Source organism: Eucyclogobius newberryi, unplaced genomic scaffold, assembly GCF_026437365.1.
Source record: "Eucyclogobius newberryi isolate DKJ021-1_F unplaced genomic scaffold, fEucNew1.0.hap1 SCAF_4, whole genome shotgun sequence".
Classification (NCBI taxonomy): Eukaryota; Metazoa; Chordata; class Actinopteri; order Gobiiformes; family Gobiidae; genus Eucyclogobius; species Eucyclogobius newberryi.
The window spans coordinates 40,647,821-40,719,909 of NW_027316056.1; the positions used below are offsets into that span (position 1 = coordinate 40,647,821).

A 72,089-nucleotide genomic window follows, 5' to 3' on the forward strand; every position below is an offset into this window, starting at 1 on the left:
AGCTGACAGGGACCTACAGCTGACAGGGACGTAGAGCTGACAGGGACCTACAGCTGACAGGGACGTAGAGCTGACAGGGACGTAGAGCTGACAGGGACGTAGAGCTGACAGGGACCTACAGCTGACAGGGACGTAGAGCTGACAGGGACGTAGAGCTGACAGGGACCTACAGCTGACAGGGACGTAGAGCTGACAGGGACGTAGAGCTGACAGGGACGTAGAGCTGACAGGGACGTAGAGCTGACAGGGACGTAGAGCTGACAGGGACGTAGAGCTGACAGGGACGTAGAGCTGACAGGGACGTAGAGCTGACAGGGACCTACAGCTGACAGGGACGTAGAGCTGACAGGGACGTAGAGCTGACAGGGACGTAGAGCTGACAGGGACGTAGAGCTGACAGGGACCTACAGCTGACAGGGACGTAGAGCTGACAGGGACGTAGAGCTGACAGGGACGTAGAGCTGACAGGGACCTACAGCTGACAGGGACGTAGAGCTGACAGGGACCTACAGCTGACAGGGACGTAGAGCTGACAGGGACCTACAGCTGACAGGGACGTAGAGCTGACAGGGACGTAGAGCTGACAGGGACCTACAGCTGACAGGGACGTAGAGCTGACAGGGACGTAGAGCTGACAGGGACGTAGAGCTGACAGGGACGTAGAGCTGACAGGGACGTAGAGCTGACAGGGACGTAGAGCTGACAGGGACGTAGAGCTGACAGGGACGTAGAGCTGACAGGGACGTAGAGCTGACAGGGACGTAGAGCTGACAGGGACCTACAGCTGACAGGGACGTAGAGCTGACAGGGACGTAGAGCTGACAGGGACCTACAGCTGACAGGGACCTACAGCTGACAGGGACGTAGAGCTGACAGGGACGTAGAGCTGACAGGGACGTAGAGCTGACAGGGACGTAGAGCTGACAGGGACGTAGAGCTGACAGGGACGTAGAGCTGACAGGGACGTAGAGCTGACAGGGACCTACAGCTGACAGGGACGTAGAGCTGACAGGGACGTAGAGCTGACAGGGACGTAGAGCTGACAGGGACCTACAGCTGACAGGGACGTAGAGCTGACAGGGACGTAGAGCTGACAGGGACCTACAGCTGACAGGGACTAGAGCTGACAGGGACCTACAGCTGACAGGGACGTAGAGCTGACAGGGACCTAGAGCTGACAGGGACCTACAGCTGACAGGGACGTAGAGCTGACAGGGACGTAGAGCTGACAGGGACCTACAGCTGACAGGGACGTAGAGCTGACAGGGACGTAGAGCTGACAGGGACGTAGAGCTGACAGGGACCTACAGCTGACAGGGACGTAGAGCTGACAGGGACCTACAGCTGACAGGGACGTAGAGCTGACAGGGACCTACAGCTGACAGGGACGTAGAGCTGACAGGGACGTAGAGCTGACAGGGACTAGCAGCTGACAGGGACGTAGAGCTGACAGGGACGTAGAGCTGACAGGACCTACAGCTGACAGGGACGTAGAGCTGACAGGGACGTAGAGCTGACAGGGACCGTACAGCTGACAGGGACCTACAGCTGACAGGGACGTAGAGCTGACAGGGACGTAGAGCTGACAGGGACCTACAGCTGACAGGGACCGTAGAGCTGACAGGGACGTAGAGCTGACAGGGACCTACAGCTGACAGGGACGTAGAGCTGACAGGGACGTAGAGCTGACAGGGACGTAGAGCTGACAGGGACCGTAGAGCTGACAGGGACGTAGAGCTGACAGGGACGTAGAGCTGACAGGGACCTACAGCTGACAGGGACGTAGAGCTGACAGGGACCGTAGAGCTGACAGGGACGTAGAGCTGACAGGGACGTAGAGCTGACAGGGACCTACAGCTGACAGGGACGTAGAGCTGACAGGGACCTACAGCTGACAGGGACGTAGAGCTGACAGGGACGTAGAGCTGACAGGGACCTACAGCTGACAGGGACCTACAGCTGACAGGGACGTAGAGCTGACAGGGACCTACAGCTGACAGGGACGTAGAGCTGACAGGGACCTACAGCTGACAGGGACGTAGAGCTGACAGGGACGTAGAGCTGACAGGGACGTAGAGCTGACAGGGACCTACAGCTGACAGGGACCTACGAGCTGACAGGGACGTAGAGCTGACAGGGACCTACAGCTGACAGGGACGTAGAGCTGACAGGGACGTAGAGCTGACAGGGACCTAGAGCTGACAGGGACGTAGAGCTGACAGGGACGTAGAGCTGACAGGGACCTACAGCTGACAGGGACGTAGAGCTGACAGGGACGTAGAGCTGACAGGGACGTAGAGCTGACAGGGACGTAGAGCTGACAGGGACGTAGAGCTGACAGGGACGTAGAGCTGACAGGGACGTAGAGCTGACAGGGACGTAGAGCTGACAGGGACGTAGAGCTGACAGGGACGTAGAGCTGACAGGGACCGTAGAGCTGACAGGGACGTAGAGCTGACAGGGACGTAGAGCTGACAGGGACCTACAGCTGACAGGGACGTAGAGCTGACAGGGACGTAGAGCTGACAGGGACCTACAGCTGACAGGGACGTAGAGCTGACAGGGACGTAGAGCTGACAGGGACGTAGAGCTGACAGGGACCTACAGCTGACAGGGACGTAGAGCTGACAGGGACGTAGAGCTGACAGGGACTAGAGCTGACAGGGACGTAGAGCTGACAGGGGACGTAGAGCTGACAGGGACCGTACAGCTGACAGGGACGTAGAGCTGACAGGGACGTAGAGCTGACAGGGACCTACAGCTGACAGGGACGTAGAGCTGACAGGGACGTAGAGCTGACAGGGACGTAGAGCTGACAGGGACCTACAGCTGACAGGGACGTAGAGCTGACAGGGACGTAGAGCTGACAGGGACTACAGCTGACAGGGACGTAGAGCTGACAGGGACCTACAGCTGACAGGGACGTAGAGCTGACAGGGACGTAGAGCTGACAGGGACGTAGAGCTGACAGGGACCTACAGCTGACAGGGACGTAGAGCTGACAGGGACGTAGAGCTGACAGGGACTAGAGCTGACAGGGACGTAGAGCTGACAGGGACGTAGAGCTGACAGGGACGTAGAGCTGACAGGGACGTAGAGCTGACAGGACGTAGAGCTGACAGGGACCTACAGCTGACAGGGACGTAGAGCTGACAGGGACGTAGAGCTGACAGGGACGTAGAGCTGACAGGGACGTAGAGCTGACAGGGACGTAGAGCTGACAGGGACGTAGCAGCTGACAGGGACGTAGAGCTGACAGGGACGTAGAGCTGACAGGGACGTACGAGCTGACAGGGACGTAGAGCTGACAGGGACGTAGAGCTGACAGGGACGTAGAGCTGACAGGGACGTAGAGCTGACAGGGACGTAGAGCTGACAGGGACCTACAGCTGACAGGGACGTAGAGCTGACAGGGACGTAGAGCTGACAGGGACTTAGAGCTGACAGGGACGTAGAGCTGACAGGGACGTAGAGCTGACAGGGACGTAGAGCTGACAGGGACCTAGAGCTGACAGGGACCTACAGCTGACAGGGACGTAGAGCTGACAGGGACGTAGAGCTGACAGGGACGTAGAGCTGACAGGGACGTAGAGCTGACAGGGACCTACAGCTGACAGGGACGTAGAGCTGACAGGGACGTAGAGCTGACAGGGACGTAGAGCTGACAGGGACTTAGAGCTGACAGGGACGTAGAGCTGACAGGGACCTACAGCTGACAGGACGTAGAGCTGACAGGGACGTAGAGCTGACAGGGACGTAGAGCTGACAGGGACGTAGAGCTGACAGGGACCTACAGCTGACAGGGACGTAGAGCTGACAGGGACGTAGAGCTGACAGGGACGTAGAGCTGACAGGGACCTACAGCTGACAGGGACGTAGAGCTGACAGGGACCGTACAGCTGACAGGGACGTAGAGCTGACAGGGACCTACAGCTGACAGGGACGTAGAGCTGACAGGGACCTAGAGCTGACAGGGACGTAGAGCTGACAGGGACGTAGAGCTGACAGGGACCTACAGCTGACAGGGACGTAGAGCTGACAGGGACGTAGAGCTGACAGGGACCGTACGAGCTGACAGGGACGTAGAGCTGACAGGGACGTAGAGCTGACAGGGACTAGAGCTGACAGGGACGTAGAGCTGACAGGGACGTAGAGCTGACAGGGACCTACAGCTGACAGGGACGTAGAGCTGACAGGGACGTAGAGCTGACAGGGACCTACAGCTGACAGGGACGTAGAGCTGACAGGGACGTAGAGCTGACAGGGACCTACAGCTGACAGGGACCTACAGCTGACAGGGACGTAGAGCTGACAGGGACGTAGAGCTGACAGGGACGTAGAGCTGACAGGGACCGTAGAGCTGACAGGGACGTAGAGCTGACAGGGACGTAGAGCTGACAGGGACGTAGAGCTGACAGGGACGCTACAGCTGACAGGGACGTAGAGCTGACAGGGACGTAGAGCTGACAGGGACGTAGAGCTGACAGGGACCTACAGCTGACAGGGACGTAGAGCTGACAGGGACGTAGAGCTGACAGGGACCTACAGCTGACAGGGACGTAGAGCTGACAGGGACCGTAGAGCTGACAGGGACGTAGAGCTGACAGGACCTACAGCTGACAGGGACGTAGAGCTGACAGGGACGTAGAGCTGACAGGGACGTAGAGCTGACAGGGGACCTACAGCTGACAGGGACGTAGAGCTGACAGGGACTACAGCTGACAGGGACGTAGAGCTGACAGGGACGTAGAGCTGACAGGGACCTACAGCTGACAGGGACGTAGAGCTGACAGGGACGTAGAGCTGACAGGGACGTAGAGCTGACAGGGACCTACAGCTGACAGGACGTAGAGCTGACAGGGACGTAGAGCTGACAGGGACGTAGAGCTGACAGGGACCTACAGCTGACAGGGACGTAGAGCTGACAGGGACGTAGAGCTGACAGGGACGTAGAGCTGACAGGGACCTACAGCTGACAGGGACGTAGAGCTGACAGGACGTAGAGCTGACAGGGACGTAGAGCTGACAGGGACCTACAGCTGACAGGGACGTAGAGCTGACAGGGACGTAGAGCTGACAGGGACGTAGAGCTGACAGGGACGTAGAGCTGACAGGGACGTAGAGCTGACAGGGACGTAGAGCTGACAGGGACGTAGAGCTGACAGGGACGTAGAGCTGACAGGGACGTAGAGCTGACAGGGACGTAGAGCTGACAGGGACTAGAGCTGACAGGGACGTAGAGCTGACAGGGACGTAGAGCTGACAGGGACCTACAGCTGACAGGGACGTAGAGCTGACAGGGACGTAGAGCTGACAGGGACCTACAGCTGACAGGGACGTAGAGCTGACAGGGACGTAGAGCTGACAGGGACTAGAGCTGACAGGGACTAGAGCTGACAGGGACGTAGAGCTGACAGGGACCGTAGAGCTGACAGGGACCTACAGCTGACAGGGACGTAGAGCTGACAGGGACGTAGAGCTGACAGGACCTACAGCTGACAGGGACGTAGAGCTGACAGGGACGTAGAGCTGACAGGGACGTAGAGCTGACAGGGACTAGAGCTGACAGGGACGTAGAGCTGACAGGGACGTAGAGCTGACAGGGACGTAGAGCTGACAGGGACGTAGAGCTGACAGGGACCTACAGCTGACAGGGACGTAGAGCTGACAGGGACCTACAGCTGACAGGGACGTAGAGCTGACAGGGACGTAGAGCTGACAGGGACGTTAGAGCTGACAGGGACGTAGAGCTGACAGGGACGTAGAGCTGACAGGGACCTACAGCTGACAGGGACGTAGAGCTGACAGGGACGTAGAGCTGACAGGGACGTAGAGCTGACAGGGACGTACAGCTGACAGGGACCTACAGCTGACAGGGACGTAGAGCTGACAGGGACGTAGAGCTGACAGGGACGTAGAGCTGACAGGGACCTACAGCTGACAGGGACGTAGAGCTGACAGGGACGTAGAGCTGACAGGGACGTAGAGCTGACAGGGACGTAGAGCTGACAGGGACGTAGAGCTGACAGGGACGTAGAGCTGACAGGGACCTAGAGCTGACAGGGACGTAGAGCTGACAGGGACGTAGAGCTGACAGGGACGTAGAGCTGACAGGGACCTACAGCTGACAGGGACGTAGAGCTGACAGGGACCGTAGAGCTGACAGGGACGTAGAGCTGACAGGGACGTAGAGCTGACAGGGACGTAGAGCTGACAGGGACCTACAGCTGACAGGGACGTAGAGCTGACAGGGACGTAGAGCTGACAGGGACCTACAGCTGACAGGGACGTAGAGCTGACAGGGACGTAGAGCTGACAGGGACCTACAGCTGACAGGGACGTAGAGCTGACAGGGACGTAGAGCTGACAGGGACCTACAGCTGACAGGGACGTAGAGCTGACAGGGACGTAGAGCTGACAGGGACCTACAGCTGACAGGGACGTAGAGCTGACAGGGACGTAGAGCTGACAGGGACGTAGAGCTGACAGGGACTAGAGCTGACAGGGACCTACAGCTGACAGGGACGTAGAGCTGACAGGGACGTAGAGCTGACAGGGACGTAGAGCTGACAGGGACCTACAGCTGACAGGGACGTAGAGCTGACAGGGACGTAAGCTGACAGGGACGTAGAGCTGACAGGGACCTACAGCTGACAGGGACGTAGAGCTGACAGGGACGTAGAGCTGACAGGGACCTACAGCTGACAGGGACGTAGAGCTGACAGGGACGTAGAGCTGACAGGGACGTAGAGCTGACAGGGACGTAGAGCTGACAGGGACCTACAGCTGACAGGGACCTAGAGCTGACAGGGACGTAGAGCTGACAGGGACCTACAGCTGACAGGGACGTAGAGCTGACAGGGACGTAGAGCTGACAGGGACCTACAGCTGACAGGGACGTAGAGCTGACAGGGACGTAGAGCTGACAGGGACCTACAGCTGACAGGGACGTAGAGCTGACAGGGACGTAGAGCTGACAGGGACGTAGAGCTGACAGGGACGTAGAGCTGACAGGGACGTAGAGCTGACAGGGACGTAGAGCTGACAGGGACGTAGAGCTGACAGGGACCTACAGCTGACAGGGACCTAGAGCTGACAGGGACGTAGAGCTGACAGGGACGTAGAGCTGACAGGGACGTAGAGCTGACAGGGACGTAGAGCTGACAGGGACCTACAGCTGACAGGGACCTACAGCTGACAGGGACCTACGAGCTGACAGGGACCTACAGCTGACAGGGACGTAGAGCTGACAGGGACGTAGAGCTGACAGGGACCTACAGCTGACAGGGACCTACAGCTGACAGGGACGTAGAGCTGACAGGGACGTAGAGCTGACAGGGACCTACAGCTGACAGGGACGTAGAGCTGACAGGGACCTACGAGCTGACAGGGACGTAGAGCTGACAGGGACGTAGAGCTGACAGGGACGTAGAGCTGACAGGGACCTACAGCTGACAGGGACCTACAGCTGACAGGGACGTAGAGCTGACAGGGACCTACAGCTGACAGGGACCTACAGCTGACAGGGACGTAGAGCTGACAGGGACCTACAGCTGACAGGGACGTAGAGCTGACAGGGACCTACAGCTGACAGGGACGTAGAGCTGACAGGGACGTAGAGCTGACAGGGACCTACAGCTGACAGGGACCTACAGCTGACAGGGACGTAGAGCTGACAGGGACCTACAGCTGACAGGGACGTAGAGCTGACAGGGACGTAGAGCTGACAGGGACGTAGAGCTGACAGGGACGTAGAGCTGACAGGGACGTAGAGCTGACAGGGACCTACAGCTGACAGGGACCTACAGCTGACAGGGACGTAGAGCTGACAGGGACTACAGCTGACAGGGACCTACAGCTGACAGGGACGTAGAGCTGACAGGGACGTAGAGCTGACAGGGACGTAGAGCTGACAGGGACCTACAGCTGACAGGGACGTAGAGCTGACAGGGACGTAGAGCTGACAGGGACCTACAGCTGACAGGGACCTACAGCTGACAGGGACGTAGAGCTGACAGGGACCTACAGCTGACAGGGACGTAGAGCTGACAGGGACTACAGCTGACAGGGACGTAGAGCTGACAGGGACGTAGAGCTGACAGGGACGTAGAGCTGACAGGGACCTACAGCTGACAGGGACCTACAGCTGACAGGGACGTAGAGCTGACAGGGACCTACAGCTGACAGGGACGTAGAGCTGACAGGGACGTAGAGCTGACAGGGACCTACAGCTGACAGGGACGTAGAGCTGACAGGGACGTAGAGCTGACAGGGACCTACAGCTGACAGGGACCTACAGCTGACAGGGACGTAGAGCTGACAGGGACGTAGAGCTGACAGGGACGTAGAGCTGACAGGGACGTAGAGCTGACAGGGACGTGAGCTGACAGGGACGTAGAGCTGACAGGGACGTAGAGCTGACAGGGACGTAGAGCTGACAGGGACCTACAGCTGACAGGGACGGTAGAGCTGACAGGGACGTAGAGCTGACAGGGACGTAGAGCTGACAGGGACCTACAGCTGACAGGGACGTAGAGCTGACAGGGACGTAGAGCTGACAGGGACCTACAGCTGACAGGGACGTAGAGCTGACAGGGACGTAGAGCTGACAGGGACGTAGAGCTGACAGGGACCTACAGCTGACAGGGACGTAGAGCTGACAGGGACGTAGAGCTGACAGGGACATAGAGCTGACAGGGACGTAGAGCTGACAGGGACGTAGAGCTGACAGGGACCTACAGCTGACAGGGACGTAGAGCGACAGGGACGTAGAGCTGACAGGGACCTACAGCTGACAGGGACGTAGAGCTGACAGGGACGTAGAGCTGACAGGGACGTAGAGCTGACAGGGACCTACAGCTGACAGGGACGTAGAGCTGACAGGGACGTAGAGCTGACAGGGACGTAGAGCTGACAGGGACCTACAGCTGACAGGGACGTAGAGCTGACAGGGACGTAGAGCTGACAGGGACATAGAGCTGACAGGGACGTAGAGCTGACAGGGACGTAGAGCTGACAGGGACCTACAGCTGACAGGGACGTAGAGCTGACAGGGACGTAGAGCTGACAGGGACCTACAGCTGACAGGGACGTAGAGCTGACAGGGACGTAGAGCTGACAGGGACGTAGAGCTGACAGGGACCTACAGCTGACAGGGACGTAGAGCTGACAGGGACGTAGAGCTGACAGGGACGTAGAGCTGACAGGGACCTACAGCTGACAGGGACGTAGAGCTGACAGGGACGTAGAGCTGACAGGGACGTAGAGCTGACAGGGACCTACAGCTGACAGGGACGTAGAGCTGACAGGGACGTAGAGCTGACAGGGACGTAGAGCTGACAGGGACGTAGAGCTGACAGGGACGTAGAGCTGACAGGGACGTAGAGCTGACAGGACGTAGAGCTGACAGGGACCTACAGCTGACAGGGACGTAGAGCTGACAGGGACGTAGAGCTGACAGGGACGTAGAGCTGACAGGGACGTAGAGCTGACAGGGACGTGAGCTGACAGGGACCTACAGCTGACAGGGACGTAGAGCTGACAGGGACGTGGAGCTGACAGGGACCTACAGCTGACAGGGACGTAGAGCTGACAGGGACGTAGAGCTGACAGGGACGTAGAGCTGACAGGGACGTGGAGCTGACAGGGACCTACAGCTGACAGGGACGTAGAGCTGACAGGGACGTGGAGCTGACAGGGACCTACAGCTGACAGGGACGTAGAGCTGACAGGGACGTAGAGCTGACAGGGACGTAGAGCTGACAGGGACGTAGAGCTGACAGGGACCTACAGCTGACAGGGACGTAGAGCTGACAGGGACGTAGAGCTGACAGGGACGTAGAGCTGACAGGGACCTACAGCTGACAGGGACCTACAGCTGACAGGGACGTAGAGCTGACAGGGACGTAGAGCTGACAGGGACGTAGAGCTGACAGGGACCTACAGCTGACAGGGACCTACAGCTGACAGGGACCTACAGCTGACAGGGACGTAGAGCTGACAGGGACGTAGAGCTGACAGGGACGTAGAGCTGACAGGGACGTAGAGCTGACAGGGACCTACAGCTGACAGGGACGTAGAGCTGACAGGGACGTAGAGCTGACAGGGACGTAGAGCTGACAGGGACGTAGAGCTGACAGGGACCTACAGCTGACAGGGACGTAGAGCTGACAGGGACGTAGAGCTGACAGGGACGTAGAGCTGACAGGGACGTACAGCTGACAGGGACCTACAGCTGACAGGGACGTAGAGCTGACAGGGACGTAGAGCTGACAGGGACGTAGAGCTGACAGGGACGTAGAGCTGACAGGGACCTACAGCTGACAGGGACCTACAGCTGACAGGGACGTAGAGCTGACAGGGACCTACAGCTGACAGGGACGTAGAGCTGACAGGGACGTAGAGCTGACAGGGACCTACAGCTGACAGGGACGTAGAGCTGACAGGGACGTAGAGCTGACAGGGACCTACAGCTGACAGGGACCGTACAGCTGACAGGGACGTAGAGCTGACAGGGACGTAGAGCTGACAGGGACGTAGAGCTGACAGGGACGTAGAGCTGACAGGGACGTAGAGCTGACAGGGACGTAGAGCTGACAGGGACGTAGAGCTGACAGGGACGTAGAGCTGACAGGGACCTACAGCTGACAGGGACGTAGAGCTGACAGGGACGTAGAGCTGACAGGGACGTAGAGCTGACAGGGACCTACAGCTGACAGGGACGTAGAGCTGACAGGGACGTAGAGCTGACAGGGACCTACAGCTGACAGGGACGTAGAGCTGACAGGGACGTAGAGCTGACAGGGACGTAGAGCTGACAGGGACCTACAGCTGACAGGGACGTAGAGCTGACAGGGACGTAGAGCTGACAGGGACATAGAGCTGACAGGGACGTAGAGCTGACAGGGACGTAGAGCTGACAGGGACCTACAGCTGACAGGGACGTAGAGCCTGACAGGGACGTAGAGCTGACAGGGACCTACAGCTGACAGGGACGTAGAGCTGACAGGGACGTAGAGCTGACAGGGACGTAGAGCTGACAGGGACCTACAGCTGACAGGGACGTAGAGCTGACAGGGACGTAGAGCTGACAGGGACGTAGAGCTGACAGGGACCTACAGCTGACAGGGACGTAGAGCTGACAGGGACGTAGAGCTGACAGGGACATAGAGCTGACAGGGACGTAGAGCTGACAGGGACGTAGAGCTGACAGGGACCTACAGCTGACAGGGACGTAGAGCTGACAGGGACGTAGAGCTGACAGGGACCTACAGCTGACAGGGACGTAGAGCTGACAGGGACGTAGAGCTGACAGGGACGTAGAGCTGACAGGGACCTACAGCTGACAGGGACGTAGAGCTGACAGGGACGTAGAGCTGACAGGGACGTAGAGCTGACAGGGACCTACAGCTGACAGGGACGTAGAGCTGACAGGGACGTAGAGCTGACAGGGACGTAGAGCTGACAGGGACCTACAGCTGACAGGGACGTAGAGCTGACAGGGACGTAGAGCTGACAGGGACCTACAGCTGACAGGGACGTAGAGCTGACAGGGACGTAGAGCTGACAGGGACGTAGAGCTGACAGGGACGTAGAGCTGACAGGGACCTACAGCTGACAGGGACGTAGAGCTGACAGGGACGTAGAGCTGACAGGGACGTAGAGCTGACAGGGACCTACAGCTGACAGGGACGTAGAGCTGACAGGGACGTAGAGCTGACAGGGACCTACAGCTGACAGGGACGTAGAGCTGACAGGGACGTAGAGCTGACAGGGACGTAGAGCTGACAGGGACCTACAGCTGACAGGGACGTAGAGCTGACAGGGACGTAGAGCTGACAGGGACATAGAGCTGACAGGGACGTAGAGCTGACAGGGACGTAGAGCTGACAGGGACCTACAGCTGACAGGGACGTAGAGCTGACAGGGACGTAGAGCTGACAGGGACCTACAGCTGACAGGGACGTAGAGCTGACAGGGACGTAGAGCTGACAGGGACGTAGAGCTGACAGGGACCTACAGCTGACAGGGACGTAGAGCTGACAGGGACGTAGAGCTGACAGGGACGTAGAGCTGACAGGGACCTACAGCTGACAGGGACGTAGAGCTGACAGGGACGTAGAGCTGACAGGGACATAGAGCTGACAGGGACGTAGAGCTGACAGGGACGTAGAGCTGACAGGGACCTACAGCTGACAGGGACGTAGAGCTGACAGGGACGTAGAGCTGACAGGGACCTACAGCTGACAGGGACGTAGAGCTGACAGGGACGTAGAGCTGACAGGGACGTAGAGCTGACAGGGACCTACAGCTGACAGGGACGTAGAGCTGACAGGACGTAGAGCTGACAGGGACGTAGAGCTGACAGGGACCTACAGCTGACAGGGACGTAGAGCTGACAGGGACGTAGAGCTGACAGGGACGTAGAGCTGACAGGGACCTACAGCTGACAGGGACGTAGAGCTGACAGGGACGTAGAGCTGACAGGGACCTACAGCTGACAGGGACGTAGAGCTGACAGGGACGTAGAGCTGACAGGGACGTAGAGCTGACAGGGACGTAGAGCTGACAGGGACCTACAGCTGACAGGGACGTAGAGCTGACAGGGACGTAGAGCTGACAGGGACGTAGAGCTGACAGGGACGTAGAGCTGACAGGGACGTAGAGCTGACAGGGACCTACAGCTGACAGGGACGTAGAGCTGACAGGGACGTGGAGCTGACAGGGACCTACAGCTGACAGGGACGTAGAGCTGACAGGGACGTAGAGCTGACAGGGACGTAGAGCTGACAGGGACGTGGAGCTGACAGGGACCTACAGCTGACAGGGACGTAGAGCTGACAGGGACGTAGAGCTGACAGGGACCTACAGCTGACAGGGACGTAGAGCTGACAGGGACGTAGAGCTGACAGGGACGTAGAGCTGACAGGGACGTAGAGCTGACAGGGACCTACAGCTGACAGGGACGTAGAGCTGACAGGGACGTAGAGCTGACAGGGACGTAGAGCTGACAGGGACCTACAGCTGACAGGGACCTACAGCTGACAGGGACGTAGAGCTGACAGGGACGTAGAGCTGACAGGGACGTAGAGCTGACAGGGACCTACAGCTGACAGGGACCTACAGCTGACAGGGACCTACAGCTGACAGGGACGTAGAGCTGACAGGGACGTAGAGCTGACAGGGACGTAGAGCTGACAGGGACGTAGAGCTGACAGGGACCTACAGCTGACAGGGACGTAGAGCTGACAGGGACGTAGAGCTGACAGGGACGTAGAGCTGACAGGGACCTACAGCTGACAGGGACCTACAGCTGACAGGGACGTAGAGCTGACAGGGACGTAGAGCTGACAGGGACGTAGAGCTGACAGGGACCTACAGCTGACAGGGACCTACAGCTGACAGGGACCTACAGCTGACAGGGACCTACAGCTGACAGGGACGTAGAGCTGACAGGGACGTAGAGCTGACAGGGACAGAAATGTCGGATATATTCAATTCTGACTTATTTATGGGTCATTGACTTTTTCCAATTGTAAGATTCTTCAGTGTTTTTAAAACACGTTTGAAGCTCGTGACCGTCTGGACCAATCAGAGCGCGAGGAGGTGAAGAGAAGGGGCCGAGATGCCGTGGATGAGCCCAAATGCCACGACTGAGCTACAGGAGTAAAACTATGATCCATGAGTTTAATAACTGAACAAGTCATCAAACTAATGACCACCACGGACCTGAGGGGCCCCTGAGGGCCCCTGAGGGCCCCTCAGGGGCCGTGGACTTGCGACTCAGAAGTGATGTCTTGAAATTGTTATGCCTGAAAAACTAAATAACGTAATAAATGCTGTGGAAATGGAATGTTTTGCAGGTATAAACTAATGGATGTTACGTTTCGTGTCCTTCAGAGTGTTCTCTGTGTGACACAGACAAGAAACCTAAATATGGACTTAATCATGACTTTAGCATGTTTTGTAGATAAACATTTGACATGTTGTAGAATGATATGATTAAAAATCCGTAATTTAAGAAATAAATTTTAGATCATACATTCCATATACTTAATAAGGACCAGAATTATTTCCATTGTCAGTGAAAAAGTTTACTAACTAGACATTTTTTATGGTTTTATATTTTATTTGCGATAAACCACAAAACACTGTATAATAACTCTAAACTATTGAGCCATTGCAATAAATAGATTCACTTTTTTCCGGTTCAAAATCTTTCAGTTTTCTTAAAACCAGTTATTAATTATATTATTATTAATAATATTTGGCTTTATCTCACATTGTGCGCTGCTCTAGTAACTCTCTCTGATTGGTCAGTACAATCACATGGTACGCTAACCGGAAGCAGACCTACGCCACTTATGGGCTGCAGTGTCCAAAGAGTTAGCTAAAGGCTAAAGGCTAACTGGCGACATGCGCCACTGAGCAGCTGCCATTGACTTGAATGGGCGGCCATCTTGGCTGCTGGGGTTTGTATGTAACGTATTTTCACCAGCCCTGATGGTGAAAATACCTTAAATGCATTATTAGGCCCGAGCGCCACAAGCTGGCGAGAGGCCTATTAATCTCGTAAGGCCGTGCGAAGCACGGCTGCGAAAGTGCGCACGTAGTGCGCACGAAATCGAGCGCGAAGTGCTCGCCCACTTCCAAACACTCACTAACGCACTCCTTCACTCATGCACGCCCCGTGCATACTAATTAGTAGTAGGAAAATGGAACATTACCGTTGTAAACGGGCGAAGCCCGTGCAAAAGTGCGCACTAAACGAGCACTTTACATTGAGATGACGACCGCGAAGCGGTCGTCATCCCCATATAAAGCACTCATTTGCGCTAAGTAGCTCACGAATACGTTCCCCATCTCTTGCATGTTCCGTGCATATAAGCATGTAATGCAAAAATTGAACATTATTACTGTTTAGAGGGCCAAAAACACAAAGTGGGCGGAGCCCACTCAAAATTAACGAAAGTACCCGTCAGTGACCAGGGACCCACACCATGAGGTAGGAAAGCGCGAGCGCTTTCCGAAAATGTATAGTTTATGATATTTGAAAAATGGGAAACATTGTTTTCGCATCGGAATATTCTTTCTTTCTTTCTTTCTTCTTCTTCTTCTTCTTCTTCTCGGGACCAACCCCCCTATTTTTCACCCAGTGAACATTGACGAAAAGTCACAAAAATTTGCACACCTCTAAAAATCGTGCCTCTCTACATTCTGGTTATTTCCCTTTTCTAAAATAAAAAAAAATGGCGCGTCAGCGCCACCAAATGTACCAAAAATGCATTGAGAGATGGGAAATGACCCAAAAAAAATCTGATCGTAGAATCATGAAATTTGGCGCAGAGGTAGATGGTGACAAGAGAAGTAAAAAATATTATTACGGCAACGCCGTCCCCCGAACCAAATGTCGGCCATATTGCTTCAAAAATGGCTAAACATGACTTCGGAGTTTTTCCAAACGTCGTACTTTTACGAACTCCTCCCAGGGCGTTGGCCCTAAAAAGCTGAAATTTGGTGAAAATGCTACTGAGGAGTGGGACATCAAAAGTTATCCAAATTACATTGATACCTCTCACGGTCTCTGTGCGGCGAAGCCGCAAACTGTAGCTAGAATTTCAGAAATCTCCAATATTTAAAATTTCTGCCGTTTGCGCAGATAAAGTCCGAATTGCGTCAAATTAGAATCAGTTGTTAAACTCTTTGCCCTAAACCTACTTGAAGTGGAATAAATTCATTTGGCGCCACAGCGCCCCCTACAGATTTTATATGGAGGTTAAATGTTTAGTTTTGCGAAATTATATGAAATTTGACACACAACTCAATTTTAGCATCCCCATCAAAAAAGTCAATGAGACCCATGTCATAATTGTTATGGCGTTGCCATAACGATGACCGAAACCTTCCATGTTATTCCAATGGGGAAATCACCAGAACATGTTTACACTTTAGACTTTCACAAACTCCTCCCAGGGCGTCAGCCCTATTAACCTGAAATTTGGTGAGACTCATCTTCAGGACCGTCAAAAGTTATTCACATTTTCATTCAAAGAGTCACGGTGTCTGTGCGGCAAAGCCGTACATTTTGCCAAGAATTCAAAATAAAATTGCTTTTTGATGGTAAAACAAAGGGGAGAAGATGTGACAGCGTCACAGATTCAGCAGTAGGCGTAACAAAAGGACAATTGGGGCGCGTTAGCGCCCCCTTCTCCTGCGGCGTGGCGGCGGCGTAGCGAGGGCCGATCATTGCCGCTTGCGGCTATATTTATTATTATTATCATTATTATTATCCATCCATTTTCTACCGCTTGTTTCCTTTCGAGGAACTGTATCAATCTATAAATAACTAAAAGTATTTAAAGTCCCAGTGCGTAACTGTTCAGCCAAAACAAAAAAAGTCTGACATAAAAGCTGTGATTTATTTATTTGTTTTTGTTTTTATTTCACTAAAACAGTCTTTACGGTGAGTGAGCTGCCGCTCCACAAACCTGACTCGCTTCCAGGGAAATGCTGTTCTTTTGGCTGTAATATTTATGTTTTACAGTTTGTCACAATCAGAAAAGTGTTTATTGCCATTTGTCGATGAACAAAATTCACAGACACAGGAACTTGTCCTGGTGATTCAGAGCAACACAAACAACAGACATGGAACTCTTTATACAGAGACATGATCTGTACATAATACAATATAAAATATAAAGTATAAGTATAAAGTTATGTAGTGCAACAGAAGTGACAGTGAGTGAAGGTGTTAGACATGTTCATGAGTTCAGAGGGAAAGAAACTGTTCTTATGATGGAGGTTCTGGTCCGGATGGACCTCCTGCCTGAGGGGAGCGGCCTCCTGCCTGAGGGAAGCGGCCTCCTGCCTGAGGGGAGCGGCCTCCTGCCTGAGGGGAGCGGCCTCCTGCCTGAGGGGAGTGGCCTCCTGCCTGAGGGGAGCGGCCTCCTGCCTGAGGGGAGTGGCCTCCTGCCAGAGGGGAGCGGCCTCCCGCCTGAGGGGAGCGGCCTCCCGCCTGAGGGGAGCGGCCTCCCGCCTGAGGGGAGCGGCCTCCCGCCTGAGGGGAGCGGCCTCCCGCCTGAGGGGAGCGGCCTCCCGCCTGAGGGGAGCGGCCTCCTGCCTGAGGGGAGCGGCCTCCTGCCTGAGGGGAGTGGCCTCCTGCCTGAGGGGAGTGGCCTCCTGCCAGAGGGGAGCGGCCTCCCGCCTGAGGGGAGCGGCCTCCCGCCTGAGGGGAGCGGCCTCCCGCCTGAGGGGAGCGGCCTCCCGGCCTCCTGCCTGAGGGGAGTGGCCTCCTGCCTGAGGGGAGTGGCCTCCTGCCTGAGGGGAGTGGCCTGCTGCCGGAGGGGAGTGGCCTCCTGCCTGAGGGGAGCGGCCTCCTGAGGAGGAGGTGAGAGAGGAGGTGATGGAGGAGGTGACAGAGGAGGTGATGGAGGAGGTGACAGAGGAGGTGATGGAGGAGGTGACAGAGGAGGTGATGGAGGAGGTGATGGAGGAGGTGACAGAGGAGGTGATGGAGAAGGTGACAGAGGAGGTGAGGAGGAGGTGACAGAGGTGATGGAGGTGACAGAGGAGGTGAGGAGGAGGTGAGGAGGTGATGGAGGAGGTGACAGAGGAGGTGATGGAGGAGGTGACAGAGGAGGTGAGGAAGAGGTGATGGAGGAGGTGACAGAGGAGGTGATGGAGAAGGTGACAGAGGAGGTGAGGAGGAGGTGAGGAGGAGGTGACTGAGGAGGAGGTGATGGAGAAGGTGACAGAGGAGGTGAGGAGGTGACTGAGGAGGAGGTGATGGAGGAGGTGATGACCGTGTAGAACTGCTCCATCCAAGTACATCCTCTGCTGGAGCTGATGGTGAGGTCCCACTTGAGGTCCCACTTGAGGTCCTGGTGATGGTGGTGCAGGGGAGATGGGGGAGTCTGTGATGGTGAGGGGGGGCTGTGGGTTGTTACCGCTCCACCTCCTGTAGACAGACAGAGGGTGATGTCGTCGTGGCGATGAGGGTGGTGTCGTCGTGGCGATGAGGGTGGTGTCGTCGTGGTGATGAGGGTGGTGTCGTCGTGGTGATGAGGGTGGTGTCGTCGTGGCTGTAGGTGCAGCAGTTTGTCACAGGGAGAAGAGCAGGGGGAAAGTACACAGCCCTGTGGAACTCCTGTGCTGATAGTCCCAGTGTCTGAGACATTCTTCCCCAGCCGACACCGTAGCCCCTCCCCCAGAAAGTGACAGACTGTAGCCCCTCCCCCAGAAAGTGACAGACTGTAGCCCCTCCCCCGGAGAGTGACACACTGTAGCTTTATTTCCTGTTTTAGACAAAGTGAGAAACAGAAACAGATGAAGCAGGATTTATTGTTTTTGTGACATGACAAACTTCACTGTACATCATCAAGACCTGGACCTGGACCTGGACCAGGACCAGGACCAGGACCAGGACCAGGACCAAGACCTGGACCTGGACCAAACAGGTCAAAGCTTCATATTTACAGCCGAGTCGCTCAGAATGGCTCAAAACACCTTGTGACTCGGGACCGGGACCAGGACCAGGACCAGGACCAGGACCAGGACCAGGACCAGGACCAGGACCAGGACCAGGACCAGGACCAGGACCAGGACCAGGACCAGCCGCTCCAGATCCTCAAACACAAAGAAACACAAAGGTATGAATCTCAGACGTGTGAAACACTTGGATTGGGTTTGTTTGTGGGAGCGGCTGCTTTGGACTCATTTCCTTTTCAGAAACAGTTCAGACAGAGCTGTGATTCTCCGGCTGTAGATCAAATCATCAAATCATCAAATCATCAAATCATCAAATCATCAAATCATCAAAAGAACGACATAAATAAATTCCCTTTTGGACAATAATAAAGTTGAACAAAGAGGAAATGCCACAGGAGAAGTTCAGCAGAGGTTAAACACCAAACACCAGGTCTAAACCAGGTCTAAACCAGGACTAAACAAGGTCTAAACCAGGTCTAAACCAGGACTAAACCAGGACTAAACCAGGTCTAAACCAGGACTAAACCAGGACTAAACCAGGTCTAAACCAGGACTAAACCAGGACTAAACCAGGTCTAAACCAGGTCTAAACCAGGACTAAACCAGGACTAAACCAGGTCTAAATAAAGCAGGTCTAAACCAGGACTAAACTAGGACTAAACCAGGACTAAACCAGGTCTAAACCAGGACTAAACCAGGTCTAAACCAGGACTAAACCAGGTCTAAACCAGGTCTAAACCAGGACTAAACCAGGACTAAACCAGGTCTAAACCAGGACTAAACCAGGTCTAAACCAGGACTAAACCAGGTCTAAACCAGGTCTAAACCAGGACTAAACCAGGACTAAAGGAGGACTGGGAGCGTTGACATTAGTCATTCTCTGGTGCCGATGTGAACTTGGTTTGGTTCTGTTCTAGTCTCTGGTCGAGTCCTGGTTTAGTCCTGGTTTAGTCCTGGTTTAGTCCTGGTTTAATTTAATCCGACTTAATCGAGGGTTTGTTACAATATTCACTCTTTTACCAGACGATTGCCACTGAAACCATCGACAGAAACAACGGTTGGAAGAAACATTTTCAAACAGATCTGTCCAGCGTTTTGTGAGTCGTGACTTTAACCGCTGCCGACTTCGGACTAACAAACCAACAAATAAATAAATAAATAAATAAATAAATAACACGGACAAAGTTTGAGTCTACAGCTTTCATAGTTCAGCGTTTGCCTCCTTCACACACAAAAAACAAAAAAAAACTCATGTAAACATTTTTACAAATCCGTTTCTCGTGGTCAGAATCGTCCAATGAGACTTCAGGTTAATCCAGATGAGTTTGTACAGTTTCAGACCGAGTCCAAACGGGGCAAAAGTGCATTTGTCTGTCAGCGTTTCAACAAAAAGTCTCAGTTTCTACGTCAAAAACCCCTCGATCTTCCGTCCGACGCAAACACGATAATTATCATGGGGGATTTCAACGCACACGCGGAACCAAAGAAAGTGCAACAGTAAAAGTACTGTACGTCAGCGACTTAAACAGCTTGAACTTTCTACTTCTTTACGTTTCAGAGCTGCTTGTGAGTAATATTTGACCAGGTTCAAGGACACATGAAGCTGTTTGCAATCGAAAAGACACAACAAAAAAACACTTTGAAAACTGCTTCTGATCGAAAAACGTAAAAAAATCAAGATCACAATTTGACGCCCAAAATCTGCCTGAATTAGATGAACTTTTTACATTTCAAGTCAGTTTCCAAAGGGAGCACTTTAATACTTTTACTTAAGTTGTTGTTATTTTGAATTGATGGTACTTTTTGCTCCAGTGTACTTCTACCATCTGAGTGAAAGAATCAGATGCCGTTTGAATGTCATTTTAATCATCTTATAACTCCAAAAATCTGATCCTAATCTAAGTTTGAGTGTGTGTAAGACCAATGTGAGTAATCCTATTTCTCTCCGGTCGTTCACGCTGAGCAGGCTTTTGACGAGGAAAATGACTTAAACAAAAAGGGCAAACTAACGAAACTAAAGAGAGTCATTTTAAAGTTCTTTGCTTTCCTTATCGGAATTTTACTGATCCCGGTGCATGTTTTATCTCAGACACAGGCAGAACATGCAAAATCCCAGCAGAAAAGCTCTACGGGGTCTTGGGAATGGAACCGGAGATCGTCCCGCCGTGGGGCCAAGCACTGACTTACTTTAAGGCGAGACGCTGCCGGCGAAACACCCTTTTTTTGGGTCAGTTTTTTCTCTATATTAAGTGAATCTAAATCAAAGAAATGTGGCAATTTTACGCCCGTTTTCAGTCAGATCTAGTTTAGTCAAAAGCAAAATCAGAAATCAGAAATCTGCTCAGTAAATGTTTTTGTATCCAAGACATTTAAACCTGCTCTGTCCATTTTTGCAGATTTAAATGTCATAAATGTGTGACGTTTGCGCCGTTTTTTCACATTATTTTCACGCCTTATTTCTGTCTGAAAACACGATGTGATGAAAAACCTATAACACATTTGTTTCTTACTTTCATGTGAAGAAACGACAGCAGAAGTTTCACATTGATATATTTAAGATTAAGATTTTGTCCTATTCGCCTGCAGCGTCCGGCCTCAAACGGTTCATCTGGACAACTCTAGTGACCACCGGCACAGAACGGCAGCCGCTCCTCTGCCACTCTGCCCCCGTCGTCGCTCCGGTTCGCCTCATCCCCGCTCGGACTCGGCCCGCTCGTTAAAATGGAACGTTGCGCGAAAAAAATGACACTCGAAAACTCTAAAATAAAAATCGCAAGAGTCTGTTTTTTTTGTTTTTGTGTTGTTGTTTTTTTCCGGGGGCAGATTGTTCCAAAAGAAAAGCTCTGCTCTTCTAAGTCTCCGCCCTCCTTTGTTCCCAAAACGGGTCCTTCAAAAAAAACATGAACGTCATCCACAGAGTCCCAAGCGGCTCCTTTAATACTGGATTTAAGGTCGTTCGGGTGAGAGAGTCCGTCACGGGTCCGAAAACAGGAAGCTGCAGATTTCAAGTCCACATTCATGCAGCAGCGGCAGAAGAAACAAGTCTCGTTTTTCAATTCCGATAAAGTATTCAAAGTAAAAAGGGAGAGAAAAGAGGCTACGCCTAACACTACGCAGAGTTGTTCCAAGAGGGGAAAAACGACAAAACGCTGGAGCAAAAACCACAAAAACAAAGACGGGAATTGGTTCTTCTCGAAGCGGTTTACACCAAACGTTACGGGGGAAGCGCTCGCCCGTCGAGTTTGTGCCGTTGTTGCGGTGAAGCTAATGACGGCCGTCATGCTAACGGTACGCAGCGTTTTTTCGGCTGCGAAAGCCGAACAAATTGACGACGTGGACGGAAAAAATGGAATGGAGGACCGCGATCGAAACATCTGCGCGTTTGCTGAAACGGACTGAAGCTGTTGGAAAGGTCCGCAGTTTAAAGTCACCAAAAGGCGCATCGTAGTTTAAGATCAGCGCCAACTCAAACCTTACGAGAGAAGATCGTCCGCAATTCCTCCAAATGAAGCTTGAGCCGTAATATTTGGTGCAAACGAGACTTTCGCGAAGACAAAACGGGTGTTTGGTTTCGTCGTTTCTGTCCAGCGCAGAGTCCAGTCCAGGCACAGGGCACGTTCGAACCCGGAAAAAACGTAAAACGAGGAGAAAGCGGGTTTGTTCGTATTCTGTACAGACGGCGTAGCGACCCAGCGCCAGCTCGGAAGTCTCAAGAGTTCAGAGGTCAAAGGTCCGACACGAGAGAGAGAGAGGCCTTTTTCTTTTTCGTCAGGCGGGTTCTTGAAGGGAGCGGGCGATGAGGGCGAGGTCGAGGCCCGAGGTCAAGGCCCGAGGTCGAGGCCCGAGGTCGAGGCCCGAAGTCGAGGCCCGAAGTCGAGGCGAAGCGTTCTGTGCTGGTGAGATGGTTCGAGAAGTGACTTTAGCTTCTCGAAGTCGCGGAGGAATCACTAGGGCTGCACGACGCGATCGCTGAAGTGTGGTTCTCGCGAGATCGGCGAACGCGATGGGCGAACGCGTTGGGCGAACGCGATGGGCGAACGCAATGGGGTCAAAGTCAGATTTTAGATCTAATTTTCAAAAATACTATTTCATAATCGACTTGTCAGCGATCATTTTTCAGATTCGTCGACGAGTTGAGCGATAACTTCTTTGGTACATTGTGACTATTATTCATCCGACCTGACCTTTTTGATCGCACGATGCTTTGTACGTGTTTTAAAGTCCGTTCAGTCCAGACGGCGATGATCAAAACACGGCACGAGCTGTTTAATCGTCGCAGTCCGACTAAAGTCTGCAGGGTTTTCGTTTTCAGTGAACGTCTCGAGCAGCCGCAGTGAACACACTACAGAGGCGTGGTTCTTGGGTGGGTGGGGTTTGGGTGGATGGGGTTTGGGTGGGTTGGGTTTGGGTGGATGGGGTTTGGGTGGATGGGATTTGGGTGGGTGGGGTTTGGGTGGGTGGGGTTTGGGTGAATGGGGTTTGGGTGGATGGGGTTTGGGTGGATGGGGTTTGGGTGGATGGGATTTGGGTGGATGGGGTTTGGGTGGATGGGGTTTGGGTGGATGGGGTTTGGGTGGATGGGGTTTGGGTGGATGGGGTTTGGGTGGGTGGGGTTTGGGTGAATGGGGTTTGGGTGAATGGGGTTTGGGTGGATGGGGTTTGGGTGGATGGGGTTTGGGTGGACGTCTCCGTGGCGACAGTGAGTGGAACAGTTCTCAGTTTGGTTGCATAAGTTTGGAGTGGCACAGTAAGTCTTTTCGGGGCTGTCAGCTGGGTTCATGTCCGCCGCCCCCTTCAGGAGAGTCACATGGAGCGGGAGGTTCGGGACGCGGTGGCTCCGGGGCCTGAGGCGGCTCCGGGGCCTGAGGCGACTCCGGGGCCTGAGGCGGCTCCGGGGCCTGAGGCGGCTCCGGGGCCTGAGGCGGCACCGGGTCCTGAGGCGGCACCGGGGCCTGAGGCGGCTCCGGGGCCTGAGGCGGCTCCGGGGCCTGAGGCGGCTCCGGGGCCTGAGGCGGCTCCGGGGCCTGAGTCGGCTCTGGGGCTTGAGGCAGCGGCACCATCTCCAGTCCGAGGTCGGCGGCGTCCTCTCCCCTCACCCCGGGCTCCTCCCCGCGTGGCCCCTCCCCTCTCGCTGGCTCGTGTCAGTGGCGGACCTCGTTGGCGATCAGGCTGTCCTCGCCGGATTGGAAGTCGGCCTCGTTGATGCTGTTGATGGAGTTGTTGGCGTTGACGACGTCGTCGTCCTGCGAGGAGCCTCGGTCGTCCTCGCAGCTGCCCGACCCCGGCTCGTCCGACCCCGGGTCCTGGAGCACCTGAGCGATGTAGGACTGCTGCTGCAGCGTCAGCCCGGGCTGCGAGGGGAAGAAACACAACGGTCAGTGACGCTTCAGAAGCATCTGGACATGTGTGGCTTTGGTCATGTCTGAGGAGCACGTCAGGGGTGTGTCCTGTTACCCGTCATGTCTGAGGAGCACGTCAGGGGTGTGTCCTGTTACCCGTCATGTCTGAGGAGCACGTCAGGGGTGTGTCCTGTCACCCGTCATGTCTGAGGAGCACGTCAGGGGTGTTTCCTGTCACCCGTCATGTCTGAGGAGTACGTCAGGGGTGTGATCCTGTCACCCGTCATGTCTGAGGAGCACGTCAGGGGTGTGTCCTGTCACCCGTCATGTCTGAGGAGCACGTCAGGGGTGTGTCCTGTCACCCGTCATGTCTGAGGAGCACGTCAGGGGTGTGTCCTGTCACCCGTCATGTCTGAGGAGCACGTCAGGGGTGTCTTCTGTCACCCGTCATGTCTGAGGAGCACGTCAGGGGTGTGTCCTGTCACCCGTCATGTCTGAGGAGCACGTCAGGGGTGTGTCCTGTCACCCGTCATGTCTGAGGAGCACGTCAGGTGTGTGTCCTGTCACCCGTCATGTCTGAGGAGCACTTCAGGGGTGTGTCCTGTCACCCGTCATGTCTGAGGAGCACGTCAGGTGTGTGTCCTGTCACCCGTCATGTCTGAGGAGCACGCCAGGGGTGTGTCCTGTTACCCGTCATGTCTGAGGAGCACGTCAGGGGTGTGTCCTGTCACCCGTCATGTCTGAGGAGCACGTCAGGGGTGTGTCCTGTTACCCGTCATGTCTGAGGAGCACGTCAGGGGTGTGTCCTGTCACCCGTCATGTCTGAGGAGCACGTCAGGGGTGTGTCCTGTCACCCGTCATGTCTGAGGAGCACGTCAGGGGTGTTTCCTGTCACCCGTCATGTCTGAGGAGTACGTCAGGGGTGTGATCCTGTCACCCGTCATGTCTGAGGAGCACGTCAGGGGTGTGTCCTGTCTCCCGTCATGTCTGAGGAGCACGTCAGGGGTGTGTCCTGTCACCCGTCATGTCTGAGGAGCACGTCAGGGGTGTCTCCTGTCACCCGTCATGTCTGAGGAGCACGTCAGGGGTGTGTCCTGTCACCCGTCATGTCTGAGGAGCACGTCAGGGGTGTGTCCTGTCACCCGTCATGTCTGAGGAGCACGTCAGGTGTGTGTCCTGTCACCCGTCATGTCTGAGGAGCACTTCAGGGGTGTGTCCTGTCACCCGTCATGTCTGAGGAGCACGTCAGGGGTGTGTCCTGTCACCCGTCATGTCTGAGGAGCACTTCAGGGGTGTGTCCTGTCACCCGTCATGTCTGAGGAGCACGTCAGGGGTGTGTCCTGACACCCGTCATGTCTGAGGAGCACGTCAGGGGTGTGTCGTGTCACCCGTCATGTCTGAGGAGCACGCCAGGGGTGTGTCCTGTCACCCGTCATGTCTGAGGAGCACGTCAGGGGTGTGTCCTGTCACCCGTCATGTCTGAGGAGCACGTCAGGGGTGTGTCCTGACACCCGTCATGTCTGAGGAGCACGTCAGGGGTGTGTCCTGTCACCCGTCATGTCTGAGGAGCACGCCAGGGGTGTGTCCTGTCACCCGTCATGTCTAAGGAGCACGTCAGGGGTGTGTCCTGTCACCCGTCATGTCTGAGGAGCACGTCAGGGGTGTGTCCTGTCACCCGTCATGTCTGAGGAGCACGTCAGGGGTGTGTCCTGTCACCCGTCATGTCTGAGGAGCACGTCAGGGGTGTGTCCTGTCACCCGTCATGCCCGTGGTCTTAGCATTAGCGTTGTAGCAGAGCGGGGGACTTAGGGCTGTGACTGACCTGGACCTTGGTGGTCGGGGACGTGGTGGGCCGAGCCGGTCGCCCGTTCTCCACCGTCTCCACCTCGGCCTCTTTAGTGTCGATCTGAAAACACCGGGAGGTTCAGATGCAGAGTATGCAACACACAGAACAGTAGCAGTATTTGGAGTATTTGGAGCTCATACCTTGTAGTTGTGAGCGCTGAGGTACTTGAAGTGTCCAAAGCAGACGTGGGACAAACACACGACGATGGTGATGATCAGGACCACCAGAGTGAACATGGACGTCGGGGTCTCGAAACCTGAGGCCAGCGAAGACGAGAGAGACTAGTTTAGCCTGGGTTTAGTCCTGGTTTAGTCCTGGTTTAGACCTGGTTTAGTCCTGGTTTAGAACTGGTTTAGTCCTGGTTTAGTCCTGGTTTAGCCCTGGTTTAGCCGGTTTAGCCCTGGTTTAGCTTTTAGTCCTGGTTTAGGCATGGTTTAGCTTTTAGTCCTGGTTTAGTTCTGGTTTAGTCCTGGTTTAGCCCTTGTTTAGTTTTTAGTCCTGGTTTAGTCCTGGTTTAGCCCTTTTTTAGCTTTTAGTCCTGGTTTAGCCCTGGTTTAGTCCTGGTTTAGTCCTGGTTTAGTCCTGGTTTAGCCCTGGTTTAGCCCTGGTTTAGTCCTGGTTTAGTCCTGGTTTAGCCCTGGTTTAGCCCTGGTTTAGCCCTGGTTTAGTCCTGGTTTAGTCCTGGTTTAGCCCTGGTTTAGCTTTTAGTCCTGGTTTATCTAGTCTTGAGCTGCTTTAGACCTGGGTTTGTCCTTGTAAAAGAGGTTTGGTCAGCACTAGATCATACAGGGAATCAGGACGGAAGTTACGAAATCCAAGATGGCGGCGACCAAGACCGGTCCCACTGTTACAGCTGAGGGAATCATTTACTCCCATGGGTCTGGGTTTAACCCTAACCTTAACCCCTGACCCTAACCTTAACCCTAACTCCTGACCCTAAACCCTGACCCTAACCTTAACCCCTAACTCCTGACCCTAAACCCTGACCCTAACCTTAACCCTAACCCCTGACCCTAAACCCTAACCCCTGACCCTAACCTAACCCTAACCGGGTCTGGGTTTAACCCTAAACCTAACCCTAAGTTTTAGCTTCACTTTGTTTGGTTAGAACTAGTTTATACCAGGGCTTGTATTAGCATAAGTGCAGCCAACTCATCCCAAAACAAACTAGACTGTGCAAAAATGTTTTAAACTCGAGATAATAAAGCTCCTGCAGGAATCGAACCGTGTCTCTGACCATCGTGTGTCTGACCATCGTGTGTCTGACCATCGTGTCTCTGATCATCGTGTCTCTGACCATCGTGTGTCTGACCATCGTGTGTCTGACCATCGTGTGTTTGACCATCGTGTCTCTGACCATCGTGTGTCTGACCATCGTGTGTCTGACCATCGTGTGTCTGACCATCGTGTCTCTGACCATCGTGTGTCTGATCATCGTGTCTCTGACCATCGTGTGTCTGACCATCGTGTGTCTGATCATCGTGTCTCTGACCATCGTGTCTCTGACCATCAGGCCGACACGTCTGATATGTTGTTACAGCGAGACAGTAAATGTCCCTCCCTCACCACCAGGTGGAGCTAATGGTGAACCGCAAGTGATTTGGGCGAGAGCGCCGCCATCCTGTATTTCGTAACTTCCTGTCCGATTCCCTATATGATCTAGTGCTGACCAAAGAGGTTTCCATGACTTCTTCCTGGTTAAATAAAGGTAAATAAATGGGCCGCTCTGGCGCCCTCTGCTGTTGTAATAATGCATTTCGCAGCGTTCACAGTGTTCACAGTGGCCTTTTCCCCGCCCTTCGGAGCGTGTGATTGGCTGAACCGTACCTGTCCTGACGGTGGAGAAGAAGAGCAGCCAGAAGAGGCAGAGGATGGGCGCGGCCACCACCTGCGTCACGGCCCCAGAGTGGATCTTCTTATCCAGCTTGGACGGCAGGTACGCATAGTACATGTTGTACCTGTCCACCAGGTGTTTCAACAGCATGTACATCAGGCCTGAGGGTCAGAGAGGGTTAGAAAGGGTTAGAAAGGGGGTCAAAGAGGGTCAGAGAGGAGGTCAGAGAGGGTTAGAGAGGGGGTCAGAGAGGGTCAGAGAGGGACAGAGGGACAGAGAGGGGGTTAGAGAGGGGGTTAGAGAGGGGGTTAGAGAGGGGGTTAGAGAGGGGGTTAGAGAGGGGGTCAAAGAGGGTCAGAGAGGGGGTCAGAGAGGGTTAGAGAGGGGGTCAGAGAGGGTCAGAGAGGGACAGAGGGACAGAGAGGGACAGAGAGGGGGTTAGAGAGGGGGTTAGAGAGGGCCAGAGAGGATCAGAGAGGTTCAGAGAGTTTTAGAGAGGGTCAGAGGATGAAGAGAAGGTGGTACTGACCGAAGGGCACGATGATGGGGCAGGTGATGCTGTAGGCCATGACCACAGTGAAGACGTTCATCATCCAGGCGTAGGCTGCTCCGAACTGGAACTCGTAGGCCTGATGCTGCAGACGAGAACCACCCGTCATGTCTGAGGAGCACGTCAGGGGTGTGTCCTGTCACCCGTCATGTCTGAGGAGCACGTCAGGGGTGTGTCCTCTCACCCGTCATGTCTGAGGAGCACGTCAGGGGTGTGTCCTCTCACCCGTCATGTCTGAGGAGCACGTCAGGGGTGTGTCCTCTCACCCGTCATGTCTGAGGAGCACGTCAGGGGTGTGTCCTCTCACCCGTCATGTCTGAGGAGCACGTCAGGGGTGTGTCCTCTCACCCGTCATGTCTGAGGAGCACGTCAGGGGTGTGTCCTCTCACCCGTCATGTCTGAGGAGCACGTCAGGGGTGTGTCCTCTCACCCGTCATGTCTGAGGAGCACGTCAGGGGTGTGTCCTGTCACCCGTCATGTCTGAGGAGCATGTCAGGGGTGTGTCCTGTCACCCGTCATGTCTGAGGAGCACGTCAGGGGTGTGTCCTGTCACCCGTCATGTCTGAGGAGCACGTCAGGGGTGTGTCCTCTCACCCGTCATGTCTGAGGAGCACGTTAGGGGTGTGTTCTGTCACCCGTCATGTCACCCGTCATGTCTGAGGAGCATGTCAGGGGTGTGTCCTGTCTCATGTAGACCTTTTTGTGGTCTACATTTTGTGGATCGAGTGAAGGTGTTACACCCGAGTGAGGGCGTGTCCGTTCGGTGTGCTCACCCGCTTGACGTTGCGGCGGTCGGCGGCGGAGCGGGCCAGCGACAGGCGGATCATGTACATCATGAGGCCCGGGATCCGCAGCAGGTCCATGGCGTTTCCGATGAATGCCGAGGTGATCACGTAGTTCACGAAGAAGGCGCCGTTGTCCGGCAGGAAGACGCACCTGAACGCACCGCAGAGTTAAAGCTTCACGCGACTCACAACGTCATGAGCAATAACGAACAAGGGAGGGGGAGGAAGAGGAAGAGGAAGGGGAAGAGGGGGAGGAAGGGGAAGAGGGGGAGGAAGAGGAAGAGGGGGAGGAAGAGGAAGAGGAAGGGGAAGAGGGGGAGGAAGAGGAAGAGGGGGAGGAAGGGGAAGAGGGGGAGGAAGAGGAAGGGGAAGAGGGGGAGGAAGAGGAAGAGGGGGAGGAAGGGGAAGAGGGGGAGGAAGAGGGGGAGGAAGAGGGGGAGGAAGAGGGGGAGGAAGAGGGGGAGGAAGAGGAAGAGGGCATCTTCCCCCTTGGTCACATCCTCCGCCAACTGAACCTGGACTTTCACTGCTACGCTGACGACACCCAGATATACCTCACCACCAAATCCACCCAAAACCCTCCCCTCACCCACACCCACACCCTCCCCTCACCCACACCCACACCCTCCCCTCACCCACACCCACACCCACACCCTCCCCTCAGCCACATCGAAGCCTGCATCTCTACAATAAAATCATGGCTCACTCTCAACTTGCTCAAACTGAACAGTGACAAAACAGAGCTCCTCCTCATTGGCACCAAATCCACTCTCAATAAAACTGGTCCCTTTTCACTCAGCATCGACACCTCGACCATCACCCCCTCTACCCTGGTACGCAATCTCGGTGTCATCATGGACCCCACCCTCTCCTTCACTCCCCATGTCAGCCACATCGTCAAGACCTCATACTTCCACCTCCGCCGCATCGCCAAAATCCGACACTGCCTCACCCTCCCCGCTGCTGAATCCCTCATCCATGCCTTCATCTCCTCCCGCCTCGACTACTGCAACTCCCTCCTCACTGGCATCTCCTCCCATTCCCTCCACAGACTCCAAATGGTCCAAAACTCCGCTGCCCGCCTCCTCACCCACACCCGCCTCCTCACCCACACCCGGTCCCGTGATCACATCACTCCCGTTCTCCGCTCTCTCCATTGGCTCCCCATCAAGCAGCGCATAAACTTTAAAATACTCCTCCTCACCTTCAAAGCTCTTCACCACCTTGCCCCCCCCTACCTGTCTGACCTCCTCATCCCCCACCGCCCCTCCCGAGCTCTCCGATCCTCCTCCTCTCTCACCCTGGCTGCACCAACATCCCGACTCAAAACTTTTGGCGACAGAGCATTCTCCCGAACAGCACCCCGACTCTGGAACTCCCTCCCCCAACCTGTCCGCCACTCTCCCTCACTCACAACATTCAAATCCCGCCTAAAAACATACCTCTTCACCCAAGCCTATGACCTCCCCTACCCCTAGCCTCCTCTACCCCATTGCCTCCTCTTCTACCCCCTGTTACATCCCCATCTTTTTCTCTCTACTTCTTCTGTCTTGTTCATTTTATCTGTATATTAATGTGTTCTGTACGTGTTGTCCCCCCTGTCTGTAAATACCCCCCCTTTTTTATTATGTTCAGCGTCTTTGGGTCACTGAAAAGCGCTATATAAATAAAAGTTATTATTATTATTATTATTATTAGGAAGGGGAAGAGGGGGAGGAAGAGGAAGGGGAAGAGGGGGAGGAAGAGGAAGAGGGGGAGGAAGAGGGGGAGGAATAGGAAGAGGAAGGGGAAGAGGAAGGGGAAGAGGGGGAGGAAGAGGAAGGGGAAGAGGGGGAGGAAGAGGAAGAGGGGGAGGAAGGGGAAGAGGAAGAGGGGGAGGAAGAGGAAGAGGGGGAGGAAGGGGAAGAGGGGGAGGAAGGGGAAGAGGGGGAGGACGGGGAAGAGGACGAGGAAGAGGGCGAGGAAGGGAAAGAGGGCGATGAAAAGGGGAAAGAAAAGGAACAGGGGGAGGAAGATGGGGAGGACGGGGAAGAGGGTGAGAAAGAGGAAGAGGGGAAGGAAGAGGAAGGGGAAGAGGAGGGGGAGGAAGAGGAAGGGGAAGAGGAGGGGGAGGAAGAGGGGGAGGAAGGGGAAGAGGGGGAGCAAGAGGGGGAGGACGGGGAAGAGGGGGAGCAAGAGGGGGAGGACGGGGAAGAGGAAGAGGGCGAGGAAGAGGGGGAAGAAAAGGAAGAGGGGGAGGAAGATGGGGAGGACGGGGAAGAGGGGGAGGAAGAGGAAGGGGAAGGGGAAGAGGGGAAGGAAGAGGAAGAGGGGGAGCAAGAGGGGGAGGACGGGGAAGAGGGCGAGGAAGAGGGCGAGGAAGAGGGCAAGGAAGAGGGGGAAGAAAAGGAAGAGGGGGAGGAAGATGGGGAGGACGGGGAAGAGGGGGAGGAAGAGGACGGGGAAGAGGACGAGGAAGAGGGGGAAGAAGATGGGGAGGACGGGGAAGGAAGAGGGGAGGAGGAACACAGCCTTTATCTGTGGTTCAAAACTCACTCAAATCGAACTTTAGCGTCGGCCAGAAACTTCTTGTCGAACAGCCATCGAAAGAACACGTCCAGACTGAAACGAGACGGAGAGAGGAACCAATGAGAGACGTTTCACCTGCGACAGGAAGTGTGGAACGTGCCGGAAGAGCGTCCGACCTGCTGAGCCCCAGAGACGGCAGCAGCAGAACCATGAAGATCAGGAACGTGTAGCATTTGTGCATCGTCGTGCGGTTCTCTCCGGACCTGCGGAGAACACACCAGGTCAGCGCGTTCACGGCCACGCCCTGACTAAAGGTTTGGGGTTCCAGTCCCGGCGTTGAGCAAACAAAAAGCAAGTCACTCGGAGATGGAGACATCGCTGAATCGCTCAATTTAACGCTTTCGTCGAGGAACAGCAACACGTCCGACAATAATCGAAACACTAACGTTTGGTATCCTGTAGCGTATTACTGAAGTAATCTCAGTAGTAGTAGTAGTAGTAGTAGTAGTACGTAGTAGTAGTACTAGTAGTACTAGTAGTAGTAGTAGTAGTAGTACGTAGTAGTAGTACTAGTAGTAGTAGTACTACTAGTAGTACTAGTAGTACTACTAATAGTAGTAGTAGTAGTACGTAGTAGTAGTACTAGTAGTACTACTAGTAGTAGTACTAGTAGTACTAGTAGTAGTAGTAGTAGTAGTAGTAGTAGTAGAAGTACTAGTAGCGTTACCTGGTCCAGTGAGCCTCGAAGAAGGCGGAGTAGTAGACGATGGTGGGCAGCAGAGCAGAGAAGGCCCAGAGCAGCAGAGTGGGGAAGAACTGAGTCACGATGGGGTTCTGAGGAGGAGAAGGAGGAGAAGGAGGAGGAGGGGGAGGAGGAGGAGCAGAAAGAGGAGCAGAAAGAGGAGCAGAAAGAGGAGGAGTTAAAGTTAGGTGTGCAGACACAGAAGGCGGAGCCTGTGGAACACGTGGTACTCACGTTGAGGTACTCCACAGGTTTGGTGACGTTGAACTTGTCCATGGTGGAGATGATGATGGCCGGAGTGGTGAGGAAGAAGAGCAGCAGGAACAAGATCACGTTTATGATGAAGCAGCGGATCCACCACGAGACCCCGCCCAATGACAGGTTCTCCCTGAGCAGAGAGGAGGAGCGTCAGCGAGGAGGAGGAGGAGCGTCAGCGAGGAAGAGGAGGAGCGTCAGTGAGGGGGAGGAGGAGCGTCAGCGAGGAGGAGGAGCGTCAGCGAGGAAGAGGAGGAGCGTCAGTGAGGGGGAGGAGGAGGAGCGTCAGCGAGGAGGAGGAGCGTCAGCGAGGAAGTGGAGCGTCAGTGAGGGGGAGGAGGAGCGTCAGCGAGGAAGAGGAGGAGCGTCAGTGAGGGGGAGGAGGAGGAGCGTCAGCGAGGAGGAGGAGCGTCAGCGAGGAAGTGGAGCGTCAGTGAGGGGGAGGAGGAGCGTCAGCGAGGAAGAGGAGGAGCGTCAGCGAGGAGGAGGAACGTCAGCGAGGAGGAGGAGCGTCAGCGAGGAAGTGGAGCGTCAGTGAGGGGGAGGAGGAGCGTCAGCGAGGAAGAGGGAGGAGCGTCAGCGAGGAGGAGGAGCGTCAGCGAGGAAGAGGAGGAGCGTCAGTGAGGGGGAGGAGGAGCGTCAGCGAGGAGGAGGAGGAGGAGCGTCAGCGAGGAAGAGGAGGAGCGTCAGTGAGGGGGAGGAGGAGGAGCGTCAGCGAGGAAGTGGAGGAGCATCAGTGAGGGGGAGGAGGAGCGTCAGCGAGGAGGAGGAGGAGCGTCAGCGAGGAGGAGGAGCGTCAGCGAGGAAGAGGAGGAGCGTCAGTGAGGGGGAGGAGGAGCGTCAGCGAGGAAGAGTGTCAGCGAGGATGAGGAGGAGCGTCAGCGAGGAAGAGGAGGAGCGTCAGTGAGGGGGAGGAAGAGGAGCGTCAGCGAGGAAGAGGAGGAGCGTCAGTGAGGGGGAGGAGGAGCGTCAGCGAGGAGGAGGAGCGTCAGCGAGGAGGAGGAGGAGGAGCGTCAGCGAGGAAGAGGAGGAGCGTCAGTGAGGGGGAGGAGGAGCGTCAGCGAGGAGGAGGAGCGTCAGCGAGGAAGAGGAGGAGCGTCAGCGAGGAAGAGGAGGAGCGTCAGTGAGGGGGAGGAGGAGCGTCAGCGAGGAGGAGGAGCGTCAGCGAGGAAGAGGAGGAGCGTCAGTGAGGGGGAGGAGGAGCGTCAGCGAGGAAGAGGAGGAGCGTCAGCGAGGAAGAGCGTCAGTGAGAGGGAGGAAGAGTAGGAGCGTCAGCGAGGAAGAGGAGGAGCGTCAGCGAGGGGGAGGAGGAGCGTCAGCGAGGAGGAGGAGGAGCGTCAGCGAGGAGGAGGAGCGTCAGCGAGGAAGAGGAGGAGCGTCAGCGAGGAAGAGGAGGAGCGTCAGCGAGGAAGAGCGTCAGTGAGAGGGAGGAAGAGTAGGAGCGTCAGCGAGGAAGAGGAGAGCGTCAGTGAGGAAGAGGAGAGCGTCAGTGAGGAAGAGGAAGAAGAGGAGCGTCACCAAGGGTGAGGAAGAGGAGGAGGAGGAAGGGGAAGAGGGCGAGTGCGAGGAAGGGGAAGAGGGTGATGAAGAGGAAGGGGAAGAGGGTGAGGAGGAGGAAGGGGAAGAGGGTGAGGAAGAGGAAGGGGAAGAGGGTGAGGAAGGGGAAGAGGGTGATGAAGAGGAAGGGGAAGAGGGTGAGGAGGAGGAAGGGGAAGAGGGTGAGGAAGAGGGCGAGGAAGAAGAAGGGGAAGAGGGCGAGGATAAGGAAAGGGAAGAGGGTGAGGAAGAGGAAGGGGAAGAGGGTGAGGAAGAGGAAGGGGAAGAGGGTGAGGAAGAGGAAGGGGAAGAGGGTGAGGAAGAGGAAGGGGAAGAGGGTGAGGAAGGGGAAGAGGGCGAGGAAGAGGAAGGGGAAGAGGGCGAGGAAGAGCGTTTACCAGCGCACGTTCTGAGGATCCGGCGCGTACGTGACGCTCCAGTTGTAAACGTGGAGAACTTCACTGAACTGAGACGAGCGCGGCTCCTGACGACACATGCAGCCCTGAACCTGACACGCATTAAAGTCCTTCAGGATACTGCAAATACAAGTACAAATACTTCAAATACTGTCTGAATATAACACATGCAGCCCTGAACCTGACACGCATTAAAGTCCTTCAGGATACTGCAAATACAAGTACAAATACTGTCAGAATATTGTTATCAAGATAATCAAAAAGAAAAAAAACTAAATCTAAATAAAACATTTAGTCAATTATTCATTTGGACAGAGGAAGCGTCTGGGGAGCTGGAGGACAGAGGAAGCGTGTGGTGGAAGCGTCTGGGGAGAGGGAGACTCACACGGCGGTCATGGCTTCGTTCTGGAAGGTGACGAAGGCCATTCCCAGAGGTTTGGTGTGAACCTTCTCCTTCTCCTTCCTGTATTCCTCCTTCAGCTTCGCCTCACGCTTTGTGTAGAAGCTCACGGCCTCCTCCTGCAGGACACACGGGGAATTACACCTCTGAAGCAGGGCTAAACCAGGGCTAAACCAGGGCTAAACCAGGGCTAAACCAGGGCTAAACCAGGGCTAAACCAGGGCTAAACCAGGGCTAAACCAGGGCTAAACCAGGACTAAACCAGGACTAAACCAGGGCTAAACCACGAGGGCTAAACAAGGACTAAACCAGGGCTAAACCAGGGCTAAACCAGGACTAAACCAGGACTAAACCAGGACTAAACCAGGGCTAAACCACGAGGGCTAAACAAGGACTAAACCAGGGCTAAACCAGGACTAAACCAGGACTAAACCAGGGCTAAACCACGAGGGCTAAACAAGGACTAAACCAGGGCTAAACCAGGGCTAAACCAGGTCTAAACCAGGGCTAAACCAGGACTAAACCAGGATTAAAAAAGGGCTAAACCAGAACTAAACCAGGGCTAAACCAGGGCTAAACCAGGATTAAAAAACGGCTAAACCAGGTCTAAACCAGGGCTAAACCAGGTCTAAACCAGGGCTAAACCAGGACTAAACCAGGGCTAAACCAGGGCTAAACCAGGGCTAAACCAGGGCTAAACCAGGTCTAAACCAGGGCTAAACCAGGACTAAACCAGGGCTAAACCAGGGCTAAACCAGGGCTAAACCAGGACTAAACCAGGATTAAAAAAGGGCTAAACCAGAACTAAACCAGGGCTAAACCAGGGCTAAACCAGGGCTAAACCAGGACTAAACCAGGATTAAAAAAGGGCTAAACCAGAACTAAACCAGGGCTAAACCAGGGCTAAACCAGGGCTAAACCAGGACTAAACCAGGATTAAAAAAGGGCTAAACCAGAACTAAACCAGGGCTAAACCAGGGCTAAACCAGGATTAAAAAACGGCTAAACCAGGTCTAAACCAGGTCTAAACCAGGGCTAAACCAGGACTAAACCAGGGCTAAACCAGGGCTAAACCAGGGCTAAACCAGGGCTAAACCAGGTCTAAACCAGGGCTAAACCAGGACTAAACCAGGGCTAAACCAGGGCTAAACCAGGGCTAAACCAGGACTAAACCAGGGCTAAACCAGGGCTAAACCAGGGCTAAACCAGGACTAAACCAGGACTAAACCAGGGCTAAACCAGGGCTAAACCAGGACTAAACCAGGGCTAAACCAGGGCTAAACCAGCACTAAAGCAGCACTAAAGCAGGACTAAAGCAGGTCTAAACCAGGTCTAAACCAGGACTAAACCAGGGCTAAACCAGGGCTAAACCAGGGCTAAACCAGGGCTAAACCAGGACTAAACCAGGACTAAACCAGGACTAAACCAGGGCTAAACCACGAGGGCTAAACAAGGACTAAACCAGGGCTAAACCAGGGCTAAACCAGGACTAAACCAGGATTAAAAAAGGGCTAAACCAGAACTAAACCAGGGCTAAACCAGGGCTAAACCAGGTCTAAACCAGGGCTAAACCAGGACTAAACCAGGATTAAAAAAGGGATAAACCAGAACTAAACCAGGGCTAAACCAGGGCTAAACCAGGATTAAAAAACGGCTAAACCATGTCTAAACCAGGGCTAAACCAGGTCTAAACCAGGGCTAAACCAGGACTAAACCAGGGCTAAACCAGGGCTAAACCAGGGCTAAACCAGGACTAAACCAGGGCTAAACCAGGGCTAAACCAGGGCTAAACCAGGACTAAACCAGGGCTAAACCAGGACTAAACCAGGACTAAACCAGGGCTAAACCAGGGCTAAACCAGCACTAAAGCAGCACTAAAGCAGGACTAAAGCAGGTCTAAACCAGGTCTAAACCAGGACTAAACCAGGGCTAAACCAGGGCTAAACCAGGTCTAAAGCAGGACTAAAGCAGGACTAAACCAGGTCTAAACCAGGTCTCTGAAGCGGCCCCTGAAGCGGCTCTGAAGCGGCCCCTGAAGCGGCCCCTGAAGCGGCTCTGAAGCGGCCCCTGAAGCGGCCCCTGAAGTGGCCCTCACCTCCTCGCAGCCCGTGATGGCGCAGCAGCACAGGTGACCACAGGGTTTGGGGTTGATCATGGTGGGCACATGCTCTTTGGCCATGAGGTCGGTGAAGAACTTCTTGCTGCGCTCGGTCTTCTTGCGCTCGGCGTTCAGGGACATGAGTCTGGCCACGTTGTAACAGATCCGCGCCTCCAGAACGATGCAGTTCTCATACGCCTGCCTGCAAACCCAGAAGTACTTGTACTAGTACTGCAAAATACAAATACAGCTATTCTCCTTCTCTGAGCCTCACAAAAACACTCTGTTTCCAGTTTCCCAGAGTTGTAGCTCTGGAGCGTGTCAGGGCAAGCTAGCTTTTGTTTGTTTTCCCGTTCTAATTCCCACGGCTGCCAGTAGAGGGAGCACTAACACCAAACCTGATGAGAGAATGTGTGGCTTCTGTTCTGGAACACGAGTTCAGAGTTTCAGAGTTCAGAGTTCATAGTTTAGAGTTGAACACAAAGTGACCTCCGGAGCTCTACATCTGGGACATGGTGTTTGTGAGGCCCTTGAGAACACGTGTGACATAATCACATGTGTGTGAGGCCCTTGAGAACATGTGTGACATAATCACATGTGTGTGAGGCCCTTGAGAACACGTGTGACATAATCACATGTGTGTGAGGCCCTTGAGAACACGTGTGACATAATCACATGTGTGTGAGGCCCTTGAGAACATGTGTGACATAATCACATGTGTGTGAGGCCCTTGAGAACACGTGTGACATAATCACATGTGTGTGAGGCCCTTGAGAACACGTGTGACATAATCACATGTGTGTGAGGCCCTTGAGAACACGTGTGACATAATCACATGTGTGTGAGGCCCTTGAGAACACGTGTGACATAATCACATGTGTGTGAGGCCCTTGAGAACACGTGTGACATAATCACATGTGTGTGAGGCCCTTGAGAACACGTGTGACATAATCACATGATGAGTCATAAAAAGAGTCTTACTCAAAATGCTGTTTGATCTGAGACTCTTCGGCGTATTTGGAAATGCCGTTTATGAACAAAGTGCGTTTGACCTGAAAAAGACACATTCAAATATCATCAGAAGAGCAAAGAGCCAGGTGTGTGGTCACATGTTGTGTGGTCACATGTTGTGTGGTCACATGTTGTGTGGTCACATGTTGTGTGGTCACATGTTGTGTGGTCACATGTCGTGGTCACATGTCATGGTCACATGTTGTGTGGTCACATGTTGTGTGGTCACATGTTGTGGTCACATGTTGTGTGGTCACATGTTGTATGGTCACATGTTGTGTGGTCACATGTTGTGTGGTCACATGTTGTGGTCACATGTTGTGTGGTCACATGTTGTGTGGTCACATGTTGTATGGTCACATGTTGTGTGGTCACATGTGTGGTCACATGTTGTGGTCACATGTTGTGTGGTCACATGTTGTGTGGTCACATGTTGTGTGGTCACATGTTGTATGGTCACATGTTGTGTGGTCACATGTGTGGTCACATGTTGTGGTCACATGTTGTGTGGTCACATGTCGTGTGGTCACATGTCGTGTGGTCACATGTCGTGTGGTCACATGTTGTGTGGTCACATGTTGTGTGGTCACATGTTGTATGGTCACATGTTGTATGGTCACATGTTGTGTGGTCACATGTGTGGTCACATGTTGTGGTCACGTGTTGTGTGGTCACATGTTGTGTGGTCACATGTTGTATGGTCACATGTTGTGTGGTCACATGTGTGGTCACATGTTGTGTGGTCACATGTTGTATGGTCACATGTTGTGTGGTCACATGTTGTGGTCACATGTTGTGTGGTCACATGTTGTGTGGTCACATGTTGTATGGTCACATGTTGTGTGGTCACATGTGTGGTCACATGTTGTGTGGTCACATGTTGTGTGGTCACATGTTGTATGGTCACATGTTGTGTGGTCACATGTTGTGTGGTCACATGTTGTATGGTCACATGTTGTATGGTCACATGTTGTGTGGTCACATGTGTGGTCACATGTTGTGGTCACATGTTGTGTGGTCACATGTTGTGTGGTCACATGTTGTATGGTCACATGTTGTGTGGTCACATGTGTGGTCACATGTTGTGTGGTCACATGTGTGGTCACATGTTGTGTGGTCACATGTTGTATGGTCACATGTTGTGTGGTCACATGTTGTGGTCACATGTTGTGTGGTCACATGTTGTGTGGTCACATGTTGTATGGTCACATGTTGTGTGGTCACATGTTGTGGTCACATGTTGTGTGGTCACATGTTGTGTGGTCACATGTTGTATGGTCACATGTTGTGTGGTCACATGCTGCTCACCAGGTCGTCCTCCTTGTAGTGCATCTTGGACGTGTGGCGTCTCATGCTGTAAACGGTCAGGAGCAAATACATGAAGGCGAAGGACGTGTGGAGCCACAGCAGGTTCGTCCTGAAGGAGTTATAATGTATATCATGTTATAATGTATATAATATTATAATGTATATCATGTTATAATGTATATAATATTATAATGTATATACTATTATAGATGTATATCATGTTATAATGTATATAATATTATAATGTATTATAATGTATATCATTTTATAATGTATATAATGTATATAATATTATAATGTATATCATGTTATAATGTATATAATATTATAATGTATATAATGTATATAATATTATAATGTATATCATGTTATAATGTATATCATGTTATAATGTATATCATGTTATAATGTATATCATGTTATAATGTATATAATGTATATAAGATTATAAATGTATATATTATGATGTATAATATTATAATGTATATTATTGTAACTATATATTATTATAAATGTATATAGTATTTTAAATGTATATAATTTTATAATGTATATAATATTATAGATGTATATCATGTTATAATGTATTATAATGTATATAATATTATAGATGTATATCATGTTATAATGTATTATAATGTATATAATATTATAGATGTATATCATGTTATAATGTATATTATTAAAAATGTATATAATATTATAAATGTATAATATTATAATGTATATTATTATAAATGTATATAGTATTTTAAATGTATATAATATTATAATGTATATTATTATAAATGTAATAATATATGTAATAATAATATGTTAAATACATTTATAATATGTGAAATATATAGGTCTAACATTAGACCCTTCCTCATCACTTTGGGGTAAACCACATGATGTAACTTTCCACTGGGTTTATAATGTCCCACTGCGGGACATTTCCCTCAGAGCCTGTGTACGTAGTGCAGCTTTGTACGTAGTGCAGCTTTAACTCACCCGGACTTGAGGTTGGCTATGGTGGTCCGCCCGAAACTGTAGGCGTTGTTTTCTGGAAAGAGAAGAATCATCAGCTTCTGAAGCCATGGCAACGGGTCACAACGAGAAACTAGGGCTGGTTACCGTATTCTACCGACTATAAGTCTTTTTCATAGTTTTGGCCGGGGTGCGACTTATAGTCCAGAAAATACGGTATTAACGACACAAAAAAGACTAAAAACTTGACAATTTTAGACACATAAATTCATCTTTTCTATTTTTTATGACAACATTTAAAAAGAAACAACAACAACACAAAGAGAAAGAGAAATGGGAACACAAAGATCACAAAGAAGGGGCGGGACCAGGGGGAACAGAAGGGGCGTGGCTTTCACCGTTTACGTCACGTTAACTTCACGACGTCACTAACAGAGGAACGTGATGTTTCATCGACATGTGGAGATGTTTGACCCGCTCTGTTAGCATAACACGCTAAACGAGACGCTGCAGCGCCATCTACAGGTCCTACGGGTCCTAAAGGTCCTACGGGTCCTACAGGTCCAAAAGGTCATACGGGTCCTAAAGGTCCTACGGGTCCTAAAGGTCCTACGGGTCCTACAGGTCCAAAAGGTCATACGGGTCCTACAGGTCCTACGGGTCCTAAAGGTCCTACGGGTCCTAAAGGTCCTACGGATCCTACAGGTCCTAAAGGTTCTACGGGGTCTGCACACTCTAGGGCCATCTACGTGTCCTACGGGTCCTACGGGCTCTGCACACTCTAGGGCCATCTACGGGTCCTACAGGTCCTACGGGCTCTGCACACTTTGGGGCCATCTACGGGGTCCTACGGGCTCTGCACACTTTGGGGCCATCTACGGGTCCTACGGGCTCTGCACACGCTCTGCACACTTTGGGGCCATCTACGGGTCCTACGGGCTCTGCACACTTTGGGGCCATCTACGGGTCCTACGGGCTCTGCACACTTTGGGGACTGCGTGGGACCCGGCTGTACCTTCTTTGGACGGCGGGCCGGGGGATCCCATGTACAGGAACGCTTCGGCGCTCAGAATTCGGACTGAACACCAAACACACCGTTAGCCGCTAAGACACTTTAGAGTTCACGGTCACGGGAGGAGGCGGGGCTACGGCTGAGACTTACGGCTCTTAAGTATTATAAAGAATCCAAACGTTCAAGAATGAGAGAATACATTTATACAGAAAAGTAGTATTAAAGTAGTATTAAAGTAGTATTAAAGTAGTAGTAAAGTGGTAGTAAAGTAGTTGAAAAGTAGTAGAAAAGTAGTAGAAAAGTAGTAGTAAAGTCGTAGTAAAGTGGCTAAAGCCTTTACGTTTGAACCTCTCTTTATGTCATGCTAATGCTAATGCTAATGTCAGACGAATTATGACCTGGAAACATCAGATTGTGGCTCTTGACAAAGCGAGTGCCGTGCGGCCATAAACAGGAAACAGCTGATGCTAACGTGCTACACTAGCTTTGTGTCGCCAACGTGCTACGCTAGCTTTGCGTTGCTAAGGCTCGACGTGTAAGTCCAGTCGTCTTTCCGCTCGTGGTCACTCTTTCTCTGTGCGGGTCACCCACAGGGGGCGGAGTCTCACACACACACAGCAGGGGGCGGAGTCTCACACACACACAGCAGGAGGGCGGAGTCTCTCACACACACAGCAGGGGGGCGGAGTCTCTCACACACACAGCAGGGGGCGGAGTCTCACACACACAGCAGGGGGGCGGAGACTCACACACACACAGCAGGGGGGCGGAGTTTCTCTCACACACACAGCAGGGGGCGGAGTCTCACACACACACACACAAACACACACACAGCAGGGGGGCGGAGTCTCACACACACACACACACACAGCAGGGGGGCGGAGTCTCTCACACACACACACACAGCAGGGGGGCGGAGTCTCACACACACACACACACACACACAGCAGGGGGGCGGAGTCTCTCTCTCACACACACACACACACACACACAGCAGGGGGGCGGAGTCTCACCGAGCAGGTCTCCAGAGAAGTTGACGGGCAGAACGATCCCGACAGAGAGAACACCCACCACCACCAGCAGACCAATGATGTGCCTCTGGAAGGACAGGTAATGCACCGCATCCTCACCACACTTCTCACGGATCTCCTCGTCTCTGCGACACAGAGGAGGCGCGTCAGAGGAGTAGAGGAGGAGGAGGAGGAGAGGAGGAAGAGGAGTTGAAGAGGATGAGGAGCAGAGGAGGCGCTGAGGAGGAGGAGGAGAGGAGGAGAGGAAGAGGAGCAGAGGAGCTGAGGAGGAGGAGAGGAGGAGGAGCTGAGGAGGAGAGGAGGAGGAGCTGAGGAGGAGAGGAAGAGGAGCTGAGGAGGAGGAGAGGAGGAGGAGCTGAGGAGGAGAGGAAGAGGAGCTGAGGAGCAGAGGAAGAGGGGCTGAGGAGGAGGAGAGGAGGAGGAACAGAGGAGGAAGAAAGGAGACGAGTCAGAAGAGGAGACGAGCAGAGGAGGAAGAGGAGAGGAGGCGCGTCAGAGGAGGAGATACTCACTTTATTCTGAAAATGGCCGTCAACCATGAACAGAAACCCTGGAATAAAAATAAAAAATGCTGTTGATTTGTCACAGAAATAAACTTATGTGTTTCCTCTGAGGAGACGAGAGGACGAGTGGACAAGAAATTGAGGGCACGAGGAGACGAGGGGACGAGGAGACGAGGGGGCGAGGGGACAAGAGGTAAAGAGACGTGTGTGTCCTGGGTGAAAGGTAAAGAGACGTGTGTGTCCTGGGTGAAAGGTAAAGAGACGTGTGTGTCCTGGGTGAAAGGTAAAGAGACGTGTGTGTCCTGGGTGAAAGGTAAAGAGACGTGTGTGTCCTGGGTGAAAGGTAAAGAGACGTGTGTGTCCTGGGTGAAAGGTAAAGAGACGTGTGTCCTCACGTTGTCTCGCTGCTCGAAGTCGACGGAGCTGGAGACGGACGTGAGACGCTCGTATCGATCTGGAGTCTCCGAGTGCATCGCCGACGCCACGCTGTCAACAACAGAAGATAACCATGACAACGAGGACGAGACTCCGCCCTTTAATGGGCCTGGACCCAGTGTAGTCCTGTTTAGACCTGGTTTAGTCCTATTTAGTCTGGTTTAGACCTGGTTTAGTCCTATTTAATCCTGTTTAGTCCTGGTTTAGTCCTGTTTAGTCCTGGTTTAGTCCTGATTTAGTCCTGGTTTGAACCTGTTTAATCCTGTTTAGTCCTCTTTAGACCTTTTTAGACCTGTTTAGTCCCGTTAAGTCCTGGTTTATTCCTGATTTAGACCTGTTTAGTCCTGGTTTAGACCTGTTTAGTCCTGTTTAGACCTGGTTTTGTCCTAGTTTAGTCATGGTTTGGTCCATATTTCTGATGGAAATAAAATTTATTTCATGTTGTCAGGCAGATTTCACACCACAATCCACAAAGGCTCATGGGTAATGTAGTCCCCAAACATTTCACTGCAAATTCACACAGTCTAAAACCTATGGAACAGTGTTTCTCAAACTGTGGTGCGCGGAAAGTCTGCTTAAAAGTCACATGTTTGTCATTGATTGGTTTAGACCTGGTTCACACCTCGTTTACACCTGGTTCACACCTGGTTTACACCTGGTTTAGACCTGGTTTACACCTGGTTCACACCTGGTTTACACCTGGTTTAGACCTGGTTTACACCTGGTTTAGACCTGGTTCACACCTCGTTTACACCTGGTTTAGACCTGGTTCACAGCTCGTTTACACCTGGTTCACACCTGGTTTACACCTGGTTTAGACCTGGTTTACACCTATTTCACACCTGGTTCACAGCTCGTTTACACCTGGTTCACACCTGGTTTACACCTGGTTTAGACCTGGTTTACACCTATTTCACACCTGGTTTAGACCTGGTTTGCACCTGGTTTACACCTGGTTCACACCTGGTTTAGACCTGGTTTAGACCTGGTTTACACCTGGTTTACACCGGGTCTAGACCTGGTTTACACCTGGTTCACACCTGGTTTACACCTGGTTCACACCTGGTTTAGACCTGGTCTAGACCTGGTTTACACCTGGTTTACACCTGGTTCACACCTGGTTTAGACCTGGTCTAGACCTGGTTTACACCTGGTTTACACCTGGTCTAGACCTGGTTTACACCCGGTTCACACTTGGTTTACACCCGGTTTACACCTGGTTCACACCCGGTTTACACCTGGTTCACACCCGGTTTACACCTGGTTCACACCCGGTCTAGACCTGGTTTCCACCTGGTTTACACCTGGTTCACACCCGGTTTACACCTGGTCTAGACCTGGTTTACACCTGGTGGTACTCGGAGGGTTCCTTCCTGGTGTGAATAGTTTGAGAACCACTGCTACAGAAGGTCTTCATTTTGACTCGGCGGTTCCCTGGGCTAACAGAAGTTAGCTAACGCGCTAACACGTCACACTCCGCTGTTTCCAGAGGCTGATGAGGGTTAGCTAACACGCTAACACGTCACACTCCACTGTTTCCGGAGGCTGATGAGGGTTAGCTAACACGCTAACACGTCACACGCCGCTGTTTCCGGAGGCTGATGAGGGTTAGCTAACGCGCTAACACGTCACACTCCGCTGTTTCCAGAGGCTGATGAGGGTTAGCTAACACGCTAACACGTCACACGCCGCTGTTTCCGGAGGCTGATGAGGGTTAGCTAACACGCTAACACGTCACGGGTCACAAACACGAGGTCCTTCATTTGACCTTTTACCTTTTCACCGGCTCATAGTTCTCTCGCTCTCGTCGTCGGCTGAGTTTGAATAAAGTTAGAAGCATTGGATCCACAAATGTTAGCATGTTAGCGCTGTTAGCATCACACACAAGTCAAACACGGAGAGACATTAGAGCCACAACAAGAAACGATTCACATGACACACTTTACAAAAGCCATGAAGTAGATCCAGGTTTAGTCCAGGTTTAGTTCTGGTTTAGTCCAGGTTTAGCCCTGGGTTAGTCCAGGTTTAGCCCTGGTTTAGCCCTGGTTTAGTCCAGGTTTAGCCCTGGGTTAGTCCAGGTTTAGCCCTGGTTTAGTCCAGGTCTAGTCCAGGTTTAGTCCAGGTTTAGCCCTGGTTTAGCCCTGGTTTAGTCCAGGTTTAGTCCAGGTTTAGCCCTGGGTTAGTCCAGGTTTAGCCCTGGGTTAGTCCAGGTTTAGCCCTGGTTTAGCCCTGGTTTAGTCCTGGTTTAGCCCTGGTTTAGTCCTGGTTTAGCCCTGGTTTAGCCCTGGTTTAGCCCTGGTTTAGTCCAGGTTTAGCCCTGGTTTAGTCCAGGTTTAGCCCTGGTTTAGTCCAGGTTTAGCCCTGTTTCATGTTTCTTTATTTAAGTGGCGCTGATGTCTCTCGTTCTCACGCTGGAAGAAGAGTCATTCATATTAATAATATTAATATTATTTTGGATCAAAGTCGACATGTTTCAAACTCAAAGCACAATTATTGAACACGACATTAGTGTCAAACTCGCGGCGTCAGGACGTACTACACTTTCCCGTCTCCAACGCGACTCGTCATCGGCAGCCTTCGTCAGACAGGACACAACGTTAGCTTTAGCGTCGCTTTAGCGCCACGTTAGCATCACAAATCCAACAGTACATTCTGTTCCGGCTCGTGACAAATCCCGGCGTAAAGAGACGGCGACGCCCTCACCTGTCTGCGTCCGTGACCAGCGCCAGGCGACCGTAATCCCACGCCACTTTACGCAGGATGGAAAACACGAACAGCAGCACCTTTAAAACACAAACAGCACCTTTAAACAGCGCCTTTAAAACACAAACAGCACCTTTAAACAGCACCTTTAAAACACAAACAGCACCTTTAAACAGCACCTTTAAAACACAAACAGCACCTTTAAACAGCGCCTTTAAAACACAAACAGCACCTTTAAACAGCGCCTTTAAAACACAAACAGCACCTTTAAACAGCACCTTTAAAACACAAACAGCACCTTTAAACAGCGCCTTTAAAACACAAACAGCACCTTTAAAACACAAACAGCACCTTTAAAACACAAACAGCACCTTTAAACAGCACCTTTAAAACACAAACAGCACCTTTAAAACACAAACAGCACCTTTAAACAGCACCTTTAAAACACATATAGCACCTTTAAACAGCACCTTTAAAACACAAACAGCACCTTTAAAACACAAACAGCACCTTTAAACAGCACCTTTAAAACACAAACAGCACCTTTAAATCACAAACAGCACCTTTAAATCACAAACAGCACCTTTAAAACACAAACAGCACCTTTAAACAGCACCTTTAAAACACAAACAGCACCTTTAAACAGCACCTTTAAAACACAAACAGCACCTTTAAACAGCACCTTTAAAACACAAACAGCACCTTTAAACAGCGCCTTTAAAACACAAACAGCACCTTTAAACAGCGCCTTTAAAACACAAACAGCACCTTTAAAACACAAACAGCACCTTTAAACAGCGCCTTTAAAACACAAACAGCACCTTTAAACAGCGCCTTTAAAACACAAACAGCACCTTTAAACAGCGCCTTTAAAACACAAACAGCACCTTTAAACAGCACCTTTAAATCACAAAAGGTTTAAATATAATGAAGACAAAAGGGAAAGAAGTGCAAACAGAAACCCGGATTCAACAATAAAGTTAGCATTAGCTTTGAGCCATGGATCTGCATAAGACACGCTCCCTCTGCGGTTCACAACATGCTCACTCAAAGCTAGCTCAGCCACAGTGGCCCTGGGGCAGACTGACGGAGCCAAGGCTGCCAATCTCCCCCATAGGCTCCTCCCACCATTTACTCTGCTTTCATTTGCTCAAACTCAGCATATTAACGAGCTGAACAATGACGTCATGTGACGTCACGTTAAACCCTGCAAACGAGGCGTGACATTAAAGGAGACACGTACCAGGAAGCACAGACGAGGCGTGACATTAAAGGAGACGCGTACCGGGAAGCACAGACGAGGCGTGACATTAAAGGAGACGCGTACCGGGAAGCACAAACGAGGCGCGACATTAAAGGTGACGCGTACCGGGAAGCACAAACGAGGCGCGACATTAAAGGAGACGCGTACCGGGAAGCACAAACGAGGCGTGACATTAAAGGAGACGCATACCAGGAAGCACAAACGAGGCGCGACATTAAAGAAGACGCGTACCAGGAAGCACAGACGAGGCGCGACATTAAAGGAGACGCGTACTATGAAGCACAGACGAGGCGCGACATTAAAGGAGACGCGTACCAGGAAGCACAAACGAGGCGTGACATTAAAGGAGACGCGTACCAGGAAGCACAAACGAGGCGAGACATTAAAGGAGACGCGTACCAGGAAGCACAAACGAGGCGAGACATTAAAGGAGACGCGTACCAGGAAGCACAAATGAGGCGAGACATTAAAGGAGACGCGTACTAGGAAGCACAGACGAGGCGCGACATTAAAGGAGACGCGTACCAGGAAGCACAGACGAGGCGAGACATTAAAGGAGACGCGTACCAGGAAGCACAGGCGAGGCGAGACATTAAAGGAGACGCGTACCAGGAAGCACAAACGAGGCGTGACATTAAATGAGACGCGTACCAGGAAGCACAGACGAGGCGAGACATTAAAGGAGACGCGTACCAGGAAGCACAGACGAGGCGAGACATTAAAGGAGACGCGTACCAGGAAGCACAAACGAGGCGTGACATTAAAGGAGACGCGTACCAGGAAGCACAAACGAGGCGTGACATTAAAGGAGACGCGTACCAGGAAGCACAAACGAGGCGAGACATTAAAGGAGACGCGTACCAGGAAGCACAGACGAGGCGAGACATTAAATGAGACGCGTACCAGGAAGCACAGACGAGGCGTGACATTAAAGGAGACGCGTACCAGGAAGCACAGACGAGGCGTGACATTAAAGGAGACGCGTACCAGGAAGCACAGACGAGGCGTGACATTAAAGGAGACGCGTACCAGGAAGCACAGACGAGGCGTGACATTAAAGGAGACGCGTACCAGGAAGCACAGACGAGGCGAGACATTAAAGGAGACGCGTACCAGGAAGCACAAACGAGGCGTGACATTAAAGGAGACGGGTACCAGGAAGCACAAACGAGGCGCGACATTAAAGGAGACGCGTACCAGGAAGCACAGACGAGGCGAGACATTAAAGGAGACACGTACCAGGAAGCACAGACGAGGCTTGACATTAAAGGAGACGCGTACCGGGAAGCACAGACGAGGCGTGACATTAAAGGAGACGCGTACCAGGAAACACAAACGAGGCGCGACATTAAAGGAGACGCGTACCGGGAAGCACAAACGAGGCGTGACATTAAAGGAGACGCATACCAGGAAGCACAGACGAGGCGTGACATTAAAGGAGACGCGTACCGGGAAGCACAGACGAGGCGTGACATTAAAGGAGACACGTACCAGGAAGCACAGACGAGGCGTGACATTAAAGGAGACGCGTACCGGGAAGCACAGACGAGGCGTGACATTAAAGGAGACGCGTACCAGGAAACACAAACGAGGCGCGACATTAAAGGAGACGCGTACCGGGAAGCACAAACGAGGCGTGACATTAAAGGAGACGCATACCAGGAAGCACAAACGAGGCGCGACATTAAAGGAGACGCGTACCAGGAAGCACAGACGAGGCGTGATATTAAAGGAGACACGTACCAGGAAGCACAGACGAGGCGTGACATTAAAGGAGACGCGTACCGGGAAGCACAGACGAGGCGTGACATTAAAGGAGACGCGTACCGGGAAGCACAAACGAGGCGCGACATTAAAGGAGACGCGTACCGGGAAGCACAAACGAGGCGCGACATTAAAGGAGACGCGTACCGGGAAGCACAAACGAGGCGTGACATTAAAGGAGACGCATACCAGGAAGCACAAACGAGGCGCGACATTAAAGAAGACGCGTACCAGGAAGCACAGACGAGGCGCGACATTAAAGGAGACGCGTACTATGAAGCACAGACGAGGCGCGACATTAAAGGAGACGCGTACCAGGAAGCACAAACGAGGCGTGACATTAAAGGAGACGCGTACCAGGAAGCACAGACGAGGCGTGACATTAAAAGAGACGCGTACCAGGAAGCACAAACGAGGCGAGACATTAAAGGAGACGCGTACCAGGAAGCACAAACGAGGCGAGACATTAAAGGAGACGCGTACCAGGAAGCACAAATGAGGCGAGACATTAAAGGAGACGCGTACTAGGAAGCACAGACGAGGCGCGACATTAAAGGAGACGCGTACCAGGAAGCACAGACGAGGCGAGACATTAAAGGAGACGCGTACCAGGAAGCACAGGCGAGGCGAGACATTAAAGGAGACGCGTACCAGGAAGCACAAACGAGGCGTGACATTAAATGAGACGCGTACCAGGAAGCACAGACGAGGCGAGACATTAAAGGAGACGCGTACCAGGAAGCACAGACGAGGCGAGACATTAAAGGAGACGCGTACCAGGAAGCACAAACGAGGCGTGACATTAAATGAGACGCGTACCAGGAAGCACAAACGAGGCGTGACATTAAAGGAGACGCGTACCAGGAAGCACAAACGAGGCGAGACATTAAAGGAGACGCGTACCAGGAAGCACAGACGAGGCGAGACATTAAATGAGACGCGTACCAGGAAGCACAGACGAGGCGTGACATTAAATGAGACGCGTACCAGGAAGCACAGACGAGGCGTGACATTAAAGGAGACGCGTACCAGGAAGCACAGACGAGGCGTGACATTAAAGGAGACGCGTACCAGGAAGCACAGACGAGGCGAGACATTAAAGGAGACGCGTACCAGGAAGCACAAACGAGGCGTGACATTAAAGGAGACGGGTACCAGGAAGCACAAACGAGGCGCGACATTAAAGGAGACGCGTACCAGGAAGCACAGACGAGGCGAGACATTAAAGGAGACGCGTACCAGGAAGCACAGACGAGGCGTGACGTTAAAGGAGACGCGTACCAGGAAGCACAAACGAGGCGAGACGTTAAAGGAGACGCGTACCAGGAAGCACAAACGAGGCGTGACATTAAAGGAGACGCGTACCAGGAAGCACAGACGAGGCGAGACATTAAAGGCAATGCGTACCAGGAAGCACAAACGAGGCGAGACATTAAAGGAGACGCGTACCAGGAAGCACAGACGAGGCGAGACATTAAATGAGACGCGTACCAGGAAGCACAGACGAGGCGAGACATTAAAGGAGACGCGTACCATGAAGCACAGACGAGGCGTGACATTAAAGGAGACGCGTACCATGAAGCACAAACGAGGCGAGACATTAAAGGAGACGCGTACCATGAAGCACAGACGAGGCGAGACATTAAAGGAGACGCGTACCAGGAAGCACAGACGAGGCGAGACATTAAAGGAGACGTGTACCATGAAGCACAGACGAGGCGAGACATTAAAGGAGATGCGTACCAGGAAGCACATGAAGTCGAGGGCGAGCACGGTGGGCACGCCCCCAAAGGGCAGGCCCTGCAGGACCGTGCTCCGGATCCGCGCTGAGTAACAATAAGCTTTGGACTCGCTCTGGGACGAGCAGTTGTCCGGCCCAGAACAGGGCGGAGCCAGGTTTAAGAGCGGCATGATGACTGACAGCCACAGAGCCCGCCTCCTGCACCCAAACAGCCAATCAGGAGAGTCGGGCCCACCCTCCGCACCGCACCGGCCAGTCAGAAGAGTCGGGCGTGTCCGGAACGCGGCATCGGCCAACCAGGAGCTTCGGGCGTGTCCAGAGCGTGTCACCGGCCAATCAGGAGAGTCGGGCGTGTCCAGAGCGCGTCACCGGCCAATCAGGAGCTTCGGGCATGTCCACCTGCACAAACAGAGGTCAGAGGTTGATTTTTAGTCAATATTTAAGACGATTCTGTTCTGAACCGCGACTTTATTCTCGTAAATGTCGAATAAATAGAAACAGCGGCACATTTCACGACAGCATCAGACGCTAAAGCGTTAGCATCTCTACAGGGAGGAGGGGTGCAGCCGGGTCACAGAGGCTCTCTCTCTTTCTCCCTGCTCAGGTCTGCGTTCATCTTGCAATTTGTCAGGAAAAACAACTATTTGAGTCGCAAACGACGCAATCATCAACTGTGAATTCCTGAGCGTCGTTGGTGACGCAAAACGCAGCAGAAAACATGGCCGCGCGGGAGGCGGAGCCATCATCGCCGCTAACGCCGCTTTAATGTCATTTGTTGTCAATTAAATCAGACTTTTTATCTTAAATAGTACTACACATAACACTACTTACACACATGTAGTACTACTCACACACATGTAGTACTACTTACACACATGTAGTACTACTCACACACATGTAGTACTACTCACACACATGTAGTACTACTTACACACATGTAGTACTACTCACACACATGTAGTACTACTCACACACATGTAGTACTACTCACACACATGTAGTACTACTCACACACATGTAGTACTACTCACACACATGTAGTACTACTCACACACATGTAGTACTACTCACACACATGTAGTACTACTTACACACATGTAGTACTCCTTACACACATGTAGTACTCCTTACACACATGTAGTACTAATTACACACATGTAGTACTACTTACACACATGTAGTACTACTCACACACATGTAGTACTACTCACACACATGTAGTACTACTTACACACATGTAGTACTACTCACACACATGTAGTACTACTTACACACATGTAGTACTTTTAAGCAAGAACGCAGACACTCGCTATGGCTTCAGCCAATTGCACATTATCTAGTTATCTATTATATTTAGCATTAAATCCACTTCTCCTCCACGCTCCTCCCACAGAGACACGCTCCTCCCACAGAGACACGCTCCTCCCACAGAGACACGCTCCTCCCACCGAGACACGCTCCTCCCACCGAGACACGCTCCTCCCACCGAGACACGCTCCTCCCACCGAGACACGCTCCTCCCACAGAGACACGCTCCTCCCACAGAGACACGCTCCTCCCACAGAGACACGCTCCTCCCACAGAGACACGCTCCTCCCACCGAGACACGCTCCTCCCACCGAGACACGCTCCTCCCACAGAGACACGCTCCTCCCACCGAGACACGCTCCTCCCACCGAGACACGCTCCTCCCACCGAGACACGCTCCTCCCACCGAGACACGCTCCTCCCACAGAGACACGCTCCTCCCACCGAGACACGCTCCTCCCACAGAGACACGCTCCTCCCACAGAGACACGCTCCTCCCACAGAGACACGCTCCTCCCACAGAGACACGCTCCTCCCACCGAGACACGCTCCTCCCACAGAGACACGCTCCTCCCACCGAGACACGCTCCTCCCACCGAGACACGCTCCTCCCACCGAGACACGCTCCTCCCACAGAGACACGCTCCTCCCACCGAGACACGCTCCTCCCACAGAGACACGCTCCTCCCACAGAGACACGCTCCTCCCACAGAGACACGCTCCTCCCACAGAGACACGCTCCTCCCACAGAGACACGCTCCTCCCACAGAGACACGCTCCTCCCACAGAGACACGCTCCTCCCACCGAGACACGCTCCTCCCACCGAGACACGCTCCTCCCACCGAGACACGCTCCTCCCACCGAGACACGCTCCTCCCACAGAGACACGCTCCTCCCACCGAGACACGCTCCTCCCACCGAGACACGCTCCTCCCACCGAGACACGCTCCTCCCACAGAGACACGCTCCTCCCACAGAGACACGCTCCTCCCACCGAGACACGCTCCTCCCACAGAGACACGCTCCTCCCACAGAGACACGCTCCTCCCACAGAGACACGCTCCTCCCACAGAGACACGCTCCTCCCACCGAGACACGCTCCTCCCACAGAGACACGCTCCTCCCACCGAGACACGCTCCTCCCACCGAGACACGCTCCTCCCACAGAGACACGCTCCTCCCACCGAGACACGCTCCTCCCACAGAGACACGCTCCTCCCACAGAGACACGCTCCTCCCACAGAGACACGCTCCTCCCACAGAGACACGCTCCTCCCACAGAGACACGCTCCTCCCACAGAGACATGCTCCTCCCACCGAGACATGCGAGACACACAACACAAAATCACAAAAATGAGGCAAAATTGTGAATGTTTCAGCCAATTCTCAAAACTCCAAACTACATCCTAAATCCGCTCTGTAAATGTCTTTGTGTCTCACATGTGGACAAAATGAAGACATTTAAACTGCTCTGTCCATTTGTCACATTTAAACGTCCCAAATATGAGACGTTTGGGCCTTTTTAAAATAATTGAATATATCTATATCTTGGAGATCTTTAAGTTTTTGTTCCTCTCGTTCTTTTCCCGTGTGAGTTTGTCACGTCACACACTCCGATTCCCATGATGCACCTCTGCTGCTGCCGCCGTGTGACCCAGTGATGCTGTCGCCGTGGAAACCGCTGCAGAGCCTGACCCAGTTTTCACTCTGACCACGAAGTCACAGCGACAGCATCACCCACACCTCCCCCACAAACCAGGTCTGAACCAGGTCTAGAACCTGGTCAGAACCTGGTCCGAACCAGGTCTGAACTAGGTCTAGAACCAGGTCTGAACCAGGTCTAGAATCGGGTCTAGAACCATGTCAGAACCAGGTCTAGAACCGGGTCTAGAACCAGGTCTAGAACCAGGTCTAGAACCATGTCTAGAACCATGTCAGAACCAGGTCTAGAACCAGGTCTGAACCAGGTCTAGAATCGGGTCTAGAACCAGGTCTAGAATCGGGTCTAGAACCATGTCAGAACCAGGTCTAAACTAGGTCTTGAACCAGGTCTAGAACCAGGTCTGAACCAGGTCTGAACCAGGTCTAGAACCAGGTCTGAACCAGTTCTAAACCAGGTCTGAACTAGGTCTAGAACCAGGTCTAAACCAGGTCTAGAACCAGGTCTGAACCAGGTCTAGAACCAGGTCTAGAACCGGGTCTAGAACCAGGTCTGAACCAGGTCTGAACTAGGTCTAGAACCAGGTCTAGAACCAGGTCTGAACCAGGTCTAGAACCAGGTCTAGAACCAGGTCTAAACCAGGTTTTGTTGTTTGTGTTTTTGTGAATGGAGTGGCGATGTGCTGTTGCCGTGGGAGACGCAGCAGCATGACTCATCGTCAGGTTTAATAAATAAATAAATAAATTCAGCCTCATGAAGAGAGTTGTGGACAGCGGCGCCACCAGCAGGACGGACCGGGCGCTGCATTCAAACATGTTACTGGAATTTCCTCTTGATTTAGAGTTTTTCTGGTGAAGATTTGGGCGACGCAAGAGTTTGAAATAAAAGCACGATTTTGTCATAAACGTCATGAAAATAAAAACATTTGAGAGAAATAACTGAAGTAAAAAGAGATTTAGAGCCACGAGTGCAGTTTATCACATTTCAGACACTTTCATATTAGACACTTTAATCATGATGTTAGACACTTTAATCATGATGTTAGACACTTTAATCATGATGTTAGACACTTTAATCATGATGTTAGACACTTTAATCATGATGTTAGACACTTTAATCATGATGTTAGACACTTTAATCATGATGTTAGACACTTTAATCATGATGTTAGACACTTTAATCATGATGTTAGACACTTTAATCATGGTGTTAGACACTTTAATCATGGTGTTAGACACTTTAATCATGATGTTAGACACTTTAATCATGATGTTAGACACTTTAATCATGATGTTAGACACTTTAATCATGGTGTTAGACACTTTAATCATGGTGTTAGACACTTTAATCATGATGTTAGACACTTTAATCATGATGTTAGACACTTTAATCATGATGTTAGACACTTTAATCATGATGTTAGACACTTTAATCATGATGTTAGACACTTTAATCATGATGTTAGACACTTTAATCATGATGTTAGACACTTTAATCATGATGTTAGACACTTTAATCATGATGTTAGACACTTTAATCATGGTGTTAGACACTTTAATCATGATGTTAGACACTTTAATCATGATGTTAGACACTTTAATCATGATGTTAGACACTTTAATCATGATGTTAGACACTTCAATCATGATGTTAGACACTTTAATCATGATGTTAGACACTTTAATCATGATGTTAGACAAGTTGGCCACTGTCCAGGGTGTACCCCGCCTAAGGCCCGAAGTCACTGGGATAGGCTCCAGTCACCCGCGACCCCGAAAGGGAACAAGCGGTAGAAAATGGATGGATGGCTCATGATATTAGACACTTTCATATTAGACACTTTAATCGTGATATTAGACATTCTAATCGTGATATTAGACATTCTAATCGTGATATTAGACATTCTAATCGTGATATTAGACATTCTAATCGTGATATTAGACATTCTAATCGTGATATTAGACATTCTAATCGTGATATTAGACACTTTTCTCTGTATTTCTGTCTTTTAAGGCCATTTATAGAGCGTCATGAAACGTTACGCTTTAGTACTTTATGCCACTGACACAATAAACCAAACACACGTAAATGTACAAATGTACTTTAGTTATTATTCATCATTTCACGGTTCTCGTGGCAATAAATGAACAGTAGATCCTCAATTATTGCTCTTAAGTGTTTTTGTTCTAACGACATTTTAGTCCAAGATCGTCCTCTAGATCATCTTAATTCAAATACTATTTCCTAAACGTGAAAGAGTTCAACAGGAAGTCCCCGCCGAGCGCTCGCGTCCCTCTGGTTGGGAAACACTCTTCTTATTGGACGACACAAAAAGAACAAAAACGATTTACAGAAAGAAGAAGTCTGAGTTCCTGTAGCAGCAAATATAACCTCTTGAAATACTCTTTAAGTACATGCTTTAATGTGAAAGGGCTTCACTTCCTCCCGCTATTAGAGTCAAAGGAAAGAGTCGTTTCCCTCACTTAGAGTTACTGAAAAATGCGTAAAAATATAGAGAATATCGCCTTCATTTTCTTCACTTTGGTCGTCTCGCACTCATTTGTTCTCTCTGGGCGTGTCCTGGGCGTGTCCTGGGCGTGTCCTGTTTGTCTTGTCGCCATTTTATGTTTCGAATGCTGAAATAAACCGCGAGGAAAGAGTCCGACGCGCGTGAATATCAACCACGAGTAAATAAACACAGAAAGGCTCTTTCCCGCGCAGCTGCGACGGAAACCCGAGCGGCGCCGCCTTCGCCGAGCGCCCGTAAAACGCACGCCTGAATTATTCACGCCGTTTGCAGAGCCCGTTCGGAAAGAGCCCGCCAAAAAACACCACCGAGGTTTAAACGACCGACGCTCTGATTCCGTCGCGACCGCCAAAATAAAAGCTTGTTTAGCCCAAAGTCATAAAGAAGTCACATCTGAGTTCTAATGCCACGTGATTGGCCCGTCGAAACCACCGGGGGCGGAGAAAACCGATCATAAATACACGTGTCGAATACTTTTACCATAAATACACGTGTCGAATACTTTTACCATAAATACACGTGTCGAATACTTTTACCATAAATACACGTGTCGAATACTTTTACCATAAATACACGTGTCCGATACTTTTACCATAAATACACGTGTCGGATACTTTTACCATAAATACACGTGTCGAATACTTTTACCATAAATACACGTGTCGAATACTTTTACCATAAATACACGTGTCGAATACTTTTACCATAAATACACGTGTCGAATACTTTTACCATAAATACACGTGTCGAATACTTTTACCATAAATACACGTGTCGGATACTTTTACCATAAATACACGTGTCGAATACTTTTACCATAAATACACGTGTCGAATACTTTTACCATAAATACACGTGTCGAATACTTTTACCATAAATACACGAGTCGAATACTTTTACCATAAATACACGTGTCGAATACTTTTACCATAAATACACGTGTCGAATACTTTTACCATAAATACACGTGTCTAATACTTTTACCATAAATACACGTGTCGAATACTTTTACCTGAAATACACGTGTCGAATACTTTTACCATAAATACACGTGTCGAATACTTTTACCATAAATACACGTGTCTAATACTTTTACCATAAATACATGTGTCGAATACTTTTACCTGAAATACACGTGTCGAATACTTTTACCATAAATACACGTGTCGAATACTTTTACCATAAATACACGTGTCTAATACTTTTACCATAAATACATGTGTCGAATACTTTTACCTGAAATACACGTGTCGAATACTTTTACCATAAATACACGTGTCTAATACTTTTACCATAAATACACGTGTCTAATACTTTTACCATTAATACACGTGTCCGATACTTTTACCATAAATACACGAGTCGAATACTTTTACCATTAATACACGTGTCGAATACTTTTACCATTAATACACGTGTCGGATACTTTTACCATAAATACACGTGTCCGATACTTTTACCATAAATACACGTGTCCGATACTTTTACCATAAATACACGTGTCCGATACTTTTACCATAAATACACGTGTCCGATACTTTTACCATAAATACACGTGTCCGATACTTTTACCATAAATACACGTGTCTGATACTTTTACCATAAATACACGTGTCCGATACTTTTACCATAAATACACGTGTCCGATACTTTTACCATAAATACACGTGTCCGATACTTTTACCATAAATACACGTGTCCGATACTTTTACCATAAATACACGTGTCGGATACTTTTACCATAAATACACGTGTCGGATACTTTTACCATAAATTCACGTGTCGAATACTTTTACCATAAATACACGTGTCGAATACTTTTACCATAAATACACGTGTCGAATACTTTTACCATAAATACACGTGTCGAATACTTTTACCATAAATACACGTGTCGAATACTTTTACCATAAATACACGTGTCGAATACTTTTACCATAAATACACGTGTCGAATACTTTTACCATAAATACACGTGTCGAATACTTTTACCATAAATACACGTGTCGAATACTTTTACCATAAATACACGTGTCGAATACTTTTACCATAAATACACGTGTCTAATACTTTTACCATAAATACATGTGTCGAATACTTTTACCTGAAATACACGTGTCGAATACTTTTACCATAAATACACGTGTCTAATACTTTTACCATAAATACACGTGTCTAATACTTTTACCATAAATACACGAGTCGAATACTTTTACCATTAATACACGTGTCGAATACTTTTACCATTAATACACGTGTCGGATACTTTTACCATAAATACACGTGTCCGATACTTTTACCATAAATACACGTGTCCGATACTTTTACCATAAATACACGTGTCGGATACTTTTACCATAAATACACGTGTCCGATACTTTTACCATAAATACACGTGTCCGATACTTTTACCATAAATACACGTGTCCGATACTTTTACCATAAATACACGTGTCGGATACTTTTACCATAAATACACGTGTCGAATACTTTTACCATAAATACACGTGTCGAATACTTTTACCATAAATACACGTGTCGAATACTTTTACCATAAATACACGTGTCGAATACTTTTACCATAAATACACGTGTCGAATACTTTTACCATAAATACACGTGTCGAATACTTTTACCATAAATACACGTGTCGAATACTTTTACCATAAATACACGTGTCGAATACTTTTACCATAAATACACGTGTCGAATACTTTTACCATAAATACACGTGTCGAATACTTTTACCATAAATACACGTGTCGAATACTTTTACCATAAATACACGTGTCGAATACTTTTACCATAAATACACGTGTCGAATACTTTTACCATAAATACACGTGTCGAATACTTTTACCATAAATACACGTGTCGAATACTTTTACCATAAATACACGTGTCGAATACTTTTACCATAAATACACGTGTCTAATACTTTTACCATAAATACACGTGTCTAATACTTTTACCATAAATACACGTGTCGAATACTTTTACCTGAAATACACGTGTCGAATACTTTTACCATAAATACACGTGTCTAATACTTTTACCATAAATACACGTGTCTAATACTTTTACCATAAATACACGAGTCGAATACTTTTACCATTAATACACGTGTCGAATACTTTTACCATTAATACACGTGTCCGATACTTTTACCATAAATACACGTGTCCGATACTTTTACCATAAATACACGTGTCCGATACTTTTACCATAAATACACGTGTCCGATACTTTTACCATAAATACACGTGTCTGATACTTTTACCATAAATACACGTGTCGGATACTTTTACCATAAATACACGTGTCTGATACTTTTACCATAAATACACGTGTCCGATACTTTTACCATAAATACACGTGTCCGATACTTTTACCATAAATACACGTGTCTGATACTTTTACCATAAATACACGTGTCGAATACTTTTACCATAAATTCACGTGTCGAATACATTTACCATAAATACACGTGTCGAATACTTTTACCATAAATACACGTGTCGAATACTTTTACCATAAATACACGTGTCGAATACTTTTACCATAAGTGTTAATAATATGATAGTTTGAGACTGAGGTCGACGTCTGTGAGTGACAGATAAAGAACTGACTCAGATAAAACAGTGCAGAGGCTCCTCCCCCAGAGGCTCCTCCCCCTCCTCCCCCAGAGGGTCCTCCCCCAGAGGCTCCTCCCCCAGAGGCTCCTCACCGGGGTCTAAACCAGAACCACACCTCCGACTGCACCATGTGAGGACCAAAACCAAAGTGACCTGACTCGTGACGAGCTGCAGCAGCTCAGACTCAGAGAGGAAGAAATAAAGCTGCAAGCGGCAATGATCGGCCCTCACCACGCCCCCAGCAACGCTAGAGGAGGGGCTAACACGCCCCCCAGCAACGCTAGAGGGGGGGCTAACACGCCCCCCAGCAACGCTAAAGGAGGGCTAACACGCCCCCCAGCAACGCCAGAGGAGGGGCTAACACGCCCCCCCAGCAACGCCAGAGGAGGGGCTAACGCCCCCCAGCAACGCTAAAGGAGGGGCTAACACGCCCCCAGCAACGCCAGAGGAGGGGCTAACACGCCCCCCAGCAACGCTAGAGGAGGGGCTAACACGCCCCCAGCAACGCCAGAGGAGGGGCTAACACGCCCGCAGCAATGCCAGAGGAGGGGCTAACACGCCCCCCAGCAACGCTAGAGGAGGGGCTAACACGCCCCCCAGCAACGCTAGAGGAGGGGCTAACACGCCCCCCCAAGCAACGCCAGAGGAGGGGCTAACACGCCCTCCAGCAACGCTAGAGGAGGGGCTAACACGCCCCCCAGCAACGCCAGAGGAGGGGCTAACACGCCCCCCAGCAACGCCAGAGGAGGGGCTAACACGCCCCCCAGCAACGCCAGAGGAAGGGCTAACACGCCCCCCCTGCAACGCTAGAGGAGGGGCTAACACGCCCCCCAGCAACGCTAGAGTAGGGGCTAACACGCCCCCCCCCAGTAACGCCAGAGGGGGGGCTAACACGCCCCCAGCAACGCCAGAGGAGGGGCTAACACACACCCCCAGCAACGCTAGAGGAGGGACTAACAGGAACGCCAGAGGAGGGGCTAACACGCCCCCCCCAGCAACGCCAGAGGAAGGGCTAACACGCCCCCCAGCAACGCTAGAGGAGGGGCTAACACGCCCCCCCTGCAACGCTAGAGGAGGGGCTAACACGCCCCCCAGCAACGTTAAAGGAGGGGCTAACACGCCCCCCCAGCAACGCCAGAGGAGGGGCTAACACGCCCCCCAGCAACGCCAGAGGAAGGGCTAACACGCCCCCCAGCAACGCTAGAGGAGGGGCTAACACGCCCCCCAGCAACGCTAAAGGAGGGGCTAACACGCCCCCCAGCAACGCCAGAGGAAGGGCTAACACGCCCCCCAGCAACGCCAGAGGAAGGGCTAACACGCCCCCCAGCAACGCTAAAGGAGGGCTAACACGCCCCCCAGCAACGCCAGAGGAGGGGCTAACACGCCCCCCCAGCAATGCCAGAGGAGGGGCTAACGCCCCCCAGCAACGCTAGAGGGGGGGCTAACACGCCCCCCAGCAACGCTAAAGGAGGGGCTAACACGCCCCCCAGCAACGCCAGAGGAGGGGCTAACACGCCCCCCAGCAACGCTAGAGGAGGGGCTAACACGCCCCCCCAGCAACGCCAGAGGAGGGGCTAACACGCCCCCCCAGCAACGCCAGAGGAGGGGCTAACAAGCCCCCCAGCAACGCTAGAGGAGGGGCTAACACGCCCCCGCCAGCAACACCAGAGGAGGGGCTAACACGCCCCCCAGCAACGCTAGAGGAGGGGCTAACACGCCCCCAGCAACGCCAGAGGAGGGGCTAACACGCCCGCAGCAATGCCAGAGGAGGGGCTAACACGCCCCCCAGCAACGCTAGAGGAGGGGCTAACACGCCCCCCAGCAACGCTAGAGGAGGGGCTAACACGCCCCCCCAAGCAACGCCAGAGGAGGGGCTAACACGCCCTCCAGCAACGCTAGAGGAGGGGCTAACACGCCCCCCAGCAACGCCAGAGGAGGGGCTAACACGCCCCCCAGCAACGCCAGAGGAGGGGCTAACACGCCCCCCAGCAACGCCAGAGGAAGGGCTAACACGCCCCCCCTGCAACGCTAGAGGAGGGGCTAACACGCCCCCCAGCAACGCTAGAGTAGGGGCTAACACGCCCCCCCCCAGTAACGCCAGAGGGGGGGCTAACACGCCCCCAGCAACGCCAGAGGAGGGGCTAACACACACCCCCAGCAACGCTAGAGGAGGGACTAACAGGAACGCCAGAGGAGGGGCTAACACGCCCCCCCCAGCAACGCCAGAGGAAGGGCTAACACGCCCCCCAGCAACGCTAGAGGAGGGGCTAACACGCCCCCCCTGCAACGCTAGAGGAGGGGCTAACACGCCCCCCAGCAACGTTAAAGGAGGGGCTAACACGCCCCCCCAGCAACGCCAGAGGAGGGGCTAACACGCCCCCCAGCAACGCCAGAGGAAGGGCTAACACGCCCCCCAGCAACGCTAGAGGAGGGGCTAACACGCCCCCCAGCAACGCTAAAGGAGGGGCTAACACGCCCCCCAGCAACGCCAGAGGAAGGGCTAACACGCCCCCCAGCAACGCCAGAGGAAGGGCTAACACGCCCCCCAGCAACGCTAGAGGAGGGGCTAACACGCCCCCCAGCAACGCTAAAGGAGGGCTAACACGCCCCCCAGCAACGCCAGAGGAGGGGCTAACACGCCCCCCCAGCAACGCCAGAGGAGGGGCTAACGCCCCCCAGCAACGCTAGAGGGGGGGCTAACACGCCCCCCAGCAACGCTAAAGGAGGGGCTAACACGCCCCCCCAGCAACGCCAGAGGAGGGGCTAACACGCCCCCCAGCAACGCTAGAGGAGGGGCTAACACGCCCCCCCAGCAACGCCAGAGGAGGGGCTAACACGCCCCCCCAGCAACGCCAGAGGAGGGGCTAACAAGCCCCCCAGCAACGCTAGAGGAGGGGCTAACACGCCCCCGCCAGCAACACCAGAGGAGGGGCTAACACGCCCCCCCTGCAACGCTAGAGGAGGGGCTAACACGGCCCAATTTTTCTTTTATCACACCCACTACTAAAGCCGTGACGCGTCTGTCCTCAGAGGCTCCTCCTCCAGAGGCTCCTCCCTCAGAGGCTCCTCCCTCAGATGCTCCTCCTCCAGAGGCTCCTCCCTCAGAGGCTCCTCCCTCAGATGCTCCTCCTCCAGAGGCTCCTCCCTCAGATGCTCTTCCTCCAGAGGCTCCTCCCTCAGAGGCTCCTCCCTCAGATGCTCCTCCTCCAGAGGCTCCTCCCTCAGAGGCTCCTCCCTCAGATGCTCCTCCTCCAGAGGCTCCTCCCTCAGAGGCTCCTCCCTCAGAGGCTCCTCCCTCAGATGCTCCTCCTCCAGAGGCTCCTCCCTCAGATGCTCTTCCTCCAGAGGCTCCTCCCTCAGAGGCTCCTCCCTCAAGTTTTCTTTTTAAATAGTTGGATTATTTCGACTACTTCAACATTAAAACAATGTATTTTATTTACTAACAAAGTATTTTATTTCAGATATTTTGTATTTTGAGAACAAATTTAAACAACTTGGAAAAAGAAAATCCAAACCCAGAGAAACATTAAAACATAAATTTGTAGTACTCTAAATACTTTCACTTTGAATAAATTTATATTTTAGTGAGAAACAGTGACATTAAAACAACTTTGTGTTTGGTTTTTTGCATTTTGTTTTCTCTGATTTAAATAAAATAAATGTAAATAAATAAATCTGGAGGAAACTTGACCGTGATTGGTCGAATCCAGCCGTCACTCAGAGATGGACCAATGAGGAGCCGTTTGAAAATCAAACACAGAATAGCAAAAACAAAAACAATTATTATATCTCCATAAATAATAACAAATCAGAGGCCGTGTCTCACGGGTCAGGTCTGTGGAGAGGCCACGTTGCACAGGGCAAACCATCCATGTTCAGCCCTGGTTTAGTCCTGGTTTAGTCCTGGTTTGGACCCGGTTTAGACCCGTTTTAGTCCTGGTTTAGTCCTGGTTTAGGCCCGGTTTGGACCAGGTTTGGACCCGTTTTAGGACTGGTTTAGTCCTGGTTTCGTCCTGGTTTCGTCCAGGTTTCGTCCTAGTTTAGACTTAGTTTAGACTTAGTTTAGACTTGGTTTAGACCTGGTTTAGACCTGGTTTAGACCTGGTTTAGTCCTGGTTTAGTCCTGGTTTAGTCCTGGTTTAGTCTTGGTTTAGTCCTGGTTTAGTCCTGGTTTAGTCCTGGTTTAGTCCTTTTTAAGACTTGGTTTGGTCTTGGTTTAGTCCTTGTTTAGGCCCGGTTTAGTCCTAGTTTAGTCCCAGTTTAGTCCTAGTTTAGTCCCAGTTTAGTCCTAGTTTAGTCCTAGTTTAGTCCTAGTTTAGTCCTGGTTTAGTCCTGGTTTAGTCCTGGTTTAGTCCTGGTTTTGACCTGGTTTAGTCCTGGTTTTGACCTGGTTTAGAGCTGGTTTAGTCCTGGTTTAGTCCTGGTTTAGTCTTGGTTTAGTCTTGGTTTAGTCTTGGTTTAGTCTTGGTTTAGTCCTGGTTTAGTCCTTTTTAAGACTTGGTTTGGTCTTGGTTTGGTCTTGGTTTGGTCTTGGTTTAGTCCTGGTTTAGTCTTGGTTTAGTCCCGGTTTAGTCCTGGTTTAGTCCTGGTTTAGTCTTAGTTTAGTCCAAATTTAGACCTGGTTTAGTCCAGGTTTAGTCCAGGTTTAGTCCTGGTTTAGTCCTGGTTTAGTCTTGGTTTAGTCTTGGTTTAGTCTTGGTTTAGTCTTGGTTTAGTCTTGGTTTAGTCCTGGTTTAGTCCTGGTTTAGTCCTGGTTTAGTCCTTGTTAAGACTTGGTTTAGTCCTGGTTTAGTCCTGGTTTAGTCTTCGTTTAGTCCTGGTTTAGTCCTGGTTTAGTCCTGGTTTAGTCCTGGTTTAGTCCTGGTTTAGTCCTTGTTAAGACTTGGTTTAGTCCTGGTTTAGTCCTGGTTTAGTCTTCGTTTAGTCCTGGTTTAGTCCTGGTTTAGTCCTGGTTTAGTCCTGGTTTAGTCCTGGTTTAGTCCTTGTTAAGACTTGGTTTCATCCAGGTTTAGACCTGGTTTTGACCTGGTTTTGACCTGGTTTTGACCTGGTTTTGACCTGGTTTTGACCTGGTTTAGTCCTTGTTAAGACTTGGTTTCGTCCAGGTTTAGTCCTGGTTTGGTCCTGGTTTAGTCTTTATTTAGGCCTGGTTCAGTCCTGGTTCAGTCCCGGTTTACCCCGGTTTAGTCCTTGTTAAGACTTGGTTTAGACCCGGTTTAGTCCTGGTTTGGACCTGGTTTAGTCCTGGTTTGGACCTGGTTTAGTCCTTGTTTGGACCTGGTTTAGCCCTGGTTTAGTCCTTGTTTGGACCTGGTTTAGCCCTGGTTTAGACCTGGTTTAGCCCTGGTTTAGTTCTGGTTTAGCCCTGGTTTAGTCCTGGTTTAGTCCTGGTTTAGTCCTGGTTTAGCCCTGGTTTAGTTCTGGTTTAGTCCTGGTTTAGACCTGGTTTAGTCCTGGTTTAGTCCCCGGTTCCAGGCGGTGTTGTGGCCCCGGTTTGCGGCCTGATGGAGCGGCTCCGCCGCGGGGCAGATGTGGATGTTGTGCGCAGAGGACACGGATCCGCGCGGTGCGTCCTGTGTCCTCTGCGCACGCATTATATAAACCCCCCCGCCTCCCGCAGCTCGCGGCCCCGATCCCCGCGGATGCTCCCGGTGCTCCGGGTGCTCCCGGTTCTCCCGGTGCACCGCGGCAGAGCAGGCCGGCCCAGCGTGCACCGCGGGCCCGTCTGCCACAGCTCACCCAAAGCCGCATTAAACCATTAGAAGGACCGCTTTACCTGATCGCAGCCGTGGCGCAGCTAAATCCGCTCCAGAGCCGACACCGCCGCACGTCCCGGGCCGACGCGCTCGAGTTCCCGGTAAACGGAGAGCTTTGAAGGGTGTGGCCGTAGTTACACCGACAAGAGCCCGTTAATGCCGCCGTTGGCCCGAGAATGCAGCCCGGTTCTGGTGCTCCGCCGGCGCCGTCTGTCGCGTGAAAATGGCTGTGCCGCGTCTGAGTGCGCGCAGGACGGGAATAGAACAGTGGCGCGTGTGTGAGGCGCGCGTGAGGCCGCGAGGGGGCGCCACAGGGCAGGACACGCCTCTGAGACAATGTGCTGCATGTTTCCATGGAAACACCGCGTGACCCGTATGAGCGCCATGTTTATGGATCATTCATACATCATTTATTCACTATTCATCCCATAACGTATTCTTAATTTATGTATATTTTATCTATAATTGTATTGATAATGTATCAATTATTTATACATAATTTATTCATAATTAGTGTTTAATGTATTCATAATTTATGTATCATTTATTCATAAATTATTTATGATCTTATTCTTAATTTATCCATAATTTATGTAATGTAACATAATGTATTCATAATTTATTCATTATTTATATACAATTTATTCATAAACATGCAGTCACACAACAGCAGGTTCAGAGCCCACCACAGCAGGTTCAGAGCCCACCACAGCAGGTTCAGAGCCCACCACAGCAGGTTCAGAGCCCACCACAGCAGGTTCAGAGCCCACCACAGCAGTGTTCAGAGCCCACCACAGCAGTGTTCAGAGCCCACCACAGCAGTGTTCAGAGCCCACCACAGCTGGTTCAGAGCCCACCACAGCAGGGTTCAGAGCCCAAAACAGCAGTGTTCAGAGCCCACCACAGCAGGTTCAGAGCCCACTACAGCAGGGTTCAGAGCCCACCACGGCAGGTTCAGAGCCCACCAGAGCAGGTTCAGAGCCCACCACAGCAGGTTCAGAGCCCACCACAGCAGGTTCAGAGCCCACCACAGCAGGTTCAGAGCCCACCACAGCAGTGTTCAGAGCCCACCACAGCAGTGTTCAGAGTCCACCACAGCAGGTTCAGAGCCCACCACAGCAGGTTCAGAGCCCACCACAGCAGTGTTCAGAGCCCACCACAGCAGTGTTCAGAGCCCACCACAGCAGTGTTCAGAGCCCACCACAGAAGTGTTCAGAGCCCACCACAGCTGGTTCAGAGCCCACCACAGCAGGGTTCAGAGCCCAAAACAGCAGTGTTCAGAGCCCACCAGAGCAGGTTCAGAGCCCACTACAGCAGGGTTCAGAGCCCACCACGGCAGGTTCAGAGCCCACCAGAGCAGGTTCAGAGCCCACCACAGCAGGTTCAGAGCCCACCACAGCAGGTTCAGAGCCCACCACAGCAGGTTCAGAGCCCACCACAGCAGTGTTCAGAGCCCACCACAGCAGTGTTCAGAGTCCACCACAGCAGGTTCAGAGCCCACCACAGCAGTGTTCAGAGCCCACCACAGCAGTGTTCAGAGCCCACCACAGCAGGTTCAGAGCCCACCACAGCAGTGTTCAGAGCCCACCACAGCAGTGTTCAGAGCCCACCACAGCAGGTTCAGAGCCCACCACAGAGGGTTCAGAGCCCACCACAGCAGTGTTCAGAGCCCACCACAGCAGTGTTCAGAGTCCACCACAGCAGGTTCAGAGCCCACCACAGCAGGTTCAGAGCCCACCACAGCAGTGTTCAGAGCCCACCACAGCAGTGTTAAGCCCACCACAGCAGTGTTCAGAGCCCACCACAGAAGTGTTCAGAGCCCACCACAGCTGGTTCAGAGCCCACCACAGCAGGGTTCAGAGCCCAAAACAGCAGTGTTCAGAGCCCACCAGAGCAGGTTCAGAGCCCACTACAGCAGGGTTCAGAGCCCACCACGGCAGGTTCAGAGCCCACCAGAGCAGGTTCAGAGCCCACCACAGCAGGTTCAGAGCCCACCACAGCAGGTTCAGAGCCCACCACAGCAGGTTCAGAGCCCACCACAGCAGTGTTCAGAGCCCACCACAGCAGTGTTCAGAGTCCACCACAGCAGGTTCAGAGCCCACCACAGCAGTGTTCAGAGCCCACCACAGCAGTGTTCAGAGCCCACCACAGCAGGTTCAGAGCCCACCACAGCAGTGTTCAGAGCCCACCACAGCAGTGTTCAGAGCCCACCACAGCAGGTTCAGAGCCCACCACAGAGGGTTCAGAGCCCACCACAGCAGTGTTCAGAGCCCACCACAGCAGGTTCAGAGCCCACCACAGCAGGTTCAGAGCCCACCACAGCAGTGTTCAGAGCCCACCACAGCAGTGTTCAGAGCCCACCACAGAGGGTTAAGAGCCCACCACAGCAGGGTTCAGAGCCCACCACAGCAGGTCCAGAGCCCACCACAGCAGGTTCAGAGCCCACCACAGCAGGTTCAGAGCCCGCCACAGCAGGTTCAGAGCCCGCCAGAGCAGGTTCAGAGCCCACCACAGCAGGGTTCAGAGCCCACCAAAGCAGGTCCAGAGCCCACCACAGCAGGTTCAGAGCCCACCACAGCAGGGTTCAGAGCCCACAACAGCAGGTCCAGAGCCCACCACAGCAGGTCCAGAGCCCACCACAGCAGGGTTCAGAGCCCACCACAGCTGGTTCAGAGCCCGCCACACCAGGGTTCAGAGCCCACCACAGCAGGTCCAGATCCCAATACAGCAGGGTTCAGAGCCCACCAGAGCAGGTTTCAGAGCCCACCACAGCAGGTTCAGATCCCAATACAGCAGGGTTCAGAGCCCACCAGAGCAGGTTTCAGAGCCCACCACAGCAGGTCCAGAGACCACCACAGCAGGGTTCAGAGCCCACCACAGCAGGTTCAGAGCCCACCACAGAAGTGTTCAGAGCCCACCACAGCAGGGTTAAGGGCCCACCACAGCAGGTTCAGAGCCCACCCCAGTAGGGTCCAAAGCCCACCACAGCAGGGTAGAGCCCAACACAGCAGGGTTAAGAGCCCACCACAGCAGGTTCAGAGCCCACCACAGAAGGGTCCAAAGCCCACCACAGCAGGTTCATAACCCGCCACAGCAGGTTCAGAGCCCGCCAGAGCAGGTTCAGAGCCCACCACAGAAGTGTTCAGAGCCCACCACAGCTGGTTCAGAGCCCACCACAGCAGGGTTCAGAGCCCAAAACAGCAGTGTTCAGAGCCCACCACAGCAGGTTCAGAGCCCACTACAGCAGGGTTCAGAGCCCACCACGGCAGGTTCAGAGCCCACCAGAGCAGGTTCAGAGCCTACCACAGCAGGTTCAGAGCCAGCCAGAGCAGGTTCAGAGCCCACCACAGCAGGGTTCAGAGCCCACCACAGCAGGTCCAGAGCCCACAACAGCAGGGATCAGAGCCCACCACAGCAGGTTCGGAGCCCGCCACAGCAGGTTCAGAGCCCGCCAGAGCAGGTTCAGAGCCCACCACAGCAGGGTTCAGAGCCCACCAAAGCAGGTCCAGAGCCCACCACAGCAGGTTCAGAGCCCACCACAGCAGGGTTCAGAGCCCACAACAGCAGGTCCAGAGCCCACCACTGCAGGTCCAGAGCCCACCACAGCAGGGTTCAGAGCCAACCACAGCTGGTTCAGAGCCCGCCACACCAGGGTTCAGAGCCCACCACAGCAGGTCCAGAGCCCACCACTGCAGGTCCAGAGCCCACCACAGCAGGGTTCAGAGCCAACCACAGCAGGTTCAGATCCAGCTACAGCAGGGTTCAGAGCCCACCAGAGCAGGTTTCAGAGCCCACCACAGCCGGTCCAGAGACCAGCACAGCAGGGTTCAGAGCCCACCACAGCAGGTTTAGAGCCCACCACAGCAGGTTCAGAGCCCACCACAGAAGTGTTCAGAGCCCACCACAGCAGGGTTAAGGGCCCACCACAGCAGTGTTCAGAGCCCACCACAGCAGGTTCAGAGCCCACTACAGCAGGGTTCAGAGCCCACCACGGCAGGTTCAGAGCCCACCAGAGCAGGTTCAGAGCCTACCACAGCAGGTTCAGAGCCAGCCAGAGCAGGTTCAGAGCCCACCACAGCAGGGTTCAGAGCCCACCACGGCAGGTTCAGAGCCCACCAGAGCAGGTTCAGAGCCTACCACAGCAGGTTCAGAGCCAGCCAGAGCAGGTTCAGAGCCCACCACAGCAGGGTTCAGAGCCCACCACAGCAGGTCCAGAGCCCACAACAGCAGGGATCAGAGCCCACCACAGCAGGTTCGGAGCCCGCCACAGCAGGTTCAGAGCCCGCCAGAGCAGGTTCAGAGCCCACCACAGCAGGGTTCAGAGCCCACCAAAGCAGGTCCAGAGCCCACCACAGCAGGTTCAGAGCCCACCACAGCAGGGTTCAGAGCCCACAACAGCAGGTCCAGAGCCCACCACTGCAGGTCCAGAGCCCACCACAGCAGGGTTCAGAGCCAACCACAGCTGGTTCAGAGCCCGCCACACCAGGGTTCAGAGCCCACCACAGCAGGTCCAGAGCCCACCACTGCAGGTCCAGAGCCCACCACAGCAGGGTTCAGAGCCAACCACAGCAGGTTCAGATCCAGCTACAGCAGGGTTCAGAGCCCACCAGAGCAGGTTTCAGAGCCCACCACAGCCGGTCCAGAGACCAGCACAGCAGGGTTCAGAGCCCACCACAGCAGGTTCAGAGCCCACCACAGCAGGTTCAGAGCCCACCACAGAAGTGTTCAGAGCCCACCACAGCAGGGTTAAGGGCCCACCACAGCAGGTTCAGAGCCCACCCCAGTAGGGTCCAAAGCCCACCACAGCAGGGTAGAGCCCACCACAGCAGGGTCCAAAGCCCACCACAGCAGGTTCAGAGCCCGCCACAGCAGGTTCAGAGCCCACCATAGCAGGGTTCAGAGCCCACCACAGCAGGTTCAGAGCCCGCCACAGCAGGTTCAGAGCCCACCACAGCAGGGTTCAGAGCCCACCACAGCAGGTCCAGAGCCCACCACAGCAGGGTTCAGAGCCCACCACAGCAGGTTCAGAGCCCACTACAGCAGGGTTCAGAGCCCACCACGGCAGGTTCAGAGCCCACCAGAGCAGGTTCAGAGCCCACCACAGCAGGTTCAGAGCCAGCCAGAGCAGGTTCAGAGCCCACCACAGCAGGGTTCAGAGCCCACCACAGCAGGTCCAGAGCCCACCACAGCAGGGTTCAGAGCCCACCACAGCAGGTTCAGAGCCCGCCACAGCAGGTTCAGAGCCCGCCAGAGCAGGTTCAGAGCCCACCACAGCAGGGTTCAGAGCCCACCAAAGCAGGTCCAGGGCCCACAACAGCAGGTTCAGAGCCCACCACAGCAGGGTTCAGAGCCCACAACAGCAGGTCCAGAGCCCACCACTGCAGGTCCAGAGCCCACCACAGCAGGGTTCAGAGCCCACCACAGCTGGTTCAGAGCCTGCCACACCAGGGTTCAGAGCCCACCACAGCAGGTCCAGAGCCCACCACAGCAGGTTCAGATCCCGCTACAGCAGGGTTCAGAGCCCACCAAAGCAGGTTTCAGAGCCCACCACAGCCGGTCCAGAGACAACCACAGCAGGGTTCAGAGCCCACCACAGCAGGTTCAGAGCCCACCACAGCAGGTTCAGAGCCCACCACAGAAGTGTTCAGAGCCCACCACAGCAGGGTTAAGGGCCCACCACAGCAGGTTCAGAGCCCACCCCAGTAGGGTCCAAAGCCCACCACAGCAGGTTCAGAGCCCACCACAGCAGGGTTAAGAGCCCACCACAGCAGGTTCAGAGCCCACCACAGCAGGGTCCAAAGCCCACCACAGCAGGTTCAGAGCCCGCCACAGCAGGTTCAGAGCCCACCACAGCAGGGTTCAGAGCCCACCACAGCAGGTTCAGAGCCCACCAGAGCAGGTTCAGAGCCCACCACAGCAGGGTTCAGAGCCCACCACAGCAGGTCCAGAGACCACCACAGCAGGGTTCAGAGCCCACCACAGCAGGTTCAGAGCCCGCCACAGCAGGTTCAGAGCCCACCAGAGCAGGTTCAGAGCCCACCACAGCAGAGTTCAGAGCCCACCAAAGCAGGTCCAGAGCCCACCATAGCAGGTTCAGAGCCCACCACAGCAGGTTCAGAGCCAGCCAGAGCAGGTTCAGAGCCCACCACAGCAGGGTTCAGAGCCCACCACAGCAGGTCCAGAGCCCACCACAGCAGGGTTCAGAGCCCACCACAGCAGGTTCAGAGCCCGCCACAGCAGGTTCAGAGCCCGCCAGAGCAGGTTCAGAGCCCACCACAGCAGGGTTCAGAGCCCACCAAAGCAGGTCCAGGGCCCACAACAGCAGGTTCAGAGCCCACCACAGCAGGGTTCAGAGCCCACAACAGCAGGTCCAGAGCCCACCACTGCAGGTCCAGAGCCCACCACAGCAGGGTTCAGAGCCCACCACAGCTGGTTCAGAGCCTGCCACACCAGGGTTCAGAGCCCACCACAGCAGGTCCAGAGCCCACCACAGCAGGTTCAGATCCCGCTACAGCAGGGTTCAGAGCCCACCAAAGCAGGTTTCAGAGCCCACCACAGCCGGTCCAGAGAATACCACAGCAGGGTTCAGAGCCCACCACAGCAGGTTCAGAGCCCACCACAGCAGGTTCAGAGCCCACCACAGAAGTGTTCAGAGCCCACCACAGC

At 52.6% G+C, this 72,089-nt stretch overlaps 1 protein-coding gene across 4 annotated transcripts; it reads right to left on the reverse strand.

Annotated features, from left to right (window-relative positions):
- Positions 1–23,505: 23,505 nt before the first annotated feature.
- LOC140377374 (CSC1-like protein 2) lies at positions 23,506–50,922 on the reverse strand. 4 transcript variants are annotated; one of them, XM_072462762.1, is made up of 22 exons: positions 50,539–50,922; positions 45,768–45,847; positions 43,025–43,115; positions 42,639–42,676; positions 42,109–42,251; positions 41,099–41,161; positions 40,108–40,159; positions 39,115–39,223; positions 37,777–37,847; positions 36,793–36,997; positions 34,683–34,816; positions 34,280–34,417; positions 32,325–32,478; positions 32,076–32,182; positions 31,525–31,611; positions 31,376–31,441; positions 28,829–28,991; positions 28,035–28,140; positions 27,499–27,666; positions 25,812–25,927; positions 25,648–25,731; positions 23,506–23,837 (listed from the first exon to the last, which is right to left on the reverse strand). In XM_072462762.1, exons 1-22 carry the CDS (start codon positions 50,704–50,706, stop codon positions 23,628–23,630), a joined length of 2,553 nt encoding a protein of 850 aa, XP_072318863.1. In that variant the 5' UTR covers positions 50,707–50,922; the 3' UTR covers positions 23,506–23,627. The 4 variants fall into 4 exon arrangements, with proteins under 4 accessions (XP_072318863.1, XP_072318865.1, XP_072318864.1 ...); XM_072462764.1 differs by lacking the exons at positions 45,768–45,847; positions 50,539–50,922 and adding an exon at positions 44,840–45,043; XM_072462763.1 differs by lacking the exon at positions 41,099–41,161 and having other exon boundaries at positions 23,507–23,837; positions 50,539–50,920.
- Between the last annotated feature and the right edge of the window lie 21,167 nt (positions 50,923–72,089).

Coding starts and splice junctions, on each gene's coding strand:
- LOC140377374 (XM_072462762.1), bottom strand. CDS start 50,706: ATGCCGCTCTTAAACCTGGCTCCGCCCTGTTCTGGGCCGGACAACTGC. Junction 34,817..36,792: donor CCATCACGGGCTGCGAGGAG/GTGAGGGCCACT, acceptor TGTGTCCTGCAG/GAGGAGGCCGTGAGCTTCTA. Junction 34,418..34,682: donor AACGAAGCCATGACCGCCGT/GTGAGTCTCCCT, acceptor TTGTATTTGCAG/TATCCTGAAGGACTTTAATG.